This window comes from Hesperophylax consimilis, chromosome 17 (assembly GCF_061612785.1).
Source record: "Hesperophylax consimilis isolate HC1 chromosome 17, BYU_Hcon_1.0, whole genome shotgun sequence".
NCBI lineage: Eukaryota > Metazoa > Arthropoda > Insecta > Trichoptera > Limnephilidae > Hesperophylax > Hesperophylax consimilis.
The window spans coordinates 17,036,544-17,108,632 of NC_142852.1; the positions used below are offsets into that span (position 1 = coordinate 17,036,544).

Genomic DNA, 72,089 nt, shown 5'->3' on the forward strand with positions numbered 1-72,089 from the left:
ATCGTTTCCCGCGCTTTTCGAAGGACAAACATCGTATATTTTCACAAAGTTGTTGTAAGGTCCCATTAAATGGCTGATTAATCGGTGATTTTAAATGTAATACACAATCTCTACATTCTGAAACAGCAGCTTTGAGAGTAACATTTTGTTTTTGGCATTTCAAACTTTCACTTATATCGAGAAACGGAGACAATATTCACAGGGCCACTAATATAATCATCTCTTCCCGCTTCGACGTTCAAGAATAAGTACCTATAAATGAAACATTCGACAAATTTCTTCGAAGCCAGTAATTTTTCGTTCGTCGATGGCGTATAACGAAAAACTCTTAATCGCTAATGGAGAATTCGACCGATCCAACTCAAAACAACGCCAAATAGGGCTACACAATAATCTTAGATGCACAGAAATGCAGTTCACGACATAATGGTCGTCGCGAGTCAAAATCGAAGGATTTCAAAATAAGAATGTTAATGTTGGTTTTTTTCAAAATCTTAAATTTCCGAAAGTTCGTCAGCGTATTCTATATTATTTAGATGTCACCTTGTATTTAGTAACACCTCATCTGTTGACATTCTTGGGAACTTAGATACCTAATCAAGAATAATTACTACAGCAATAAAATAAAGATTATTTATGATAAATACACAATGAATTGTAAGAAAGCAATACTTAGTCATAAAGCCAAACCATTATATGTACGTATGATGCATGTAGGTACAGATTTTTATGATAGCACTTATCAGTTTTTGTTTTCCGATTGATAACGAGAGATTTTAGAAAATGTACAATTTTAGACAGTTTTACACAAGAAATGGTTTCTCCTTTTTTCGTAATATGTCTCGCATCTCTATATAGTGCATTAATATATACAAAACATCAGTTGCGAAACATTGAACGGCAGATTTTAAGATATCTAGAATTGATAAATTAAATGTATCAATTACACTTGTGCAAAATCACATGAACATAACGATACAAATATCGTGACTAACGGAAATCTTTTTACCATTTTATTTCGTTCATACACATTTTTTTTAAATGTCTCTAGTAAATATTTAATTTAAGAAATTAACACAATTTTGTGAGCCAATCTTAATATTATTCTACTCATATTCCACAGAAGTCATAACGTATCTACATAAGCTCTATAGGTTACTTAAATCCCTAACCTGGATAAATGAAATAACCTCAATCGTGTAAAATATCGCAAAATAGACGCTCTTACCCGAAGAGACTAATAAAAGTTTAGCCGTATATAATTTGTAATAGTGACTCGAATGGTTGTCGACAAATAAGACACGTTGACATTTTTAAACCGCAGTCCTTGCAAACCAGGACATGACCACAAGGAACGAAGCAAACTTTAGCATTAGCATTGTTACAAATTTTGCATATATGTTCGTTAACCTCCTCTTCCATGGACTCTTCTTTGATGCTGTCTGCCTTATCACTTCCTGAAAGCTGCTGCGGATTATAGAGGGATTTCCTCGATGGATAGTATGTCTTCATTACCTTTTTTACAAATTCTTCTCCTTTCATGCACTTTAGGTATAGACAATTATTGAACCAACGCGCATGCTCTTCCCATGGAATGTCTTCGTCTTCCCAGTTGGAAACTCCACCACCGCAGGAGAAGCAAATTGCTTTGTCGCCAGCCTTGACGTGGTAGAACCCAGCTTCTGCGAGGTCTTCCGGTGTCTGTTTCATGCGTTTCGGCCAGGTCCTGAATGAATGCCGGCGAGCTACTTTAGAAGTATAAAAATTGTTTGCTGGTCTCGATTTTTCGAATAATTCTTTTTCTTCGTCGCTGCCTGATGGCATGTTCCCGACTGGTTTCTGTGAAGCTTTAGGGGCATTTGTATTGTGCTTGATATGTTCTACACCTAAAATTAAAAGAAAATGTGTTGGCTAATACAGAATTGTGTTAAAAAAATCTCACACACATTTTTAAAGGGAAACGCTCTTAAATGTTAGGGGTTGGTTTTCTCATCAGAAAAATAAAACTTTTCAATTACTAATTAAATTATTTGAAATCAATTCTTAAAATTGAATTCTTTGAATTCTTGAATTCAATTCAATCTTTGAATTCGATTTAGTTATTTGACATTGACATTTTTCCACTGAAATATATCTCTAGTATAACATCAAGTATTACGTAGTGGAATCTTAATCCTGTCGTAATAATCCCCAATGAAAGCAATTCTGGACTGTCAAATCATTTATAATTTTATATAGAAATACCAATTATATTTAAAAGAGTGTTGTAGTTCTAAAAAATTGCTGGAATACCCATTTTAAAACTCGAAAAATTTATTTTGTATTTATTCAATTTCTTGTACATGACTATTGTAATGTGGGTTGCAGACGGGAAAATTGACTAATAAATACTCAAGTTGACTACTAACAATGGCAAAATATAAAAGTTAAATACATTGACTGTTGTTGAAATTTCTGGTTAACCTGGTATCAAATTTATTAGTTCGTTGAATTGAGATATTTGATTTTTTTATTAAATTCTTTGAATTAAATTCATCGAATGCAGTTGTTTGAATTAAATTATTTGAATTAATTTTTTTAACTTTCATTCTTTCAATTGAACTCTTTGAATTCAATTCTATGAATTCGATTGTTTTTATTCAATTCTTTGAATTTAAACTTTGAAATCAATTGTTGTTTTTAATTTTCAGGTAGTGAAATTCAGATCTTTGAATTAAATTCTTAGAATTATAAGGTAAGTATATTATAAGGTATAAAGTATAAAGGTTTAATATACAGTTAAGTATAGAGTATAATTTACGATGTAAAGTGTGAAGTTAAATATAAATTTATGATAATTATAAATAGTAAATTATAAAAACAAGTAGGACATAAGGTAAGAAAAATAAAATATTTTTAGTTAATTATACAACTCATTGAATTCAATAAAGTTTTTGGTTTTCGAATAGTGAAATTCAGATCTTTGAATTAAATTCATAAAATTTAATTATTCAACTCATAGAATTCAATGAAGTTTTTCGATTTCAGTTATTTGAATAAAATTCCTTGTTTATTTATTTTTGGAATAACTTTATTGAGTAAAACCTCAAATTTAATTATTTAAGACAATATTATCGATTTCTAAACGAAACTCTGAAACAGAAAAATCAGAAAATGATACGGTCACATCTAGGACTCGAACCCAGGAACCTTGCATAAAGATAGTTGCCAGTAAAAATGTGCGGTGAAAAAATGAAGACAATGTTGGAAGTTCTTATTCGAAGTATGATACAGTTAAATGTGACCGAAGGGGATAGGGTCCCATTAGCTCAGTGGTAGAGCGGTGTCCCGGCAAGACAAGTGTCCTGGGTTCGTATCCTAGATGTGACCGTATCCTTTTCTGATTTTTCTGTTTCAGAGTTTCGTTTAGAAATCGATAATATTGTCTTCAATAATGAAAATTCCTTATATTTATTTCTTTGAATGCAATTCATTGAAACCAATTTGTCGAATTGAATTCTTTGATGTGAATAAATTCATTACCTCGATATAATAAGTTGAATTAAATTTCTTGAAATCGGAGAAATCGTGTTGTATTTTTTGAAATCAATCATAAGAATTAAAATCTTTGCATTCAGTTCTTTGAATTTAGTATTTTGAATCCAGTTATTTGAAATAAATTATTTTAATTAATTTTATTTTATTATTTTAATTAATTGAATTAAATTATTTGAAATCATTTCACTGAATGTAATTCTTTGAATTTAATTATTTGAATTCTGCTTTGAATTCAAGGAATTGAATTCAGTCTTTGAATTTAAGGAATTGTATTCAGTCTTTGTATTCAAATAATTGAATTCAGTCTTTGATTTCAAGAAAGTGACTTCAATAAAATTTTTCAAAGTCAGTAAATGGAATTCAGTTCTTTGAATTAAATTCAATTATTTAAGTACAATTCGTTGACGAATTGAATTGAATTCCTTTCCTTGAATTAAATTCATCGAATTCATTTCTTTGAATTGAATTCATCGAATTCATTTCTTTGAATTAAATTCATTGAATTCATTCATTCACATATAATTATTTGATAAATTGATGAATTTAATTGAATTCAATTCATTATAGGTAATTATTTGATAAATTGATGAATTGAATTCGAAGAAATGAAAAGTAAGTGAAACCAGTTATTCGAATTAATTTCTATGAACGGAATTGAATTCAGTTTCTCGAAATAATTAGTTGAATTAAATCCCTCGAATTCAGAGAAATTGTGTTTAATTCTTTAAAATCAATTAAATGTTTTGAATTTCTTTAAGTTTTCCGAATTCAGTTCTTACTGAATTAGTTACTAGATTCTCTTGTGCTTGAAATACCTACTGACTACTCTTTAATTTGGCGAAGATTATTTTTAATGATTTTGGTGGTTTTAATGGTTTTATGTAACTTGCGCCAAAAATATAAGTAATTGCAATATTCGTTCTGGATTTATAACTTCTTTTCATGGTGTTAACGAAAATAGGATTTTTTTCTAAATTATTATCCTGTATTGAATGGTGAATTTAATGATAAATTGAAATATATTATAGTCCTGTATTGAGAGTTGAAAGGTGAATTTAATGAGAAGTTGAAATATATTATAGTCCTGTATTGAGAGTTGAAAGGTGAATTTAATGTGAAATTTGAAAGATATTATAGTCCTATATTGAGAGTTGAAAGGTGAATTTAATGTGAAAGTTGAAAGATATTATAGTCCTGTATTGAGAGTTGAAGGGCGAATTTAATTTGAAAGGTATTTTTTTAAAAAAAGCATTGCCGTTTTAGATATTTTAATAATTTTTAAAAAGGTCACATAAACATTCCAGGGTTACGAATAACCTGTCAATATTTGGAAATATCCAACTACCACCACAGAAACAGAAAGTAATACCTATAGTATTAGTGATATAGCGCCCTTGAGATGATTTTTCACAAAAACGTCGCTCTACAAATTATCCAATTATTATTATTCAATCATGGTTAGTCGCTGAGTTATTTTTATCATTACAAAAATGTACCTTTATTCAAATCTTAAATACGATGTTTGTAAATTATATTTATTTAAAAGATTTAAAGTATTAAAATTTTCAAAAAGGATACATTTTGCCAGGATGTTGTTTCATTTATAAAAGTACATACTTCAAAAATAGTTCTTAAAAAGCAGAATGGTTGGCTTTTTGAAGTACAATAACGTTCACTAACTAGGTCTAATAAAATAAACAAAAAATTACTTACCACCAATACGCGGAAAATCAGCCATTATTTTTCGTATTCAATTAAGAAACAATAAGGATTAAAAATACTCAAAAGGATGCAAAAATCTCACACGACTAAATACACTTCCGTGGACGTCCACTTAGCTCGAGATTGAATTACTAATTACCTTTCTCAGCAATAACAGTCGATATATATACTTACTGATAATCTAAATCTAGATCATCTATAGATAGAATCAGGGAATTCCGTTCAGTGCTCCGCAACCTTTTCGTAGTCACAGCACACCAAAGTTTTTCAAAAGAAAATGAACCTTGGTTTACCTCATTTGTTTTTCTCAAACCTAGACAATTTCTCAAAAACTCTTTGCCTGTCTCAACACGGGAACCTTCCCACTGAGACAGGGAAAGCAAACACCCTTATAATGTTAGTTAGCAAGGTTAAAACCCTCTTAGCTTCGGTAGGACACCACTAGCCACAAACATCATATTCCATTAGAGATTGGAGGCTCTGAACGACAATAGATTACAAGGAATAATAGGAATAGAATTATTAAGTATTATAAGAAACCCTCCCTGTACTCGTATTCTTATCCGCCATCGCTAAGATAACATTGAATAATAAACTCGTGATACTCAAATAATTTAGCGGTCCGCAACCTTTTCAACAGTGACCTCAAAGTTTTATAATCCCAGAAGTATTTACAGGGTAGGTACATAAAGATTAGATCAGGTAGATGCAGGGTAACAAGGTATCAAAGCAGGTGGTTCTGGCTGTTTAACGACAATTAATTGATAATTCATTGACAATTTTTCAAAAATAATACGGGAAAACCATACTTTTAAATACATAACATGAAGCCATAATTTTTGGACATTTGTTTAGGCATCAAATAAAACGAGCAGTTAACCTGTGTTTCAGGTGCGATCCGCCATATCTGCTATTCATTAAAACAATATTATTTATTTAAATTTGAATTTCACTTTCGGTAGTAAAAATTAATCCACTCTCCGGCATCCGAAACTGAAACTCAGCAGATAGACTCGTTGTGGATGATAATTCCGCATGTCAATTACGCATACAAACGCGGACTGGTTTTCCTGAATTTGGAAGACATTACAGCAGTTAATATACGAAATAAATGTCGTTGTCCCCAATCGGGATTTGGAGCATTGTTAACGTGGTGTACTCCAGTCCCTGCGTTGACTGGTTCCATACTAAGTGCAACCAAAAAAATTTAATGTGTATTTTTGAATACATCTGTTTATATATTGAATTGAATTATAATATTCCAGGTACTCCTACTATGTAACAACAACAAGATTAAACAAAAACTCTGCTTTTGGAATATTTGTATCTAACCAATATAATGTAATCAATTTTAAAGAAATAAATAAAATTAGTAATGTTAATATAATAAATATTGAATTTAAAGTCGAAAATAATTATTGTTAGCAATAATTATTAGCCTGAAACACAAATATAAATTGAAAAAATAAATGCCTCCGACGGGAATTGAACCCGCACCTTCTGATTGCCGGTCAGGTGCACGGAACCACTGTGCTACGTCTGCTTACTTTTAACCGCCAAATGATTCAATAAATTGTAGCAGTCATTTCCTGCCCGCTACAGAGTCTTAGCAACATTCAGTGCCCATCTCTAATTTACAGCTGCTAGCTATGGCAACTCTGCAACTATGGCAACTCCGCGACAAGGAGGGACGGGCTCGCGGTCAAGACGCGCAGCTCGACAATTCAGTATTCATCTGGCTGCGCTTCCGGGACCTTGTGAACAGAGAGGAGCCACGAACCTCGCCATGAGCCAACTCCATTTACGAACGAGGATGACGCCGCAGTTTGGTGATTTTACCTTTGGTCATCCTTCGTTCTGCATATAAATATAGCTTTGCTTACCGCATCGCTTGGCGCCCATTATTACTTATCATCAGGTTAGTTTTTACATTAAATGTCACCATCCATTTGTCGCTCTCAATGCAATTTTTAAATTTCCAATCTTGCATTCAGCCTTCGGCTGATGCACACGCCTGAGTTATTTGTCATTAATTAAAAGAGTTCTCATGTTGTTTAAATGATGTAGAACTAAATGTTGTATTTTGGAATTCATTTTCTCCTTCTTTTATTTACTACACTTATGTTACAACTTTTCCTGAGGTAATCATGCCAATCACCTTTATAATCTCGTTTCAAAATAATACTATTTCCTTCGACAATTATTGCTTTTTGATTTTTTCACCAACCACCACCACCTCAACAATAACAACCACATTTACTAAAAAGTTGACATATCATCAAACTAATTACATCGGTGCCGTAATCTTTTGTTGTCAAAGCAGTTTTCCCATGGATTAATTTAATGATTTATCCATATCAGACAATGTTTCTTTGTTATGAGATGTTTTAAATCATGATTATTTGATGACGCTGGGATTATGAAGGTTGGCCACTTTTATCTATGTACCATGTATGGAGGGAATGCACAACCGTACTCTTTGACTCGCTAGTCGCAAATATTAGACGCGAGGTTCCACTGTCGATAGTTCGAATCTTCCGGTAAATTGTATGTAGAACTTTAGATGTTTCTGACGTCATTTGATATTCTTGACGTATTTTGTTTTTATTTATTTACAGTTTAAAAAAATGGCCTTGAAAGCCGAAACAGCTGTAACAATAAAAACCAAATAATAATATAATTAAATTTGATTTACCTATATTAAATTTTAAAAATAAATAAATGGAGTTCAATGGAGAATAAAACACAAAAACAAAAAATATATAAATATATTCGCAAGAAATATCCATTAATATATATATTTTTCAAACACTTTTGTTTGGTCATAAAAAAATTTACGTGTTTATATCTAGTATAAACCTGGATGAGGAAACCACTACCTAACATTTTAGAGCGTTTCCATTTACAAATGTGTTTTACACAATTTTAACACAATTCTGTACTCTAGCAACGAATCTTCTCTTAAATTTTAGGTGTAGAATATATCAAAACCAGGGGAGCATCAGAGGAAGATATATTATTCCTCGTAAGCTGACGCTTGAGCGGGTTTCCCATTAAAAAAAGAAGAGGAATTTGAAAGGCAAAAACCTGTGTTCCGCTTTTTGCAAAATATAATTCCGAGACTGGGAAGAAACTCACCAACTTGCAGAGCACAAGACAAATTGCCCTAAAGCTTTACAGAAACCAGTCGGGAACATGCCATCAATCAGTGACAAAGAAAAAGAATTATTCGAAAAAACGAGACCAGCAAACACTTTCTACACTTCTAAAGTAGCTCGCCGGCATTCATTCAGGACCTGGCCGAAACGTATGAAACAGACACCGGAAGACCTCGCAGAAGCTGGGTTCTACCACGGCAAGACTGGAGACAAAACACTTTGCTTCTCCTGCGATGGTGGAGTGTCCAACTGGGAAGACGAAGACGTTCCATGGGAAGAGCATGCGCGTTGGTTTAATAATTGTCCATATCTTAAGTGCATGAAAGGAGAAGAATTTGTAAAAAAGGTAATGAAGACATACTATCCATCGAAGAAATCCCTTTATAAACCGCAGCATCCTTCAGGAAGTGATAAGACAGATAGCATCACAGAAGAACCCGTGGAAGTGGATACAGAACCAGAAGTCGACCAACACATATGCAAAATTTGTAACACTGCTAATGCTAACGTTTTCTTTGTTTTCTTGTGGTCATGTCCTGGTTTGCAAGGACTGCGGTTTTAAAAATATCAACGTGTCTTATTTGTCGACAACCATTCGAGTCGCTATTACAAATTATATACGGCTAAACTATTATTAGTCACTTAGAGTAAGTGCGTCTATTACGCGATATTTTACACAATTAATTTAATTTAATTTAACTCCATTTACACGCAAAGAAAGCGTAAAGCCGCGTATAAATATTCGCAATGCAACATGCAATGTAAGGTTGCAACAAATTACCAGTATTACCAAGTGTGTATGTCGTCATTTCACTAGGGAAATTTTCGTTTGTATTTTATTTAATTTTATATTTCTATTACCTTTTATAAGCTTTTACACAGGAATAGTAAAGTTTATACAATATTATACATAACTGAAATGACCAATTTGTTATATTTGTTTAGTGATAAATGGAAGATGTCCACTGACTAGCTATCATTATTATTTGCCTCCATAGGTATTCAGGGCAATGAAAAATACATAATTAATTATGGTGATTAGTCCAAAAACTTCTGCACTAATATAAATCCCGAATTCAAGTTTTATGAATTGGAATCTAAAAGCTTATTAATATACAAGCAACTCTGTACTATCAAATAAATCACATAGATTTTTTTACAGATAAACTTAACCAGTTAAAATCTTTCTATCCGAAAAATTAAGAATATTTGTTTTATTTAAAAGAGTTTTGAAGTTGAACAAATTTTTTGAATTGAAATACCCATTTTAAAACATAGAAAACGTCAGAATTTATTTCGTATTTTTATAATAGCTTGCACATGAATATTGTATAAATGAAGGCATAATTGTGTCATTCTCAAATTGAATACTAAGTGCAAACATAACCTGAATACAATTCAAAAATTAATCATAAAAAACATACCGAAAGTACCCATAAGAACGCCTTCGATTGAAATTTTCTATAATTTTGACGTACCAAATATATTCCAAGAATATACTATTGAAATTATTCAAAAGTATAGAATCCTCTACTAAACCGCGTATCCGTCACACTAGAAAAATTATATTTAAAAAATTCCAAGTTATAAAACCGCATTCGGACAAAGAAACTACATTTATTTTTAAATTTTACTCAATAAATAAAAACTTTCTTTCGTTTCTTTACCTTATGTACCTATACTGTAATGGCACTACTCCCCAAATCAAAAACGAGAAACGTTTTTCTCTATTGAATTGGGTAGTTACGTGAAATAGTAAATATTTTATTTTAATTAGTTTTTGGAACCATATGTTTTTCGCCTGTAAATCTGTCATATGTATGTATTTCAAATAAATAAAATATACAACAAAACTCCACAACATTCTTCCCCCCGATATATAATGAATAGAAAAGTTTAATGAGTGTAAACCAACAATAAATAAAATCCTCATAAACGACATGGAATTGAAATATTTTGGTCCGGTAAAATATAATATATTTGTATAAAATCCTCAAACTGATTCGACTCGCAGCAATACCTTACTTCTACCATAGAAGTTCTATGTTACCTGTTTGTACTTTTACCTGCAGTGTTGTTGTTTTTTATTATTATTACATTGACCTCTTCACTGGCAACACGGGTAAACCCCAAAACATTTTGTAAATGTAAGTATGTTTGTTGTAAGACTAACTTTAAGCCACAGAATTTAAATTATTTACCAAACAGAAGGTCAAATCAACAAATTTTTGAGCCCCAAAATCGACTGCAAAAGTGATGTAAATTAACCAGTTTCCTGTTTTTATTAATTGTTTCCGTATACTACTAGTTTTTACTCATAACATATTGGAATGAGACATGACTTCCCATGACCAACTGACTTATTTTTTATTACAGTATCAAAAAATAATTAAAATGAATACTTGTAGAATAAAAAAATCGTGTTGTTAAACATAATATAATAAGTAGGTACTATGTGCATGTAAGCTCATCTTTTTAATGAAAACATAACGAACAAATGTCGAAAAAACCAGTCAAAACCAGTAAAAAACATTAAATAACGTCAAAAAAGTTGTAAGTTAAATTACAGGAAGATTCAAAATATCGTCTGAGAAACGTAAAACCTCGTCGTACATATTTGTGACTTATTAGGGTTAGCCTTACATTGGTTCATAGTTGATACGAGCGCGTCTATAGGCTAAATAGATAAAAGTTGCTACTTTTTTAAGAACATAAATAATACAATAGATTAGCGTTATCAAATATCATGATTCACAATATACGTTTTTTTGTACAAGTAACGTCTTTATAGCTGTTATTTTAATTTGTATTGTGTTGACAGGGAATTATTATCATTACCAGATTACGAGTAAATGCTTCTCGATATCAATCTAAAATCCAAACACATAAGAATACGTCAAAAAATCCCTTAACAAAACTACTTTCAATATGTACTAGACGTGGGTAAAATTCGGTGAATAATTCAAATAAATTAATTCAATCCTGTGACGCACTCGATCAGATTCTCAATTTCAAACAGAAATGATTCTTCATTCTTTTCCTTTGGCCTTGCATCCTACGAATTTAACGGCACAATAAATTTTTCATTTCTATTTATTTTACAGTAACATTACTTTAATGAATAATGTAATATTAAGGTAAGAGTTAGTCCCCAAGCCAAGCAGCAAGCCGCCACGATTCAGCCAAGTAGTTCAGAGTTCCGAGTAGCGCGTCTCTTTTACTTATTCAAGGAACTAATACATATATTCAGTATTTAGCTGTGACGTCTTAGTCCTAGAGTTCCTACTAATCTGTAGCTATCGATGTTGCCCCGAGCGCTCTATCCCAAATCCTTTTCTCAATTTTACTTATTCAAAGAATCAAAACGTTTATATATTTTTCAGTCCGTGTCGATAAACATAGAGTTCTTACTTAGTCCGCAGTTCAAAACAAACAAAAACTAGTCAAAGCTCATTCCTCAACGCCGCACAGTGAGCTGAAAATCGCCTTTCATAGACATAGAGACTTGAATTTTCAATGGTATTTTTTTTTGGCTTGAAATGGATTCTGCTGATCATTACTATACTATAAAATGTCGTACGGAGCAATTGCGTGTACAAATGAAGGAGTTATAATTTTTTTAAGAAAAATTTGTATGGCGCTGACATTAAAAATGAGGCTATCTCTGGAATCATAAGGTTGGCCGTTCTATCCTTACACATAGATAATACTACTATTTATTTGTATTTTTTTGACATACTTCATATTGTGGCGCAAGGTGCGATTTTTTTTTTTTAAATCCTAGTCGAAGTCGAAAAAAAATCTTTTTTTTGTTGATGATTCATTTTAATGCTAAAATGCTTTACATATGAGTATGGTTTGTCTAGTTTACAATATTTTATTTACACCGCAACACAGATGAATGGATTTAAAAAAAAAAAATCGCACCTTGCGCCACAATATGAAGTATGTCAAAAAAATACAAATAAATAGTAGTATTATCTGTGTGTAAGGATAGAACGGCCAACCTTATGATTCCAGAGATAGCCTCATTTTTAATGTCAGCGCCATACAAATTTTTCTTAAAAAAATTATAACTCCTTCATTTGTACACGCAATTGCTTCGTACGACATTTTAAAGCATAGTAATGATCAGCAGAATCCATTTCTAGCCAAAAAAATACCCTTGAAAATTCAAGTCTCTATGTCTATGAAAGGCGATTTTCAGCCCACTGTGCGCCGGCCGCAAATTCGTCAGTCTCTTTTTTCCGAGGCGCGCCATGCTGTCTATTGCATTACATGATAAGACAATATCTTCCGACTTCGAACCTGAACTCTGATAAGATAGGTGCGAAGCAATAATTATGGAATGCCTGAAGAAATTAAATGACATTAATATTATTATCTGATTTTAAATGTTGTAAGATGGTACCACACGTTTTGGTGAAGAGCATAAATGACACAGGTACCTACTTAAATAACCTCAATTAGTGTCCTGTTTAATTAACCGACTTCCTAATTAATAAAAACCACTATGTAATGGGTTAAAAGTATTGTTTCCTTTATTGTTATTGAAAAATTGTCTATGAAATTAAAAAAAAAACAGCCAGAACCTTGAAGCCTTGATGCCTTGTTACCTCGTTACTCTGCATCTACCTGATCTTATATTTGTGTGCCTACCTTGTAAATACTTCTGGGATCGCTGGATAAAACTTTTTTGTTTTTGTGGTCACTGTTGAAAAGGTTGCGGACCGTACTATTAAGTACCGCTAGTTTATTATTCAATGTTATATTAGCGATGGCCGATAAGATAATGGTAGGAATTCTTCAATCATCATATTCGTTCTTTGGAATATGCTTGTGGCTAGTAGTGTCGTGAAGGGTTTTAACCTTGGTATCTAACATTTTAAGGGTTTCGCTTTGCCTGTCTCAGTGGAGATTACGTGTTGAGACAGGCAAAGAGTTTTTGAGAAATTGTCTAGGTTTGAGAAAAACCAAATGAGGTAAACCAAGGTTCATTTTCTTTTGAAGAACTTTGGCTTGCTGTGCTGCATTGGCCAGGTGCCATGAGAGTCCCTGCTTTCGGCGTATGGATCTCCTGGAGGATCCTGTTACGGTAAAGACTCTCCCATTGGAAGTCTCCTTTTGTTTTAATGCAAAATCAAGTAATAATCATTTTTAATTCGTTGATTTTAATTATACGTTTCTAAGCTAACTTCTAAGCTACGCAACGGATTGTTATAGGTACTATGTATTATTGCATCTGGCGAAATTCTGTTTATTGGTTTTAAAAAAAGAGGACATGAGAAGTGTTCCATGAAAATTATAATGTTTAAAGCATTTGAAAGAAATTGGATACGTAGTATAATATACACATTAAATTGACTGTTTTTTGTGAGTTCAATATTGTTTTAAATGGAGTTATCAAATGAGCTTGGTCAGTGAGACAGGAATTTTTCCTTTGGACATATCAGAGTGTGCATGAACGGATTATTGTTTCATTCATAATTCGAGATAATTAACGTGATAAGATTAAAAATCGAGGTTCACGGAATTGAAGATAACATAAAATAATATCATCAAAAAATAACAGAATCGTAACTATAATTTAACAATAATAAAACAGTAAAGGGAAATAATTTATGTGTCATGTTTTGTATTATTTCAATAAAATAATCCCAAATTATAATATTTGGATGATTTTCTAGCGCTGTTTTTGTACGCATATACGCATAGGCCTTGACCAATGCATGACGTAAGTCAGCGTTATTAAATTTCCAATTAAGGAAAAAAATATCTATGTACCTAGATTGTAAGTTGTGAAGTTGAAAAACGCAAAAATGTAAAAGCCTAGGCTAATAAATGACAAAAGTCAGTGTAAAATTATCAACCGTAAAAAAGATAAGATTAACTATTGAAATTGTAAATAATTATAATAAACATTTGAAATAAATGTTAATGTGTGTCTTATTATGCACTTTCAATTCATTCTTCATTCTGGCATGGGAAAATCTGACAAAAAAAGATTTTTAGTATTTTAATAAATTGGTGGTTATTTTTTTGAATTCAACAAGATATAATGTTGAGTAACAAAAACGTCACAAGAAACAAACAGTTACTTCTAGAAATAACACACCTTGAATATGTACAATATTTTCTTAATCTGGTAAAAAAAAAATGGAGTTTGGTGTACATTAAAGAACATGAAATGCTTGTAACGGTCCTCCTCTCAGTGGCATTGTTTTGTTTGATATTTATTTATTTAAAATGGCCTTTGCAATATTTTAATATTATTATTTATAAGTATCATTGAATCGCTGACAGCCCTGAATTGTTAACGCCAAGTTGCGATGCCTACTCAGCTATTTCAAGTACAGTTAATTTAGTGGGTAACAATAAACTCACTACTGACTATTATCATAGACACCTCATATTTAGACTTATGACAGGTCTTATACAAACCTAGTATAAATTCGTTCAACTATTGTTACACTGGTATATACTATTTCATTAGAATTATGCATTAACTTACTGTACTTATATTAATAACTGCATCACTTGCAATAGTGTTTTTGTTTACACATTAATTGTTCTTTAATTTAATTCGATTATCACTGTATTGTAAAAGCCATTAAATGGCGTTAAAAAAATAATGATACATCGGATTATAAGCATATACAGTGGTACACAGAAGAATACCTACTAGTAATAAATTACAGAACAAGTGAGGCGTGTTGAAGCAAAGACAGCAATCTCCACTTCTTTTCATTTTGAGTAAAATGCAATAAATGTTTTTTTTTGTATTTTTCCAATAGCTTATGTATCACACCAGCTGGTCACACTTCGTATGGGGTGGCGGTTTTAAATATCATATTTCTGGGTCTCTGATTGGCTCAAACAAAAACTGCTGTTTTTGTTCCGTAACCTGAAGGAAATCGCCATGTTTGTTGTGCAACTAAATATTAAAATTCAAAAATGTATGGAATATTGTCGTTTATGCTCCGAAACCTTTGCAGCAGTCGATAGTATTTTTGATTCTCTATCCATCGCCATATATAACTCATTTTACACCAATGGTGGAGATTGCTGTCTTTGTTTCAACACGCCTCAAGTAATGCATACACAAAAATATTATTGTAAGTGATACAGTTGTTAATAGAAGTGTAGTAAGACAAAGCATTATTAAAAGAAATATCTACTAGTGTAGTAATAGTTGAATGAATATTAGGTTTGTATAAGACCTGACACAAATCAAGTTATGAAGTGTTTATGATAATAGATAGTAATTAATATAAAATAAATTCTATTAAGGTATAGAATGTTTTAATAACAGAGAATATTTTGTTTTAACAGAATATTAATATGTATTTTAAAAAAATACTTGTTAACATGTATAATCGAGAAAAATATTACAATAGAGTAGTTAGTAGTGAGTTTATTGTTACCTTCAAAATTAATTCTACTTGGAATAGCTAGGGAGCTTGGCATATAAAAAAAAACTGAGTAATTTTTTTTAAATGAGGAAATTTTTCATTTCTTTTATTAATTTTCAATGAATTGATTATCACATAAATATATGTTGTAATTCCAACTTGTGAGAAACAGTTACACCGAAAATGGTAGAGCATGTATTGTGTTGCCAACAAAAGTGTTTTAAAAGTGAACATTGTCTTTGGACATACAGAGTTGCTATTTGAGTAATAATACCAATACTCGTTAGTCGTTTTGCATGGAACAAATAACACTCAATTTATTAAAATTATCTAACGAATAATAGTTAATGACCTAAAATGTTTATACAAAATCATAAATTCAATAATTGACAGAACCTGAACTATTATACTCAATTTCTTTACATATACCTCGCAAACTAACATCGAAGCATTATCTACCGTTCTCCAACACAGAATCTCAATTTTATACCCCCGTTCGCCGTACAAATATTGGGTAATGACTATAGAGATGTTGTTGATATATTCAACACATCATTCAATAAATATAAAAAAGTCATTACCCAATTTTTTCAGAAAGAAGAATATCAAATATAATATAATTTAACTATAAAAACTACGTAGCTCTGATTATCTTACCAAAGTTTTGTAATTTTCCATTATATTTTTCCATCTTGCATGGTGGAGTGTCTAGTTTCCACTTTATTTCGGTTTTCCATTGTTTTTTGTTTAAGAGGTTGTCTTTTATTATGTCTTCTATTTTCTTTTTTTTTTAATTTACTTTGATTTTATTTTCTTTTTGATTTTGTTGTGTTCTTTGTAAAAAAAATAGAAAATAACATGTAAAAGCCCAGCCGGGCGTGAATTTTCAAATACATTTTTAAATTGTATAGAATGATTTTGCTTTACATCGACATTTGGACAGGACAACAACGTCATCATATCATCACACCATCCAGTAAGGCAGCCTATCAAGAACGTCACTTTATAAATTTACAACAATTCTCAGCTCTTCTATTATCTGTCCGGGATATTCCACATCTTTTCTCTCATCTCTAGGAAGAGGTCAGAGTTATGAGTTGCCCATATCCTAAATAGGAGGATACACCATCACATGCAGCAATATAGTGTAAAAAATCCCTTGATCACGTGTAATTAGAAGGATCACCTTATACATTATACATTAAAGAAGAGGCAGCGCTTACCCAAAAATCGTGACCATAAAAATAATGATAAACTGCGGACGAGGGGGAAATAAGAGGGGGAGAGAGGAAATAAGAGGGGGAAACGGGAACAGCGAGACGGTCACTGGAGATGGAGAACTCCTCTCCTCAGTGTGGAGACCCGTGGACTTCAGTGGTTGTAGTCGGGAGAAGACCCATTAGTTATTACTATTACCCACTAGGGCGAATGCAGAATTACTCTGGAGGGTTGAACCACGCGACGGATACGAGAAGAGAAACTCAAATGTCCCACATCGGTGCAGAGCAGTAACTACTTTTTGTAATACATGGTACCTCTAACAAACTTAATGAAACAGAGCCAGTAATTTCCAGCGTACAATTGTTCCAATCAATAGTTTTAAGCTAATTTAGAAATATTATGCATAACCTTGTTGCCAAATAAATGATATATGAGTATAAATGTATAAAGTGTTTTCTTTTATATGGTTCCTTGAGAGATGGCCTGAACTCGCGATCCCTGAGATGACAATAAGCCAGTTAGTGGTATTTCTAATTTTAATAGCACGTAATACCATTTTGAGAGAATATTACAGTATTAAAAAAATACCGAAGGGTATCGAAATCACTTACTAAATTTGGATAAACAATTTTGTAAAGTTGCCGAATTCCGCTGCACATTTATATATAAATAAAATTATTTGATTTGAATTTAATTACTAATGGAAACAACAATTTAAGTCGGGGGAGATGGAAGTAAATACACAAAATAGTTAATTTATTTGGTTTATTGAAAGAATTACGTGTGTACTAACTTTCAATTATCTCAGAACGCGATTGAGAAAAGATGGAACTTAAATACATCTATTATTCCGCGTATTTCACTATTATTTGTCAAGAGCAAAAATTAAAACAACTTGTCTGTCAGAAGTTATTGTTATATGTATTTAAGATGTTATAACGCAAGTACCTAACACAAATATGAGGTAGGATAATGTTATATATATTTAAAATTTTATAACATAAGTGCCTAACATAACTTAGAGATAGGAATATGTAATATTTTTTTAAGATTCTATTACATAAGTGCCTAACATGTCTATGAAATAAGAATAATGTTATATATATTATAGATAATCGCATTAGATTATATAGTAAGAAGGCAAAATATGTATATTTCGTTAAGCAAAAAAGCGAAATAATGAAAAAAATAAAATAAGTAAATTCCGTCATATTTCCAGTATTAATTATTTAAAAAAATATTAAAATAATTTTTTTAATGAACGGTTGACAGTGGTTTTGTTTCAATTGTTATAAATACGAGGTTCATCCAGAAAGTTAATGTTATCCATTTATGTAGGATCGAAAAATGCTTTTATGTAATTGAAATTCGCAAGATACTTCTTAATCGCCGTCGAGATCGAGACATTTTTGCAGTCAAGGAAACAGCTTTTGTATGCCAATATCCCATCCAAACGATGTCAGCAGCTCCTGTGGCCTAGCGTTGTCATACTGGAGCAGTGGCGGATCCAGGGGGGGGGGTCACGGTGGTCATGACCCCCCCCCCTGGGCCCCAGCCCAGGGGGGGGGTCATGACTACCTAGGTCCTGGGCCCATCCAGGACCAAGGTGGACCACTAATTAAAATTGTTAAACATAATGTTTTTATATATTTTTTGTCACAATATAATTTTTATTTAAGTACTTTCAATATTTAATTAATTTAATATAATACTTTGTTTGACGGCAAACGCATTATTCGGGAACGAACGCATCGAAAATTCGAATGTTACCGCGTCACCGCGCACCGCCACCGGCGCGCGCTTCGGCCGCCACCTTTCATATTATTATGACACATTTCGTGTAACCACGTGTGACGCTTACGCGCGCTTTGTTTCGACTAACGTCTAGCGTCTAGCAAAACCTAACCTCAATCGGAACGACTAAACTTTATTAATAAAGTGTTTACTTTTATTTGTTTACTAAGTTAAAAAAATAAGTTCCAATATAAGTAATAGTGTTCTTAAAAATTGTTGCTGCAAATTCAATTCATTACAAGAAATGGTAAGTAATCTAATCAGTTTCTTCATTATGCCAGTGTATGTGTGTTTAAACTCAAATGTTATTTGTTAATGTTCTAAGGCTGGGGTTAGACTCGTAAGTTTTTTTCCTGTAAATCGCTCTTGAAGGCGAGTTTGGCCAAATTCCCAATGTAAACGACACCAAAAGTCACTTAACGTAATTTTAGTAAGTTACAGAACTTATTCTTTCGGAAGTTTTTTGACAGGTCTGGACAGGTCTAACGCGCCCGCGCGAATTACCAGCCTTCCTATACTTCCTAAAGCAATTCTTAAGGCGAGACACAACCTCGTTCATCGAGGTTTTGCCCAAGGCTAACATTTTAATTTATTTCGGCGAAATTATAATTGAATTTAAAAAAAAGAAAATTATGCCGCACGAGGGATGCAAGTTATTTATATTTTAGATTAATAAAACAATACCTTACAATTAATATATTTTACGTTCAACGATTTTAAAACTTTATAACCCGTGTATAACTATAAAGTTAGCGGACTTAGCGGTAAGTACCAGATTTTATTTTTCTAGATGATGAATTAATAACTTCGGAAGTGGACACATTTTTAATATTTGTAACAAATTTTTCAGAATCAATTAAAATGAAGGCTAAAAGTGTGGATAGATTTTTTTACTAAGATTACGAAAACGTTAGTAATTTTTTTTAGAAATGTATAGTATTATTTTTAATGATGGATTTTGAATGATTTACATGAAAATGTTCCGTCTCCGATTATGTTCCCTTAATTTTGTAAAATTCCACACTGATTATTTTTTTTATACGGCAACACTTTGATATCCGGCGAATTTTTGAATTTGACGTTTAGCGTTCACTAGATTTATTGTTTGTTCTCTGCGAACTTAACCACTTAACCTTTGATTTGACTTTTTGCATGAGTAGGTGGTTTGGTATATTTATGCTTTTTGCTAAAGATGGCGGTGTTTTGACAGATGTTATGAACAGAACTCCGTACAATTTCATGCCATTTTTGTGACATTCGTGTGGAAAACGTTCTTTTTTAAATGACTTTCGGCTAGTTAATTACCGTTTTTTTGCACATATAAAATTATGTCCCGTCTTTCCGGTTTATAAAAAATGGTCTGATTTTTCGAGTTGAAATTTTAAAAAAATCACCAGGGTTTCAAAAATACGATTAAAAAAAAAATACGGAACGTCTTAGAATATTTGCCTAAACCGGATTTTTTTTAAATGTGATGCATGTGGCCTATTATCGGTCCAATCCTTTCTAATCCTAATGTTTCTGTTTTTAACATTTACGTATTTGAAATTTTGAATACGAAGCCGGTTGCCGTCAGCAGATGTCAGGTAGGTAGCTGTCATTCGGATAAAACGAAATTAATTGTCGCCTTTGACGGAACAAAAGCGCATAGATAATTGTTTAATTAAAGCCAAAATCTATTTCAACACTTTATTTGGGCCTTTTTGTCTTTCTTAACAAAGAAATAACGGTCAACAAGCTGTTATTATTTGTCTATTTTGTCGTGACAAGCAAAGTGTTAAAATAATAATGTCGAGTCAAATTCTGCAAATGCAGAATGCTACGGATATGGTTGGCGAGTGGAAACGTTTTAAGCAATCATTTCTTTGGTAATTATTTACCTACGACTACCGTTTGAGAAAATATTCCGTACATGTTAGGTTAGGTTGGATTAGGTAGAATTAAATCACAAACCAGTCTATACAAACCTAGCGTAGCCCACAAACTACTTGAAAACTGGGATATAACTCTAAAGGGGACGCGAGCAGGCGTTATTAAAGGGGCAATTTTTTGTAGTAGTAAAAACGGTAGCCGTAGGTAAATATTTACCCTTTTATATATGATGGCGAATAACTACAACGAGGAAAAGGAAATTCAAAAAGTTGCAAGATTCCTACTATGTTGAAGACACACCTGACACCATGTTATATTGTGGTGAAATAAGAACACGATTAATAATTGTAATCTGTACTGTATTGGTTAACAATTGACATTACACGAGCCTACGCCGCCCGGGCTTGCGGAGCAAAAGACAATCTTAATGATATACCTAGTGTTACCATATCCAACAATACCTACTTTTTACTTGTACATATTATTATCAAAATTAAATTATAACTTATGGTAACTGTAACTGACCGGACCTAAGTCCTCCATCACAACACAAGCAAGCATTTTCGGCTTTCTGTGGTGGTGGTAGGAGTTATTGTTGGGTTATTCGTAACCCGGGAATGTTTGTCTTTCTTTAAAAAAAAAAAAAACTTGACCACGACTACGTGACCCCCCCCTGGCGCCAAAGCTGGATCCGCCCTTGTACTGGAGGCTGTTCAGCATTCCCCTTCTGCAGTTCCGAATGGCTCTTCTGAATTTGTTTAGAGTATTGTAGCAATCCTCTCCATTAATGGTAGTCCTTTTAGGCATACAATCCACCCAAAAAAACCCTTATGGTCTCAAAAAACAGATGCCATGACTTTTCTGACTATCAGTCGTTTTGAACTTTTTGATGGCTGGGGAAGACGAATGACGTCACTGAAATTATTGGCTTTTGAATTCAGGGGTATAGTGACATACTTATGCCTGGTCCCCCGTCACGATATCGTCCAGAACATTTTCTCCCTCCTGTGCAAAAAGACGGGACGGACGGGAGGTGGCGGGAGTGCCCGACGTCCTCTTCATCGGGAGAATTTACTGTGACTGAAATAAATACGTGGGACCAAACTAACTCACCGTTGGGTTCCCCCCGACACGCCAGGTGCACCAACTTAGAAAAAAAAATCCCCGGCTTTTACCTTACTTTCTGGATGGTTCTCGTATATGAAAAATTGATAATCCATTAATACATCAAATATTTAGATAATTAACTAATATTTGAACACATGTTGTCACAGAAATTTTATCATTGGCTACATCCAGACTTAGGCAGAACAATATACCGAACCGCTACAAACTATCAAATAAAAAAATAAAAATTATAAAACAAAAGTTTTTAAGTACCTACATCTTTTTTTAATTAAAAAAAAAACAGAATAAATTTTGTTTGAATGAGGATTGAACCATCCTCCCCAGGGACTGGAGTCTACCGCGCTAATAACTGAGCCAAATCTCAATTGCGTAGGACCTAAATTTATTTCGGATATTAACTGCTGTAATGTCATCCTATTTCAGAGAAATGCTACGTGTAGATGCGTGATTGCCACCAATTTGAATTTAATAAATTAATGCAAGCCTTGGAAGCAGAATTTGACCCACGAGCTGAAACTCGGCAGATCGACTCGTTGATAACAATGCATTCTATCAAGTTCTGGTGGCAAACACGTACACAAGCGGAAAATACATATTTCTCTGAAATGGGACGATATACAGCAGTAAATATACGAAATAAATGTCAGTCTACCAAATTAAATAAATTTTTAAGGTTTTTTGTATTTTTTTTTTAACATTATTTCTGGCTTTCACCCTTCAAGGGTGTTCTTAGCCATCATTTAAAATTATTGAGAAATGAAAGGTGAATTTAAATATTAATTTTATTTAAATGGGCAAATTTCAAACTTATAATGAAAATTGGAGTCGAGTTCAGACTTAGAAGAGATGAGATGTTGAATGGAGGGGAGGCAATTTTAGATAAGGCTTGATAGAAGAGAGGATATTTGTTTAGAGAGGGACAACCAAAAAATATGTGATCTAAAGTTCCCACTTCTAGACCACAGAATGTACAATGTGAGGAGTCAACGACGTGAATTTTAAAAAGATGGGAAGGAACGGAACAATGTCAGATCCTCATTCGAATGAGTGAAGAAATTTCTTTTTTGGAAAAATGAGGGAATTGCTGAAACCACGGTTTCGATGGAATAGTCCTTTGTATTGAGGCATAGCAGGCTCCCTTGGATTGACTAGCAATGTGCCAATACTCCGACCAAACATTGCGGGATCTTTCTTTGATGATGGAAAAAAATGTCAGATAGGGGAATGTGGTTTACGAGGGTAACAACAGGGTTGGACGCTCCTTGTTTTGCCAAGGCATCCGCAATATCATTACCCATGATACCAACATGTCCAGGAATCCAAATCAGAGTTACAGTTTTACCAGAGTTTTGAATAGAGGCTATCATCTCTCGAATAAGGCATACAAAGTGATCATCAGGATGAAGAAGAGGACTGGATTTAAGTTTTTGGAGGGAACTGAGAGAGTCAGAGAGAACGAGGGAATGTTCAAAATTATTTTTGATTATATATTTGAGAGATTCTATTATTGCAATGCACTCGGCTGAAAATATTGCAAATTGATTTGAAATTGAATGAAATATTCTGTCATTAGAATTATTGTGGTAAACGTTAATACCTATACCACAGTTAGGAAAGTCGGGAGATTTGGATCCATCTGTGATTTGTATTTACCACCGAAAAAAATGCCAGTGTTTAAAAAATCTAATTTTGAAACCATTTGAAAATAAACTTGAAATACTAAAACAATTTTACTCATTTATAAGCACCTGCCAACCTTATGTAATCAAGCATCTTTCTTAATTTAAAAATTTATGTTTTTACTAAAAGTCTAGCAGCCTTTTTAAAGAAAAAACCACTTCCAAAACAGATTTACTCTTATATTCGTGTTATTCAACATATTTGCAACTTATTTGTGTTATTTTTCGTCAGTTTTAGACAAGTAGTTGCATAAAAATAGCATTTGTAAAATCTACTTTCATGTTATGTCATAAAGTTAGGTTAAAAAGGGTATACCATTATTCAAATGGAATTTTATGATTTATATTTTATAAAAACTTCTTCTATGTGATGTTTTTTTTCTATAACGTAAATGCCTAATGCACATGTTCGTAACCATGTATCGAAGAAATAAACGTTTTAAAATGTGTAAGCAGTGAGTTAAAAGTTTCATTTTTTTATGTGGTTTTCAGGAAATTAAAAGCAAGTTCAAAAAATTTTAACATGTTTTTTGCATAAACGAGATGAAAAGTGAGATGACAGTTTTCTTGCAAACACTATAAATAAAACTACTGTTTTTTTTTTTTAATTTCCCTGAAATTTTGCCACGTTTTATTCAAAAATTTTTCTGGTAAACTTTGGTTTTCAACTTTTTCTATGTTTGATATTAAAATATTGCACTTTCTAAGTATTTTGTATGGTATATTTTGAATAAAAAATCCAATAGGTTATCTTGTTACTAAAATAATAATATAATTAACCAAGATGCTATGTTAGCATTGTTCGATGGCATACTGAGAAGCAAGCTGGAGTATGCGAGCGATGTTTGGGCACCGTACCACCAGAAGTACATTGAAATGATAGAGCAAATCCAGAAGAAATTCCTCAGGTATGTCTATATGCGGACGCATGGAACCTATCCCAGATTCATGCACCATATCGACTTACTTGAGGAAACCAATTCTGTGAGTCTGGAAACTAGGCGGAAAGCAAGCCTAACCACTATATCTTTCAAAATTTGGAACAATTTTATTGATAGCCCATTCCTCTTGGGATGCTATGATTTATATGTACCAGACCACTACAGCCGAAGTCGATACCATGACTATTCAGAGAACCAAAAGGCAAAACCGACGTCCTGGCAAAGCATAGCATGACAAGGGGAGTGGTGCTGTTGAACGAACTAGCAAAAAATTTGGATGTAAATGACTGTTCTTTAAACGACCTAAAACAATTATTGAAGAGTCACTTACCCAAATGCTGATATGATGTAAAATTATACTGTTTGTAAAATTGTACTGTAACTGGGACGAATGTTCTGTTGTACAATAAAAAATAAAAAAAAAATAAAAAAATAAAAAATAAAATAAAATTAAAAATAATAAAAAAATATTCTTTTTTACGAAATCTTCAAAATGATTTGAACATTTAAAATACCTTGAATATTCGATTAGAAATTATTATTATTTTAATTTGAGTTATGAACAACCCCTTGTGACTGGATAAGCAACATATATATGTATATTTCCGAGAACTATTTTATGTCAGTTTCTATTATACGTTTCAAATAGTACGGTTTTTACATAAACGGTCGTTTATCAATTGAATAAAAATTTTACAACGTTGTTTAGTAAGATCGTTTGCAATTTTATCCGAAACACAGAGTATGAAATACAAATATTTGTTAACCAATTTTGATCGAGAAATAAATCAAACGTAAAAGCAAATTGCGTGTTACACAAAAGATCAATAATACCTACTCTTCAGAATATAAAGCTTGCTGCAATTGTGTAAAGTGAATTCAATTGAAGAGATCACAGGTAAGAGAAACAGAAATATATTTCAGGGCTTTTAGTCTATTTTCACACGTCTCAGCCATGCATCTGGGTTATTATCAAAATTCCTCTGTGTCCTTCTAGCTGTTCTTATAAACCTTTCATAAATATAATCAATACATAACTGCTTTTCATAACCACTTTCACCAGCTTAACCTTAAATGACCAACTGATTATCTTCCCTCTGGATTTGATGCGCGGAAGGTTCTTTACTGGCACTTTAGCACATTTCAACTGTTAAAATCTCCTAATTATACTTTCCGTAAATAAAAGCAGGTATAAGACATCAAGCCTTTTCATAATCAACCAGGAAAGTGTACGATAGAGTCCAAGTTTTTGTTGTAATCTTTTCATTTTTATCAATTACTCTTCTTATTTCAGGATATCATCATGAAGTTCCTTTTTGTGCTGAATGCCTGTCTGGTCATCTCAACCCTCACCCAGTTGGGTAAGTCTACAACCAAAGCTTCTAAAAATATCATGGTTCTGACAAATCCCCAATTTTTCGGTGAAGTAATTACTTGACTTATTCAAATAATAGTAATTGGACATTGATCCGTTCCATCTCATTTTTTTTTAAACCACGTTCTTCATTACAAATTGTTTTTGGTTGTAAGTCTCTAAATAATAAAAAAATATCATCTCGTCAATCGAGTTTTATTTTAAAAATTTTACCACCCTTTCCATATTGTTTTTTCTTAGTCTGAATTCGACCACAAATATCAATTGTCAGAAATATTCGTATCCTGCAAGTTGTCCACTTTCTAAACACATTAAAAAATTAGGTCTTTTTTTAAGTTAATGGAATGTGTGGATTGAACGAGCAATGGCGACCCTGCAAAGAAGACCAAAATTGCGCTGGAATCCTGAAAGGAGAAAAAACGAACCTCCCACCACCTGCATTCTGCGTGGAAGGTTGCCGATGCCGCAACGGTATGGTTAGGTTCTGGGATAACTCCTGTGTCTGGCCTTACGTATGTCTCAGTAAGTCTATAATGCAGATTCATTTTATTTAACGTGAGTCAATCTCGGACGCCTGGCAGATGTGAACTAACGAATTGTTATTATTGAAGAAAGAAAGAATTAAATTAAACATACCTTTTTGTTTTTGATTAAATACACTCATTTATTATTATTAAAATAAACATAAAAATATACTAAAAACATTAAGTCATCATAATTTTTGTGATGACTTAATTTTTAAATATAACACACAGAGTTTTGGCGGCCGAGCGGAAAGAGCCGAAGAGTCATAATAACCTCCCCAGGCGAACCAAAAGATGCTTCACATCAAACACCTGTTTTCTTCTGATACATCACAGGAAGCCAGGCTTGGAGATCACAATGTGGTCATGTAGTTTATCCTTCCGAGAACCTCCTCTCCTTCATTTCATTAAAAATACTTTGCACACAGCATCTCCAAAGAAGACGTAGGCCATAAGGAATAAACCATTATTTTCCTAAAAGCCTACTTTGTGGAGACAATCTAAGAAGAAAGTTATTTGTCGCAGTGTTTGGTTATTTTTCTAACAGAGATTCATTGTTTTTTTTTTTAATGTGATTGCCACTCAAAAGAACCAATCGGTCCCAGCCTCCGAACGGGGGGAGGAGGCTGGCTGGAAGTCCCTATTGCTTGATTATTTGATTATTTTATCACTAGATTACTCGATTACTTGATTACTTTGATTTCTTCATTCCTTTCATAACTTGATTATTTGATCACTTGATAAATTTATATCTTGTTTACTTGATAAATTTATATATTGATAACTTGATTACAATAACTTGATGATTTGTTGTTCCAGTTGAATAGAAGAAGAATCAGAAAAGAATTTCAACAACGACTCCAAAAAACTCTTATTTTATAATGAATTCTCAGTGTTAATTTGGAATTCTCAATTTAAAATTTTATAAAAAAATCTTTGTTATGTATAATTTCTTGCGCAAGTTTGGGAATGCGGTACTTATACTTTATGGTGTAAATTGCTATTTTAATAAATAAAAGTTTTGCTCATATTGTATTTTTTCTTTATTTCTTATTATTGATGTTAAATGGTTTTAAAACATACCATAAACAAACGTTAAATTATTTCAGTGATATAAAACAAAATTGATATACTGTTATCAAAGCACCAATCAACACAACAATTGTTACACAATTTGAAAATTCTTTGAAAGGTTTAAATGGTAGGCAATAATTATGTCACGTCAGTGGACATCTTCAAATTATCACTCAATAAATACAAAAGATTGTTGCTGGGACAGTTGTTTACATTAAAAAATCCACTCCTTTTCATTATGTCAGTTTGATGAATCAATTGCATCTGATAACACTGTCTGACAGGAGAATTATTTCAGACCTGGTTGTGTTACACAGAGTCATTAACAACATAATTGATAGTCCTGCCATCCTTGCCACTATTAAACTACATGTGCCGACTAGGAATACAAGACATAAGCTAACATTCTTCTGTAATACATACTCGACCAACTATCAGACACACTCACTGACCAATAGGATGCATGATCGGGGCAACAAGTTTGGGGGTGCTATTGATTTATTTATTGACTCCATATATAGAATTAAGCATAATCTACACCAACACTTTGTTGAATCCTACAAATTAGAGTAGCGTTGGTAAACAATTTGTCTTATATATGTAGTATTGTTGTAATTTCTTTTTTACTTTATGTTACTCTTACGTTTTACTAATATTGCTTCATATTTTTTAATATTTTCTCATTATACTTGTAATCACAATTTTACAAGTGTGTATTTTGTACCTTCTTTAAAATGGATTACATCTATTTACTGTCAATATCTCCTGTATAATACATATTCTGCATCATGTATCACTTCTATGTAAAAGTCTTTTTAGGCGTATATATATATAGGTATATAAATAAATTATTCAACTATTCGGTATGCGGAAGTGCTCTGAAAAAATCCAGTAAAAAGGTTTAAATCCATAAATAATATGCCCCCACCTGTAAATATCTGTTCTTGCCAAACACTGGTCTTAGGCAATCAAATATTATTCAATCTGGGAGACGGGTTTTAGTACCGCACAAGTTCGTTGGGTGAGGTGTGTTTAAGATGCGCCTGCCCACCAGTTGTGTGGCGTGCCAGATCGGGAGAGGCCGGTTGGGGAGACTCTTTGATCTCTCCACTGGTCTCTCTTGATCCATCGCCTTGCCCGTAGTGGGAGGGGTAGATTCATATGTCCGTCACTGATCCCAACATTCCTACCCATCCCTCACACCTTTTTCCTTATAAGAACTTCCTCTCATTCCTTTCATAAAAAAAACCCTCTACACAGGATCCCAAAGACGACATAGGCCATGAGATAAATGTTAAAACAAATAGATCAGAAACAACATCAGCTATAGGCAAGCTGTTGAAACGTTAGCGCAAACTAAATACTTACTTTCGAAGTGTCAGGGCTTGGAATATTTACAAATTCCAACAGAATTTCGGTCTTACTGCTCATCTACGCAACTAGATGTGCAGAGGTCGTCGATCCACCAAAAAATAATAAACTCAGATTGTTTATTTTATTTTTAATTTTCAATTGGAAGTCAACTTTATCTTGATAATTAATTCTTGTAACGCAATACAATGAGGCATTGGGAGAATTGTTCTTCGCAAATCCATCCCTGCAATGACAGCTTAGCAGGATCTCGTGCAGGGTTCATACTAGGGCTTCGGGCCAGTTCAAGGGTCTGAGTTCAAGGGTCAGTTTAAGGGTCAGTCTACCACCTTAGTGTCGGGTTCTTTGAAACCTAGAATCATAAGTAATAATGTGAAAAGTGGTAACAACTGATTGGGTGCGAAAATGAGCAATCGTAAACTATATTTCCTGTTGTATAGGGGTGTGGGTGATGATTTCTAACAGTATGAAAGATTTACTGCCTCTCGTGTCTAGGACCAAATGTGTGGGCAGAATAAGTTGAATATAAGTAAGTCAAAAGTCACAGTGGTGAAAGAAACGTTGTACTATATAGTTGTCAATGCAGAATACTTGGAGAAAGTGGATAAGTTGGTGCATTTATAATGGCTGATATTAATGATATTAAACATTATAAAATGCTTTAATTATGCAAATATTCTACTCTTCGCCGACGATATGAAAATATTATTTCCTATTAATTCTATTATTGACTGTTATAAATTACAAGAAGATCTATATAGACTTGATGACTATTGCATTATCAATCATCTCAACATGAACACCTCAAAATGTTATGTTATTACCTTCACTAGAAACAAAATAAAATTTGAACATAACTACCACATAGCCAGTAAAGTACTTAAAAAGGTTACACAAATTCATGACCTAGGTGTTCTGCTTGACAGTAAACTTACATTCGAGGCGCATGTTGATATGATCGTGAAGAAAGCCCTTAGAATGTTAGGATTCTTATTCCGTATTGGAAAAGAATTCAATAATATTCAAACACTTAAAATATTGTATTTTTCTTATGTTCGCAGTCATCTTGAATTTGCTTCTCCCATATGGAATCCTCATTATAATATTTATGTAAAGCGCATTGAAGCCATCCAAAAAAAAATTGTTTAGGAACATTCAAAAAAAGATACCTTAGCTATTATTAAATAATAATTAATAACATACTGCAAGTTATCATGTTGTTGATATGAACCCTGTCCAGTTACAAGTGACTCATTTTGTAAACATTTGTTCAGTTTAGTTGTAGGTATATACATATATTGGTGATTATTGGTGTTGTGTGTGGATAAAATTGATATTTTGTAATTTACTTGTGTTCTTATATCCGATGTTATGTTTACTTTATTTAGTATTTTGTATTTTCTGTAAATATTTTTTGCCCACGGGTATTGGACCCTTAGTTTGATATTATAATTAATTTTTAAGTGAAAACCTGTCATTAGATATTATTTGTATTTTTTATAAGTTGATTATTTAAAAATGTAAAAAATCTGTTGGTTTTCCTAAATAAACAAACAAATAAATAAATATCGAGAGAAGGGTAAATTCAATTATCTATGCCTGTGAAACTGCGTGATGGTTAATTGTAATTGTTCGGGCAAGTATACCGATATTTTCAACAATTATTTCCTACCTTCCCGTCCTTGCAACTCTGTCACTTGGAGATGAAAGGTTTGCCAGTACAGTTTCTACACCGCCTCTGTAAGGTTGCATTCAATGTGTAGTGTAATTTCACCGTGGGGTTGCTTTACGTGCTGGCCAAGAGGAGCGTTGAGGACGACACCATAACCAAGGTAGGACCTTTATTATTCTGGTGGCATCCTCTTATAGATCCCGTTCGTTCCCCTTTCGTTATACCATATCCGAGGAAGAAATTCGCGGCCGGAAATATATCCGGTTATTTCCAAAAGCTATCGCAAGAGTAATTAGTCAATCGTTGTTGCTAAATAAGATTCACTTTAATGTGCCTGCGCGCTCCACACGCTCTTCTGTCCTAAGTGAACAATGCGAAATAAAACTGTAAACAAAACTCTTGCTTAAACAGACTATGTAATAAATACAATAATATGATGCCACAAGGGGATATTTTCAATTTAAAACTATATAAAAGTCCATAAAAATGTGTGTTGTCATGAGACGCTTTTCTTTTGTTTATAATGTCATAAATTTGAATTGTTTTATGTGCGTTCTGTTTTTTTATTTATATTATAGTATTTGTTTTTGCTACACATATTTCTTTTCTGTTAATTCTCTTGTATTTATTTCTCAAAGTATAAAAAATAAATATCGGAGATAACATTCAAGACGTCGAGCGGCAGCATGGATTGATTTTTACAAATCTACAATTTTACACCGAGATTGGAGACATTTTGCACACTTGAACATCAAAATAAGATGAAAGTAATTGTCTTCATGAGTTTTCGATAGATACCGGGGACTCCACCAAGTAATGCATACATTTTGTTTCTCCCAGAGTTAACATTGTCTTAACTTACACTCTTCTGGCAGAATACAAATGTTGTTATAGTCCCTGACGTAACCTTCGTTGCACCTGCAGTTGGGCTTGCACACGTCAGGTTTAGGTAGGATGACCTCTCCACCTTCCAAAATGCCGGTACAGTACTGGTCCGCCCTGCATTTTTGGAATTCCTCATTCGGATTCACACAGATTTCAGCTGTAACAACACAAAATATCATTAATCATTGAAGATGAAGATAATACGAATAAATCTAAATCAAACATGACACAAAAAGAGACGCATAAAACAAGGTTGCAGTTGCAACTGGCAATCGAAACCAGGATCTCTGTCATATCAAGACAATGCCTCTAACAACTCGGCCATGGTGACCTGATTTTTTAACTTTATTTTGGTCGATCTCCTATTTCAACTCAGTATAACAGTATTATCCTCAACATGTTTCACTGATTGCGTGATGATGGCGTGATGATGGCGTAATGATGGCGTGATGGAGACCATTGCAGTCAGTTTAATTAAAATAGTTTATTTATCTCTCTACCACCTTCACTCCAACGACACTCACAGCGGAGCCCATAAGTTTGTACCTTCAAAAGATATTCAGATAAAATCATATATCATTATTCAATTAAAACTATCGCCAATTGCTAATTTATTAAAAACTCTAATATTTCTTCTAGTTAAAATGGCTTCGGTTCATGTGTACTAGGGTGTATCGATTTTTAACTTTTTTTTTGTTTTCAAATTCCAAGTTGAGAAAAAGTTGCTACTAGGTACCACAATTTACCACAAAAAGTTTTGGATTTTTAAAAAAATGTTTAGGTCTCCCGCACAAGGCTTAAAGTTTTAATTCAATTAAACATTAGAGTGTTTTGTTAAAAATCGGGAACAAATACACCAATACAATCAACCATGTGATATTGCTACGCGAAGAGTGTGCGAGGAAATGACACGCTATTGATGTCCCGCTTTAGTTCGCTATGCGGGAACATGAGAAATCCACACTTCCGCAGTTGTATTTAGACCATCGATACCCACGACCGCATAGCTGTGTGTGTGAGTCCAGCGCCCATCCAGCACCTGCAGCCAGTCGGTCGCGGGCCTTCGTTAAATAAGGACTCCTCGCACGTTTGTTTAGCATCTGCCGATAGTTTTTTCATGTTTTCAGCAATTATATTACAATTATCATCACTTTTGATATAAAATATAATAAAAACATAAGCGATTGGCTATGAATATTTATTTTTCCGATATTAAATCGCTTATTTTGAGATGTGTATTGACTACACAGCACCGGAACGCGTGGATTTTTTTAACACAGTAAGGGAAAGGCAAACCAAATCGACGAAATTTCATATATATTTATTTATATATTTTTGCAACGAACTTAAAAACATAAAGCATTCAAGATAAATATGATATAAATCGGTAGAAATTAGGAATGCGGTTGCTCAACCCTGTATATAGCAGTACTTATATCACAGTCACGAACACGCGGGAATTATGGAATTAATTTCTATTAAAAAAAATATAAGCTGCGGTGGTTAGGTATTTTGTTAGAAAATAACAGAAAATCGGTTAAGCCATTACGCAGCTATACTTACGGCATTCCAGTTCTGGTATGCATACACCCTCGTCATCCAAGACGTAACCAGAGACACACTTGCAGCCGTTCTCTTCACAGGGAAGTTCACAAGTCTCCCGAGGGTAGATGCTCTTGTTCCTGCAGGTGACTGGACAAGGGTCCCCGCACTTTACGGGAACTGCGTTTGGGTCTCCGTTGCAGCCTGCAATGTTCCATTAATTCTAACACTATTTAACATATATATTACACACCCTTACACCGGTTGTCACACCCTTAAGAATATTAAGTTGTCGTTGCAGTGTTTTGATCTTATTATATCTGCTACAGTATTATGTAGACCTCATGCCTTAGTTTTGAATTATTTCCATTCATGTGTTTTATTGCACAGATTTTTTTGTGCGCTTATGACTCATACAAGTCGTTCTATGTGGTTTTGTATTTCTGTTATATATTTATAATTTTCGTGTTAAAAAGTGGAAATTTGTTATCTTTTGTGCTATGCATAAAAACCTTGTCTTTCAAACCTTCAATTTACCTTTCTTAATACACTTTTGACTCTCGTCTCTGCAGTGGTTATCCTTGCACCGACATCCGGGAATGCACTCCTGTGGGACCATCATGATGCACGCAATCCCTGGCTCTTTGATGCAGCGTTCGTCGTTGCAAGCGGTCTGTGCAGAGCAATTGTTGTCCCAGAACTCTCCTGACTTGCACTGGCGAGGTGCCGCTATGGTAATCAACAAATGATACAGGTACATATTTTACCAAACTTGAAGGGGAATATACAATCCAGAAATAAGTATATTTTTAGTATACGTATCACAGCGACACAAGACTCTTATAACGGGGGTTGCTCAAGGCTCACATTCTAATTAATACGGTATCCCCAATTGCGGCATATAGTGTGGCTAAAGAGAGTACAGAAGGGAAAAAAATGATGATGAAGAGAGTTTTAAGGTATATGGGTATTCAATCATGATGTGAATAAAGCCATTTTAAGTAACGTTTCGATTTTGAAACATGGTCTTTCACATAATGCATATGCGAGCATCGACTTTGATATGACTGCATGACATTTGTTATATATGTTGTTATGGTTTGTAACATCTTGCCCAGATTCTCGTTACTAACATGCAAGGCGATTAAACATGGACAGCAAGCTAAGCTGACAGCTGGATTAACATTTTTATGGTAGTTCCTGACGGGAAGAATAAGCCCATCGTCCAATGGGCTTTGTGAAAAATCACCTTGAGGGCGCTGTATGAAGAATTGGTTATGTTTGTATTTGTTGCCATATGGGCATGATGACATGACTATCACAGGAGCCAGGCTTAACATGAAGGCACATCAAACACGTAAGGGAATATTATTTACTCAACAAGAAGATAATGGGTAGTATTAAATCTAAACGAAACATAAAACTCAACAAGACACAGAAAATAAAAGATAGCAGTCACAAATAGGAATCGAATCCAGGATGTCTTGTCTTACCGGGACAGGCGTCTTATACTCGACAATTGGCTCCTATTGGGACCTATATATTATCAATCTCAAATTAAGACTTAACAATATCATCTTGCAAATAATTTTTCCCGTATTTTTGGCAGCTATCTTTTAAAGTGATTGAAACACCAAGTTTCTAATGAAATAGGTGTTTTACCTAGATAGTGTCTTAGAGAAAACTATTGACTTTTTTTAAAAGTCTAAGTAAATAATCAAGAAGAACTTTTTCTTTAACTTATTTTAAAAGTTAAACCCATTATCATGTAACTTCTTGGTGAAATACTTGGAATACGTTTGTATAACCTGGCGCCCCATTAATTCATCAATTACTCAACATCGCATCATATACTTTAACAATATCATCTTAAAGTTTTGTACACCTCTTCAGATTAATATTTAAATAAATTAGATCCTCCATAATACAATACTGCATATGAAGTATTCATTTTTCGATCCGTTAACTTCAAAAACTTTGTAATTGATGTTCAGGACATTGGTATTTATTTATCAGTAGAATTTTTAATGGTGTTTATCTCTTTGTGCTCTTTACGTATTAGTGAGAACCCATTCGTTATCCGTTTCATTACCACGATGTATAAAAATACAGTATAACAATGTAGGTTTGGTTAGTTTGGGTAAGGTAAAGATCAATCATTTACTCACGGCACTTCCTAGTGTCAATGCAGACCCCAGCGCTGTTCCTCCTGAAGTGTAGAGCACATCTGCAGCCTGGCTTACAGTTCTTTTCCTCAATCACCACACACTTCTGCAGCTTGCCGATGTCCGCGCATTTATCTGAAGGACATGGGTTGTAGCATTCTTCCCTTACTTCGTTAGCGCCGCACACCAGAGGCTTCTTTGTTCGAGGGGCTGAAGTCAAAGAGATTTACTTTATTGACACATAATCAAGTATTAATAATAATCTACTAAGTAACTGTAATGTCTTTGCTTTTTGTATAGTGACAATTTACCTGTAGTTGTTATTGGGCAAAACATTTCGGTACATGCCCAATCCCCGCCTGCAGTGCAGACGCACTCGTTGCAGTCAATTTTTTTCTTAGTTCCGGGAGTACAAACCTTTGGCCTCTTAGTAGTTATCGTAACTAAAACAGCAAAATTTATTTACACTAATTACTGACTCGTTGACGATGCGCCTTGGTTGAAATTTTCCATTTTAATAAAAGCCTTCTCGCTGTTACGCTCAACTAAAAACATTTATTGTAAATATTAACTAGTTGATGGATTAATTAATGGATTGATTGATTATTGATGATGGATTTTAAGTTGATTATTTGATTGATTGATTGTTTATCGAATGAAAGATTGATATAAAGGTTGAGTAAATTATTTTTTTTTTTTTTTTTTTTATAGTGAATACCTCACAAGAGTCCCAACTGCTCCCGTCTGGAGCCAGTGAGACTATGGCATCCCCAATTGTGGGATGTTGTGAGGCTGAAGGTAAGTGGGGAAGGGAAAGAGGAAGATGGGGAAGTACCTGGCTATTCAGATCTAGTCACTAAACACGGCTAAAGCCATTTGGAGCAACGTTTCAATACTGAATGGTGGTCTTACACCAGGGCGATACTGGTAGTATCTTCCACTCTGGAACGTGCCGCAAATATACTATATATTATTTTAATTAATTAATTGTGAAATAACACAAATTAATCAAATAAAATTTATTTGCGCATGCCGGGTTCGAACCCGCGACCTTCGGAATGGCAGTCCAATGCGTTACCACTGGACTATTGATTAATTTTTATCGATTGATTGACCAATTAAATGATTGATTAACTGACATATCAAATAATTGAAATATCGATTGATTGAGCAATTAATTGATTGATTGATTGACATAGCGATTGATTGATTGATATATCTATTGATTGATTAGATATCCTTTTAATTGGTTGAATAATTGATTTATTGAATAACAGTTCGATTGATCGTTGTTATCAATTGATCTGTTTATTGATTGATAGATTATTATGGGTATTTGATTGATTGAATGATTGATTGATAAATTGATGTATTTATTGAATACTTAATAACTGATTGATTGATGAATCTATTGATCCGTTAAAATTTCACATTTTTGCTGGGAACATTTTGACAAAGAACATTGTAACCACTAACAGTATTACCTGTTGTATTAGATCTGTTTAAAATAACCGTTTTCTGCCGCTGCAGGTTTAATTAAAATAAATTGGTGTCGCGAAACAATGAGTGATGTGAATTGAGCCATCCGTGAGTAACGCCGGAAAAACCATACCACAATATAACTCAAAGGACCACGATGATTCCCCTACAATTGATCTTCCAGTTCATCTCTTGGAGACTTGATTTCTAAAGAAGCCTCCTTGGTTACGTATGCAGAGATGATATGCAGCCGTATAAAAAATGTCAATTGAGGTACTTATGCCTAAAGGTGAGCTGAGAGGATGTACTAGCTAATAACGAAACATGACATTCTTGCTGTTAGTTTAGGTAAAATACGCTTTACCTACCTACATCAATCAAGCATCCCTAACTCTACAAATCATAGAGGATACACCATCACATTGATCACGCATCAATATAGTGTAAAGAATGCCTCGGTCACGAGCACTCAGAAGGATCACCTTAAATGATGATCGACGACAATGAGGGGTAAGCGCTTACCAAAAATCAAGCCCATAAAAGGAATGATTAACTACGGACGAGGGGAAAATGAGAGGTGGAGTGACGAAACAATAGCGGAAGAAGAACACACAGAACAACAGACGGAGACTTGAGTTGAGAAAACTCGGCACTTCAGTTCAGAGAGCTGTGAACTTCAGTTATGGGAGTCAGATTGTTGTCAATAAACGGATAAGTGTTATATAATTTTTATCAATATCAATGGAAGTAAGAAACTATGGAACGGAAACGTAACCCATATTCCTCAATAGAAAATGAAGCCTGTTTTTAATGTAACTGATAATTAGTTATCATGGTAACGCTATAAGTAGGTAAATGACCGTATTAGGGACTTGTACTTGAATACTTGTGAAATTTCATAATATGACACACTCACACGACTCTCCTATGCATTGGTGCAGGCACTCTTGCTCCGAGTTGAACCTGTTGGCCGCGTTGCCCCCGCAGCCTCCCCACACGAACATGGTGCATTTGCCAGCGCCGCCGATGGTGCCCTGGAAATGCCACTTTTGGAAGAAGCCCTCGCACGGCCCTACCTCTGGCTGTCCCGTGCATAATTCTAAAGATAAAAAAAATATTTGTTATTTTAATTTATTACTAAAAGCTAAATATAAGCCCCTCATCCAGGATCGACCACTAATGCGGGCGCAATTGGAGCAGTCCGCTCCGGGCGCCGAGTTGCCAAGGCACCATGACGCTGATAAAACCTAACAGTTTCAGCCGAATATTATTGATTACAGTGATCACCTACAAGGGGCGCCAACATTTAACTCGCGCCAGGCGTCGTTGGGCTCAGAGCTGGCCCTACCCTCATCCAACTAGGGTAGTTCTGTTTAAAGATGAACAGTCATTTAATGAATTCCTTTTTAAATAAATTAATTGAATTTTACTTTTGTTTTCGATAATTAATGAATGCAGATCTTATTAGTGTAAATTAACCCACTTTCCGACATCCGATCGAGCTGAAACACTGCATATAGACTTGTTGTCGATGACAATGAATTCTATCAACCCTTTGTGGCAATCACGTACAAACAAGCGGACATGTACGTATTTCTCTGAAATCGGATGACTTTAAAGCAGTTAATACGCGATATAAGAATCGGTTCTACCCGATCGGCATTTGGCGAGATTGATGATTAAATAATATAAACTTGACACAGTATCCATTAAACTGTAAATGTTGTTAATGGCTTTCTCGTATTTATTTTATGCGATAAAAATCAATAAATAGTCTGCAGACATGTTTTAGTATAGGGTTTTCCAATAAGATGTGTTATTTTGATATTCAAAGAAAAATGCCATTTTTTAATATAAACGATCAAATGTTAATTTCTTTATAAAGAAGACGGTATGCCGTTAATAGTGAAAAATAATATTAGTCAAATGACCACCACGATCACGCCTACAGGACCATATCTTTTTCATGAAATTTTCCATAACCAAATCGCAAAGTGGCTGCCGTATGTCCTCGATAGCCTCACAAATTTCATCTTTGAGGTCTTGAATTGACGCTGGCCTATTGGCGTAGACCTTCTCTTTCACGTGGCCTCAAAGGAAGAAGTCGCAAGGTGTTAAATCACAAGATCTCGGTGGCCAATTGTGATCACCTCTTCGAGAGATAACACGGTCCGGAAACGTTTCCCGTAAAAGATCAATGGTTTCGTTGGTTGTATGGCACGTAGCGCCGTCTTGTTGAAAATAAACGTTGCCCAGATTAATACCATCCAATGCCGGCCATAAAAAATCATTTTATGGCCGGAATTAAATACACATAACACATCTTATTGGAAAACCCTATATATAGAGTTTGTAGGTAGTTTATAAACAATATCAGGAAATTATGATTTATTAGAATATAAACATTGTTTATGCGGAGTATAATACATTTCAGAAATACAGTTTCACTTTTTTCACTTTTCATCGTTCATGCCAGCGATTCCTAGTCTTATTTGGAGTAAAAACTTTAAATGACATTTTGGTCCCCGCTAACGCTGGTTAAAAAAAATGTTTTAAGTGAAAATAAAATAAATAAAAAATTCACCGGAGACCAAAATATAGTCTAAATTTTTACTCTAAATAAGTAAAGGAATCGTGGGTCTAACCATTGATGTATTACTATATGTAGATGAGTCATGAAGCGAAAAAATAGGTTCTACTTTTTTACCTCCAATTGACTTCCAACGCTGTTGTTATGTTTATTTTTATATTTATATACTCCCATTTGAAGTATTTGTTTTATAAGTTTGTCTGTTTCAGTTCTGTTTTGTTACATAACGAAAAACGCCCACTATTATTGTACACAGGTTCCTATTTTTAAAATTTTGTAATTACCTACTGTCAGCAGCTCTGTACCATTGACGTTAAGTATGTTAAAAATAATAGTATGCTAACATAAATAAGAATCCCGTCTACGCGCACCGCTTATCGCGTTCTAATAGAGGAACATATTAGTACTCTAATAATTGTAAAGTTCTATGGTTGATACCCAAGTCAAATTATGGCCCTTAACACCTCAGATCTGAGCTTAACACCATGTATAGTGTTTGAATAGTTATTACCTACGCTATTAACGATGTTGAATAGCAAATATCTATACGATAATATATATGAGGGAATATGCTATGGATATACGAACCATTTCTATATCTGTCCTTTGTTTTTACCAGGAATGCTTGATTTCAATACCTTAAGAGGAAGCTACAAGCCAAACATGTGCGTATTCTTGGTATACCTTATAATGTAGGTAATAGGCATTAAAATAGCTTGACAAACGGAAGGTCAGGTATCTATGGGAGGATATGGGAGGATAATAATACTCACCTACCGTCATTGATTACACAGATAGTGAATACGCTCCACATTAAAACTTCCAAAACATTAGAAAATTGCAAGTAAACACAACATAAAGTGTCGAAGTAGTTAAATCACTTCATCTTCGAAATATTCAATCAGTTAGATTTTTAAATTATCGTGTGTGCTGTGCAGTGCTGTGTTTTAAAAATATTAAAATAACAATTTTCAACTGGTAAACATACCAAACGCGCAGGCGCATTATCAGTCCGTCATTACTATCGCCATTGGTCGAAAGTGTCGTCACTTTTGAATAGTGCTAAACAGTTTGCGGGAAACAGGCGTTTGTGTATAAACTAATTACGAATAAAGTTAACATATTTTTAACTCTTTTTAAATAAATTTTAATATGGATTTAAACGAGAACTCTCTTAACTATATGACCAAGGCCAAGGATCTACTCTGTTCGCTGATAAAAATTATTAATGACCCCGGCAACAAATTTACGAAGGAGCAAATGGGTAAAATTACCCCGATAACAACGGATCTGTTAGGAACCACAGGATTGATGGCTGTTCGTATGGGAATGTTGGAAGGAGAATTGTCAACATTAAAAAGTGTAACGGATACTCAGTCTATTGTTACTAACCCGACAAATACTTCATCTTCAATAAATGATTTGCTCGCAGAGGCCGAGGAAAGAAAAACCCGGTCAAAGAACATTATTTTATTTAATGTTCCCGAAAGTATTTCAGAATCAACAACAACAATTATTAAAATGGACAGCGATAAAGTAGTTTCAGCGATTAGTGATATAAATAATGAATTAATACCGAGTGTGGTTAAGTCGTACAGACTTGGTGTAAAAAAGTCCAACAAAATTAGACCGATTAAGGTCGAATTCAATGACTCTGTCTCGGCTCGTGAGGTTTTGACCAGGAACGCAAAACTGAAAAACGGTATAAAGGCCAGTAACGACCAAACACCATTGCAGAGGACTCAACTTCTAGATTTACGCCAACAACTCGAGACGAGGAAGAACAACGGTGAAACCAATATAACTATCAAATATGTGAACTCTGTACCTAAAATTATTGAATGTGCGCCAAAAAACTGAAACAACAAAAAATAAAATGCTACTACCAAAATGTGAGAGGGATCCGCACTAAACTTCCCATGTTGCTGACTTCGGCGGCAACTATCAGCAGTGATATCTTCATTTTAACCGAAACATGGCTCGACTCAGGAATCAATTCCGCCGAATTAGGCTTCCCTAATTTCAACATCTACCGTATGGATAGGAATTCTAAAACAAGTGCCAAAACGAGAGGAGGTGGTGTAGCCATTGCTATCTCAAAAAATCTCAGTTCTTCAAAAATATCCACAAAAAACACATCCATCGAGCAACTATTTGTCAATGTGAACACTTCTAGAGGTAAAATAATAGTGGGATGTGCATACTTACCTCCGAATTCTGATGTCCAAAGCTACAGCAATCACTGCGACGAGGTTGAATCAATTTGTGCTAAATATCCTAATACTAAACTACTTCTAGTTGGTGATTACAATCTGCCACATTATGATTGGTGTAATATGAATTCTGTCAATTCTTGTTCTAATGTTAATATTCGTGTTATTAGAGATATGGCACTGTTCTTAGGTCTAACACAGTGTAATAATGTTCTTAATATAGGAGGTCGTACGTTGGATTTGGCACTGTCAAATGTGTCTGACATCTGTGTTGTGAGAAGTACCGAAATTCTATTACCTGTCGATGTTTACCATCCACCACTAGAAATATGCATGTCCAATCTTAAACCAATTCCTATCGTAAAAAAGGTAGTAGAAACTCGAAATTTCAAAAAAGCTGACTATGTTAAAATTTCAAATTTCCTTAAACAGACTGACTGGTCATTCTTTGATAGCGACGATGATATTAATGTACACCTTAAAAAATTTTACTTCATCGTTAATTCTGCAATTGAACAATTTGTTCCTTTAACGACTTACAGAGAAACTCTATACCCAAAATGGTTCTCAAAAGACCTGATAGACTTAATTTACCTCAAAAAATTATCTCATAAGAGATTCAAACAAAGTCGCCTGGCCATCGATTATACTGCGTTTCAAAAATTGAGGGCAGAGTGCAATAAGCTCTCCGCAAAATGTTACAAAAATTACATTAGTGATGTCGAAGGCTCTATCATGGACGACTCAAATTTCTTTTGGAAATATGTTAAATCCCAAAAAGAAAATGGTACTTACATACCTAGTAGTGTGTCATTCGATTCTAAATTATCCCAAAATCTTCAGGAAACTGTTAATCTTTTTGCTGATTTTTTTAGCGGCGTTTACATTAATGCAAGTGAAGACAGCAATATTTCGTGCTTTGATTTGGTTGAAACTCTTGATATATCTGACTGTAATGTAACCATAGACGATATTATATCTAAGCTGAAGAGTCTTGATTCCCGAAAATCCGCAGGACCTGATAATGTTCCGCCCAGGTTTTTAGTAAATTGTATGCATACATTGTCATATCCTATTCATAAGTTATTTACAAAGTCACTCTCATCAGGTGTATTCCCGGACCTTTGGAAGTTTAGTCTTTTAACGCCCATTTTCAAAAAAGGTAATAAGAGCGAAGTAACAAATTATAGGCCAATATGTATAATGTCTACTTTACCCAAACTTTTTGAAAGCCTAGTACTAGATAAGTTGATATCCCGAATCAATCGAACCATCTCTCCCCTTCAACATGGATTCATTAAAGGTAGATCTACTCTTACCAATTTGATATTGTACACGAATGATATTGTTAATGCCCTTAATGCATCACATCAAACTGATTCCATATATACTGACTTCAGTAAGGCATTTGATAAAGTAAACCACAAAATATTATTACGTAAACTAAAATTGTTGGGAATAAGAGGGAGCATGTTGGAATGGTTTAAGAGTTATCTATTAGGAAGGTACTTAGCAGTCAAGATAGATTCGTTTACTTCTTATACATTTGCTGCCTCGAGCGGAGTACCACAGGGATCTCACTTGGGCCCAATATTATTTTGTTTGTTTATCAATGATATTGTTAATATTTTTACTAATGTTAAAGTCCTGTTATTTGCCGACGATCTGAAGATTTACAGAATAATCAAAGACGATGACGATCGCGCAATTTTGCAGTTGAACCTTAATAAACTATGTGCGTGGTGTTCTGTCAATGATTTGCAACTAAATTTAGGTAAATGCCAGATTATCAGTTTTTACAAAGGCAAAAATCCACTTAATTTTTCCTATTTTATGAATGGTGCTAATCTTCTTCGTGTATCACAGATTCGTGATCTTGGTGTTATATTCCACGAGAGTCTACAGTTTAACGAACACATCGATGAAATAACAAGCGATGCGATGAGAATACTAGGTTTTATTTTGAGAATGGGAGCAAATTTTAAAAGTATGTCAACATTAAAACATCTGTATTGCTCGTTAGTACGAAGCAAATTAGAATACAATTCCACCGTATGGTCACCGTACTACAAGGTCCATTCTCAATCATTAGAAAAGGTACAAAATAAATTCCTTCGGTACATTAATTTTAAAATGAAAATTCCAATCGAATTTATAAATTACAATAACTTGCTTGCTGAAACTAAACTTCTTAAATTATCTGATAGAAGAGTGTTAATTGATTTGCTATTTTTATTCAAAATTATTAAATCTTTAATTGACAGCCCTAATCTGTTGGAACTTATTTGCATTAATGTTCCTGCTAGGCAAACTCGCAGTAAAGATACTTTTAAATTTAACAAGAACCTCAACACTAATTATTCTATTTTTTCACCAATTCCTAGAATTCACAACCTTGCGAATAAATACTGTGAACTTATAGATATGTTTGGTTTTGACAATTTTGTGAGCTTTAAAAGGCAACTTATTTCGATTCTATCGGCTAATAATTAACTTTTATAGCTTTAATAATTTTATTACATCTTCTCCCATTCGAAACCTTTCAAGTAAATTATATCCATATTTGTTTGTTTTTTATTTGCTCTACTATACACTTATAATTGTATGCATATACCTACTAACTACTTTTTATACATAACACTATGTTCCATCTCAGATCTTATTATTTCTTATTCATGTCGATATTGCTAAATTCTATTAGTTTTTGCTTTTTACAGGTGCAACTCTTATTTTGTTTTTTTTTTTTTTTTTTTTTTTTTTTTTTTTTTTTTTTTTTTTTTTTTTTTTTTAAATCTCTGTTATAATGTTCTTTACCTCACGAGTAAGTTACACTCTAATTTATATTGGTTTATCGATTTGTTAAACTCACAATTAATACTGGGTTTAAACACACCCACTTACTTACTTTTTATGTTGAACTTTCTTTTACTTACTATTTCATGCTTGGGTATATTTTATATTGAATCCATCTTATTAGTGTTTTGCTAATTTGCACAAAATTTTATTATATGTGTTGCTTTCTTACAATTAACTCCATTTATCTTCTTATGTTCAATTATTGTAATCAATGTAAATGTATATTTTCATGTAAAAGCCCATTAGGGCGTAAATAAAATAATAAATAAATAAATAAATAAATATTGTGTCAGCGATTTATTAGCAGCAGACACATACCTGGACGGATGACAAACCTCGTGCTGGCACTGTTGGTTGACTCTCTCGCTGCAGCAGCTGGTCCAGTTTCTTCACCACCTAGGATTCTTGCTGAAGATTCTCCACGTTCTATCTTCGTCGAACGTCCCAGCGGTGCTGCCAAGGTCTGGTGTCTATGTGAGTATATAGTGTCAGCGCTTTATTAGCAGCAGACACATACCTGGACGGATGACAAACCTCGTGCTGGCACTGTTGGTGGACTCTCTCGCTGCAGCAGCTGGTCCAGTTTCTTCACCACCTAGGATTCTTGCTGAAGATTCTCCACGTTCTATCTTCGTCGAACGTCCCAGCGGTGCTGCCAAGGTCTGGTGTCTATGTGAGTATATAGTGTCAGCGCTTTATTAGCAGCAGACACATACCTGGACGGATGACAAACCTCGTGCTGGCACTGTTGGTGGACTCTCTCGCTGCAGCAGCTGGTCCAGTTTCTTCACCACCTAGGATTCTTGCTGAAGATTCTCCACGTTCTATCTTCGTCGAACGTCCCAGCGGTGCTGCCAAGGTCTGGTGTCTATGTGAGTATATAGTGTCAGCGCTTTATTAGCAGCAGACACATACCTGGACGGATGACAAACCTCGTGCTGGCACTGTTGGTGGACTCTCTCGCTGCAGCAGCTGGTCCAGTTTCTTCACCACCTAGGATTCTTGCTGAAGATTCTCCACGTTCTATCTTCGTCGAACGTCCCAGCGGTGCTGCCAAGGTCTGGTGTCTATGTGAGTATATTGTGTCAGCGGTTTATTAGCAGCAGACACATACCTGGACGGATGACAAACCTCGTGCTGGCACTGTTGGTTGACTCTCTCGCTGCAGCAGCTGGTCCAGTTTCTTCACCACCTAGGATTCTTGCTGAAGATTCTCCACGTTCTATCTTCGTCGAACGTCCCAGCGGTGCTGCCAAGGTCTGGTGTCTATGTGAGTATATAGTGTCAGCGCTTTATTAGCAGCAGACACATACCTGGACGGATGACAAACCTCGTGCTGGCACTGTTGGTGGACTCTCTCGCTGCAGCAGCTGGTCCAGTTTCTTCACCACCTAGGATTCTTGCTGAAGATTCTCCACGTTCTATCTTCGTCGAACGTCCCAGCGGTGCTGCCAAGGTCTGGTGTCTATGTGAGTATATTGTGTCAGCGGTTTATTAGCAGCAGACACATACCTGGACGGATGACAAACCTCGTGCTGGCACTGTTGGTGGACACGGTAGACTCTCTCGCTGCAGCAGCTGGTCCAGTTTCTTTAACACCTAGGATTCTTGCTGAAGATTCTCCACGTTCTATCTTCGTCGAACGTCCCAGCGGTGCTGCCAAGGTCTGGTGTCTATGTGAGTATATTGTGTCAGCGCTTTATTAGCAGCAGACACATACCTGGACGGATGAAAAACCTCGTGCTGGCACTGTTGGTGGACTCTCTCGCTGCAGCAGCTGGTCCAGTTTCTTCACCACCTAGGATTCTTGCTGAAGATTCTCCACGTTCTATCTTCGTCGAACGTCCCAGCGGTGCTGCCAAGGTCTGGTGTCTATGTGAGTATATAGTGTCAGCGCTTTATTAGCAGCAGACACATACCTGGACGGATGACAAACCTCGTGCTGGCACTGTTGGTGGACTCTCTCGCTGCAGCAGCTGGTCCAGTTTCTTCACCACCTAGGATTCTTGCTGAAGATTCTCCACGTTCTATCTTCGTCGAACGTCCCAGCGGTGCTGCCAAGGTCTGGTGTCTATGTGAGTATATAGTGTCAGCACTTTATTAGCAGCAGACACATACCTGGACGGATGACAAACCTCGTGCTGGCACTGTTGGTAGACTCTTTCGCTGCAGCAGCTGGTCCAGTTTCTTCACCACCTAGGATTCTTGCTGAAGATTCTCCACGTTCTATCTTCGTCGAACGTCCCAGCGGTGCTGCCAAGGTCTGGTGTCTATGTGAGTATATAGTGTCAGCGCTTTATTAGCAGCAGACACATACCTGGACGGATGACAAACCTCGTGCTGGCACTGTTGGTGGACTCTCTCGCTGCAGCAGCTGGTCCAGTTTCTTCACCACCTAGGATTCTTGCTGAAGATTCTCCACGTTCTATCTTCGTCGAACGTCCCAGCGGTGCTGCCAAGGTCTGGTGTCTATGTGAGTATATTGTGTCAGCGCTTTATTAGCAGCAGACACATACCTGGACGGATGACAAACCTCGTGCTGGCACTGTTGGTGGACACGGTAGACTCTCTCGCTGCAGCAGCTGGTCCAGTTTCTTTAACACCTAGGATTCTTGCTGAAGATTCTCCACGTTCTATCTTCGTCGAACGTCCCAGCGGTGCTGCCAAGGTCTGGTGTCTATGTGAGTATATTGTGTCAGCGCTTTATTAGCAGCAGACACATACCTGGACGGATGAAAAACCTCGTGCTGGCACTGTTGGTGGACTCTCTCGCTGCAGCAGCTGGTCCAGTTTCTTCACCACCTAGGATTCTTGCTGAAGATTCTCCACGTTCTATCTTCGTCGAACGTCCCAGCGGTGCTGCCAAGGTCTGGTGTCTATGTGAGTATATAGTGTCAGCGCTTTATTAGCAGCAGACACATACCTGGACGGATGACAAACCTCGTGCTGGCACTGTTGGTGGACTCTCTCGCTGCAGCAGCTGGTCCAGTTTCTTCACCACCTAGGATTCTTGCTGAAGATTCTCCACGTTCTATCTTCGTCGAACGTCCCAGCGGTGCTGCCAAGGTCTGGTGTCTATGTGAGTATATAGTGTCAGCGCTTTATTAGCAGCAGACACATACCTGGACGGATGACAAACCTCGTGCTGGCACTGTTGGTGGACTCTCTCGCTGCAGCAGCTGGTCCAGTTTCTTCACCACCTAGGATTCTTGCTGAAGATTCTCCACGTTCTATCTTCGTCGAACGTCCCAGCGGTGCTGCCAAGGTCTGGTGTCTATGTGAGTATATAGTGTCAGCGCTTTATTAGCAGCAGACACATACCTGGACGGATGACAAACCTCGTGCTGGCACTGTTGGTGGACTCTCTCGCTGCAGCAGCTGGTCCAGTTTCTTCACCACCTAGGATTCTTGCTGAAGATTCTCCACGTTCTATCTTCGTCGAACGTCCCAGCGGTGCTGCCAAGGTCTGGTGTCTATGTGAGTATATAGTGTCAGCGCTTTATTAGCAGCAGACACATACCTGGACGGATGACAAACCTCGTGCTGGCACTGTTGGTGGACACGGTAGACTCTCTCGCTGCAGCAGCTGGTCCAGTTTCTTTAACACCTAGGATTCTTGCTGAAGATTCTCCACGTTCTATCTTCGTCGAACGTCCCAGCGGTGCTGCCAAGGTCTGGTGTCTATGTGAGTATATTGTGTCAGCGCTTTATTAGCAGCAGACACATACCTGGACGGATGAAAAACCTCGTGCTGGCACTGTTGGTGGACTCTCTCGCTGCAGCAGCTGGTCCAGTTTCTTCACCACCTAGGATTCTTGCTGAAGATTCTCCACGTTCTATCTTCGTCGAACGTCCCAGCGGTGCTGCCAAGGTCTGGTGTCTATGTGAGTATATAGTGTCAGCGCTTTATTAGCAGCAGACACATACCTGGACGGATGACAAACCTCGTGCTGGCACTGTTGGTGGACTCTCTCGCTGCAGCAGCTGGTCCAGTTTCTTCACCACCTAGGATTCTTGCTGAAGATTCTCCACGTTCTATCTTCGTCGAACGTCCCAGCGGTGCTGCCAAGGTCTGGTGTCTATGTGAGTATATTGTGTCAGCGCTTTATTAGCAGCAGACACATACCTGGACGGATGACGATCCTCGTGTTGGCACTGTTGGAGGACGCAGTGGATTCTTTCTCTGCAGTAGCTTAACTTAACTTACCTTCACTTTATTTTTGTAATATTTATATTTTTTTTAATACCTGAATCAACTGTAAAGCGCCCCTGAGGTGATATCTCACAAAAGCGGCGCTATACAAATTGTCCAATATTATTATTATTATTATACAAATGATTGTATTGGTTGTATACATAATTAGGAGCTTTAAATTTATTAATGCTAATTTTAACTAATTCAGCTCAGGGCACCTTCGGTTAAATACAGATAAGCTTTAAAAAAATAACGTTCTGTCTTAATGTTAAAAATGCATAATTGAAGAAATATATTTTTAAAAAACTCGCTTGTTAAATTAAATGAAAAACAATTATTTGATTTAGATTTTTCACTGCTTTTGTTGGAACACAAAACCACTGAATAAAAAACCATTTTTCTCCCAAAGGAATAAAATAGTAAGACAAGACAAAGAACCTCTCGTAAACGAATGAGGTTTGTACAAGTTTTAAAAATTATGTAATTAAAAATAATTCGGGAATCGGCGGATTTCTACCCAAGACGCCTACAGATAAGTATCATATAAGTACGTATGTTTATTGATTCTTGTGGTACGGTTGTAAATCCGCTTTGTTAGCGTTGCCAGTAGTAAATACAACAGAAATTTAATAAAACATAATTATTAAATAAACTCGCTGCCAGGGAATCACCAATTTACCTAATATTTGAACTAATGGGTTCGGTAATCTGTATGCAAATTCTTTAAAATATCACCTCCGCGTATTTTCTGTTTGTTGGTTTCATTATAATGCAGTTTACCTGGGCTGGAAGCCGAGGTATCGCACCCGTTGGATGATGAGCACATCCAATGACCAGAAGGGTCGCACTGGCAACAAGGGGATCTCATTCCAGGAGTACAGACTGTGGGGCTCTTTGTAGTCGTGGAGGCTAAAAATGGGACAACAAGGATGAATGATTTACACAATCAGTAGCAAAAACCTCACCTAATCTAACCTAACCATAAAAAGTCAAACCCATCCTATCATTTTAATAGTTTCTTATTTACTCCATTCTGTGATATTCAATTACCGAACCAAAGTTCGACTGACGTCCAGTATGAAAAAGATGTCATAACAGAGCGGAATTATGATCGGTTGGCCAATGTCTCCTTTTCATCACTCGAGATAATTTATTGTTAATTAGGGTCTATTGACAGTTAACTTTTCCGCTGTTCCAATATCACTGTATACCAAAAAAATTGTCGTATTATATATTGACAAAACAATATTGTTATTAAGTTATTCCTATTTAGCTAATTCTAGCCAATTTATTACATCATTCTATCTCAAAAATTAATTTAGAAAACTATCAGCATTGCCTAGTACTCTGGTTATTATCGTTATTATATAAAATTATTGAACTCCTCTCTACAACAGAACTCTCTACAATAACTTGTGTTGTAACCTTTTAAACCATGCGTTGGTTTGTTATGTTACTTATTTTGAGGCGATGTAATGGACATGGACAATATATCAAATTATGTTTCACTTAATTTGATTCATAGTCTATGTATGTGAATAAATGTAAGGTAAACATGTAAGGTGACCATGATAAACATTGATATTTGATTGCAAAAAAAGTATAATAAACTATTATTTTAAAAAGGAGAGAAGAAAAAAAAGAGTAACATTATAAAAAGAAAAGGCTTAAAAAATATACATGTATGCCATTAATTTAAAAGGACAAAGATGAAAAAAAATGTAAGCAATCCTCGGCTAGCACAAATAATTTACCATTCTTTTTAAAAGTACACATAAAATTGACGACTTAATGTATTCTGGAAGGCTAATAAATAAAAATGGAGCAAATAAAGATTTAGTGTGGATTGCCATAAAGTTTAGACAAGAGCCAATTTTTGTAGTACGAATTTGCTGCGGTCTTTTCGCAAAACTAATACTGTTAAAAAATCTGCCAAGCGTTGAATAAAGTAACTGTTTGGGATACATGATTTTTTCTTGTACATAACTTAGAGAATCAGTTTTTGGGAAATATTGTGTGGTTTTATAATAGTCTTCAGACATAAACCCCAGCACACTATATTATACGAAAGTAGACACTGAATTATAGCATAATAAACTGTTTTTAATTTTTCCTTGTCTAGTACATGTCTGAGATCTTATGAATAAATTATTGTAAAATGTTTGTACCTTGAGTAGGTTTTTTACATCCTATCTTGGTGCAAGCCCACTGCCCATTGTCCAAACAAACGCAGGTGTTGCAGTCAATTTTGGTTCTTTCTCCTGGGGTGCAAACAGAAGGTCGTTTTGTTGTTACAACAGCTAAATGGAAAAAAATTATAAATAATTATATATCATTATTAATGTGCTTGACGAGTATTATGTATTTCTTGACTGGAAATTTTCATTTAAATTTGATGTCGATTTGAAAACAACTGTTTGCTTACAACTGACAACGAAAAACGAGGAACAAATTTAACTAATTCTGTATTAAAGTAAAGAGAGGAGATCTTGTAGAGGTCAAGCTGCTGAAGATATACAGAATATATTGTCAGACGACGATAATGGAAGTCATCAGGAGTCGACCACTTAGCTTGCGGTTGTTCTGTAACTCAAAGTTGTCTTATATCTACCTAGATTTTAAATTTAAAATCATTATTTTTTCTGATTGCATAAATGAAAAAAATAATGAAAGCCGTATAATATATTTGTTTAACTGTTTGTTTCCCAAATAAAATAAAATAAAACGATTTACCTCTGTTTTGATTCAAGTTGTAGCAAATTGTATGTTCTACATATTTGTAGGAAATATTTTCGGCAAAATTTGCACTGGTGACCAGATATATTTAAAAATACTATAATCTGACACAATTTCGGATTGTTTTTTTCAAAATGGCGCCCAAACACAGGCGCGCCAAGGTCGAAAACTTGGATTTTACAACAGTGACAAGTTTATAAAACACATAAAAAATTGGAATGATCGGAATAATTATGATCGCATGAACCCCCGCCAAAAATGACCAGGGGAAGAAGAATATTATGAACTGTTACGTACATGGTTTTGTTGGTGTAGAATAGCCGGCTGAAACTGCAGCGATGGAGCATGCCATCAGCAACAGAATGGTCGCTGACTTCATTTTGGTGGAAATTCTCTGAAAAAAGGTATTTCATTGCAATAAAAATATGTTTTTATCATTAAAAGATAACATTAACGACTCAAACGAAAAATTGGAAACCGAAAATATTTAAAAAAATATTCAGTCGCAGATAGGAATCGAATCCAGTACCTCTTCCTTGCCGGGAAAGTGTTCTGACCACCATAGGTGCATGGAGGAAAATTGCTGATATTGAACATTGCTAATTTATTGAAAATCTCAATAGTTAGTGATTGCAGGACGTTTCCTGGTAAACTTTTAGATATTTTAAGAGATTTTAATAAATTAGCAATATTCATTTTTTTTCGTTTATCAACTTAACTGTCAATTTTAACTGTTTTATACTTCGACCGAGAGCTATTGGAACATTATTTTCATTCCCTTACATTTATTGCATATTTTTTGTTGTGATTCAAAATGGGGTGATTTTTTTAGATGTGACTTATCGTTTGAGAGTCATTTGTATTGTCTCCAATAGTTAAAAATTCATTATGTATTGTTTTACTTATCAAGTTATTCCACTATATAAAAAAACCGTAATTATTTATCTTAATGAATAGCGAAAAACAAGTGAGGTTTTTATAATATTTATAAACATATCGCAGACACTTAAAATAATAGGTGAACAACGTAGGTACGCCGTGTTTAAAATTAGATATTTCGATGTGTACGTAAGGATGTTTGTTGGTAAGTAAAGATTAGGTCAATGTTTTTAAAAGCATGTTTTTAAAAGCAAGTCAATGTTTTTAAAAGCATAAATTTACAGTGTTTGGCGAGATTATTCAAGAAATTATAATAGTTAAGGGTGTTTGTGCCCTAGAAGAAGCGAACCATAGTTGACTACACTTTGTGGAAGAGGATTTTATTTATTTATTAATTTTAAGTTAGCTCACATCTTCGTGTGTGCTAATAGTTTTATAAACATATAAACATGTACATTGTTTGGCAAACATAATCTTTCTTTAAATATTTCACTAAAGTCACAAAAAAAGAATCATTAATAATTGAGATAGACATATTTTCTTAATTCGTTTTTGAACTTATTAATATTTTCTATGATTGGAGCATGCCACGAAGGACTGAGGACTGCCTGGAGGGGAATTGCAAGAAACTGCAATCAGTGGAGAGCATTGATGGATGAGGACTAATCCCAATCATGAAGAGAGTTGAGAGTGTTGATGCCCTAAAAGAAGCTACCCATAATTGACTACACTGTGTGGAAGAAGATTGCAGCATGACATTTGAGCAGCAAGGACTGAGGACTGGCAAGTGGCGAGGAACCATAGTAAGTGGGGAGCATTGATGTTTGAGGACTAATCCCACCCATGAGGATATTAGGAACTGTAAAGGATTTGTTGTTACGTTAACTCCACGTAAGAGGAATTTCGGAAAATAAAATGATGTAGCACCTAATTCTTACCTGATCTCACAGAAAACAACTTAACAAATGATTGAATATATCATCAAACATTCTTTGTAGGTGGAGAATTTAAATAAAGTTTATTCTACATGTTTTTCCACCAACTGTGTTTGTTATCAATAATAAGTTTCAGCAAAACAAATAAAACACGCGACAACTGAAGGTTGTCACAAACATGGTGATATAAGAAGAACGTACTCCATTCAAGAAGGCAATAGACTTTGAACAAAGCAGCTAAAATTTTAAATCTCAAATGAAAAGCTGCATACAAAAGTTGGAGACATCTGAATAGAAAACTTATCAAAAACAAATACATATTGTTAGAGGTCTGATTTCAGATGTTACACGACATGGTTCATCACCTTGACCCAACCCATTACATAAAGTAGCTATATTGTTTGCTAGAAAACCTTCCCTTGGAATTGGACATTTACAAGTTTTGATGTTAAGGCCTGGTAATTTAACAGTTTTCAGAATTCTGATTTAAGTCTACCATTATTAGCATTCGCTAGTTTTGCTTCCTTTAACAATTTAATTAAATGACCAATATTTACATTCAGCAACCCACTAAATTTATTTTCTTCAATCGATATTTTAAAAAAAATCTCAAAGGCGATGTGATAGGATTGTTAGATGTTGGTATCATCAGCCCCTTGGCGCCTTAACGATTCGGCCCCCCCGGAGCGCATGTTGGTGCTATTTGTTGGAACTTTGAATGTAGTAGAGCATAGGATACACTCAAAAACAGCGTTATTCCGATTAAACAAATCGACAACAAATTATGGCTCAACAACAAATTTTGGCTTCCGACAACAAATTATGGCTCAATTACGCTTTCGAAAATTTACTTATCAAATTATAATCAATATTCACGCTTTGTAATAAGCGAAAATCTTCATTCATCAATAATAATGCAAGTTCATAAAAAATCTGTGAATAACATGGCTTTGTTCGCAACCTTGCCTCTGTGTAAACATTATTCAGATCATTTTATTAATGAACTTCTATTTACACAAGTGGGTGTAAGCAACCAAGTAAGTAGTCATGCACGTTGAATGATAAAATCTTCCATACTGCTTCAGATCTACAGATGTAACGACCCGATTGATATTTCTCCACTTCATTTGTTGATTGTATGCTGAACTTAGCTTGATCGGTACCTTTATTTATATATTTAGTAACGTATTAGATTGATTATTAAATATATTATTTTATATATTAACGTATTAGACAATTGTCTATGGACACACATCGAAAAGTACAGTTGAAGTTCTATCCACAATTTTTTTATTGATAACCGTGCCAAAACTTAAACCGAACTAAAAAAATATCTTACAAGTGATCCGTTATTCAAATGGTAGCACGAAACCAGAGTGATCTGTGAGTTTATAGTGTCCTAACACTTCATGCTGACATTCCAAAACAAACGTCACTCAGCCACAATAACAACACAGATAACGCAGCGAATCCACATAGAGTAGTAGAGCCAGTTTCCAACCTTTCCTACTACAAAGAGCACAACAACAAGAAATGTCTGCCGACAAAAACCTTCGAAGCAAAGGACAAATGCCCGCGACAACGAGCTTGGCTACAGATGTATTTTCACAAATTGACATACTTATGGAGAAAATGGAAAAAAAATGGTAACAAAACTGAAAGCTTTTAAATCGGCAATTATTAAAAAAATTGACGATGAAAACTTAGAGAGTAAACACTCGAGAGATTTCATCAGCCGTCAATATGACGATCTAATTGCTAAAATGGAAACCATCACCAAATTGGTTTCCGAAGTAGAGTCACTAAGGAATACACTCGTCGAAAAGGACAAACAAATAAAGTGTCTGGAAGTCAGATTGGCGGAAGTTGATCAAAGATCACTAGAAGATTCACTGGAGTTTGCCGGCCTCATTCCAAAAAATGACGAGCAGCCCTCTGATGCTATAAAACGGGTGCCTTCAATTGCAGGAGTGGATATAAAAGGAGAAGATATAGTGGAAGTGAGGAGGATACCTGATAAACGACCGGGAGTCCCCCCAAAAATACATATTAAACTAAACAACAGACAAAAGAGATACCAACTTCTTACAAACAGGAAACTTTTAAGCTCAGCCACCGCGCAGGATCCAGAAAGTCAACGAATCTACATCAGCGAAATTCTCAGTCCTCATTACAAAGACCTTCTATGGAGAACAAAATCAAAGGCGAAAGAAAGGGGATATAATTATGTGTGGTACAAAGATTCAAAAATTATGATTAGAAAAAAAGAAGGAGAAAAAATCATCTACATTAAACACGCTGATGACCTGTTAAAAATGGTTTAGATGCTTCTGGAGAGCTCCAACGTCGGTTAGTTATTGGCCCGATCACCCTTCATAATCAAACGGTAAGGAGAAACTTTACATTTATTGTTTCGAACTACAACAATAATTATCCACTTCGGTAATTCTCTACCTGCAACTAGGGTGAAACTCCCGGTAACTGCCACGGACAGTGGAGCTCCCATAAACATATAAACTATTTTTTTTATTTTTTATTTTTTTTTTATTTATTGAAACATATTAACAAGGTTACAATTTTTTTAACAATATAAACAAAAATATATCAATCACTCTCCTAATAAAGCAGCTGCTTGTGTTTAGGAGAGGACAACAAAAATATTTTTACATTTGTTTAAATTAAACAAAAAATATTAGTAATAAAACAAAAAATAACACAAAAAATAACAATAAAAGTAATAAAAATATAGGTTAGTTAATAAATGATTCAAAGAATTTAAAAGGCAAAAACATATTTCTAAACAATAAGTAAAGTTATGAGGTGGTACAAGAGTATTTTAATTTAATTTTTTTTTATATTTTTCGTAGTTTTCTTCCGATCGTATATCAAGGGGTAATTTATTAAATAATTTTACACCCTTGAATATATAGTGATGTTGTGCTGTTGTGGTTCGTGCTAGTGGCACGGTTAGTCCTCCAACAGATATTATTCTTTTGCTAATATTCAATTGTGGTAAATTATTTTGACTAAAGAAATCTTTATGTATTTGTAGAAGTGCAATTTTGTCATAAATTTTTGTAAGTGGGGGAACCGGGAAATCTTGAAAAACATTTATAGTTGGGTAGTAATATGGCTTTTTTAAGATGATTTTTATTAGTATTTTTTGAATAGTTTCCAGTGGGAGTAGGGATGATTTATATGCACCCCCCCAAGCCACGATTCCATATTGTAGGACAGAGTGCGCCAATGCATAATAAATATCTTTTAGTATTTTTAATGATACAATATTTCTTAGTCTAAAAAATATATAGATTAGTTTTCTCATTCTGTCTACTGTGGAATTTATTTGACTTTTCCATTTAATGTTATTATCAATAATTATTCCAAGATATTTTATTTCTTTTTTACTACTAATGTTTATACAGTTTGAATTACAGGGTGCGAATTTAAGGAGGCAATTTCTTTCGTGAATTTTTATGTTTAGATTTACATTTGAGTTATTCCCTGTTAGGCTATAAGGTATAAAATGGGTTTTTTCGACATTCAGTGTCAATAAATTTTCGTCAAACCATAGTTTAACGATATTTATTGCATTATTAGCTGATACTACGACCTCATTCCATGAATTTCCTTCAATAGTTATAACTGTATCATCTGCGTAAGATATGATGTTTCCAATGATTGGGAGTTGAAAAAGTTCATTAACATATAATATAAAAAGTAAAGGTCCCAAAACAGTTCCTTGTGGAATTCCAAAATCTATATTTTCTATTTCACTTAATTCGTTGTTTACTTTAACCTGTTGAGTTCTTTGATAGAGATAACTTTTTAACCATGTTTTAGCTTTGCCAGTAATTCCTATATTATTTACTTTATTAATTAATTTTGAATGTGAGACACTATCAAAAGCTTTACTGAGGTCAATGAATATACTTAAGCATTTTTTGCCTCTATCTAATGTTTTGTAAATAATCTTAGTTAATTCTGCAATTGCGTCTTGTGTGCTAAGTTTATCTCTAAAACCGTATTGACTAGGGTTAATACTTTTTTGGTTATCTGTATAATCAGTAATTTGTTTTTTTATTACTTTTTCGTGTATTTTTGCAATGTTGGATAATAAGGATATTGGGCGGTAATTTTTTACTTCTTTTGGATCTCCGGATTTATATACTGGGATTATAATGGCTTTTTTGTAGTTAGACGGGAATATTCCGTATTTAGTACTTACATTAATTATATGCGTAATCGGTTTGGTTAGAAAATTGCAGTATTTTTTCAAGATTTCTGTAGTTATACCGTCGTATCCTGGCGCACTACCATTTTTAAGTGATTGTATTATGTTTTCAATATTTTTTTCTGAAGTCGGTTTAAAATTTGAAAGATTGCTATTTGTTATTTTATCTTCATGTATGTCATCAGGTTGATAATTTTGGTCAATTTTATATGCAAGTTTTTGACCGACGGTAGCGAAAAATTTGTTGAAAATATTTGCGCACATTTTTGGTTCACGGATAGCATTTATGTTAGTTCCATTATTGTTTATGACATTTATTGTAGACTTATTTTTATTATTTTTATTCATTATTTCATTTATAGTGTTCCATGTTTTTTTAGGGTTTTCTTTTGTGAGGATTATTTTCTCCCTGTAATATTTTTCTTTTGTGTCTTTGATAATTTTAATGAGTTTGTTCCGGAATATTTTGTATTCGTTTTTTACTTGGCTACTGGTAGGGTTTTTTTTGTGTCTATGAAAAGTTTTTCTTTTTTCCGGATAGATATGAGTAATCCTTGCGTAATCCATGGTTTGATTTGCCTTAATTTAGAACTTGGTTGATTATTTATAAAGGTTGTACAGTCTGCGATATGAGCATTTAAAGTTTCTTCAAAGAAGTTTGCGCACATGTCTGGGTTTTGGCAATTTAGTATTGAGGACCAAGATTCGTTACTTAATTTATTGTTTAATTTTACATTGTTCAATTTGGAAATTATGTTAATATTTTTTCTAGAGTCATTTAATCCTAAGTTTTTATTGAAATCATAAATAAAAATATTTGTATGGTGATCTGTTATATCATTTTTCCATATAATAGATTTAATTTTTTCTGTGTGTTTAATATTGCTCCATATGTGGTCCAGGCATGATGGCGATTGGTTTGCAAATTCTCTTGTGAAATTATTTACACATGATATAAAGTTCATTTCATTCATAGCATTTATATAATCTAATTTATTTTTACAGTGGTTATTAGGACCAATATTAATATTTAAATCACCTATTACGATACAATTTAGATGGTTTTTGTTACATAGTATTTGTTTTAATTCTTCTATAAATAAAGGTACATCAGAACTGTGTGTTCGATATATTGCGATTATATTGAATGGCATATTATTTAAAACAAAATTTAATGACAAACAGTTTGCTTTGCATATGTGTATTTCGGTAATATTGATATCAGTAAATTTTTCTTTAGCGTATACTACAATTCCACTATTTTTATTAATCTGATAATTTGTATTGTAATTTTTGTAGTTTGGGATGATTGGTATATTTATGTTTTGCATGTATGTGCGCCTCGGATAGTATTATGAAATCTGGCTGTGAACATAATGTATTTAGGGATACCAAAAGTTCATCCATGTTTTTATTTATACTTCTAATGTTTAGGTGCAAGATTGTTAGTCTATTTATTATATTGTCATAGATCTTATTGCATTCATTGGCTGCTTCACATACGTATTCTTCTATATTTAGATTTTTATCAATTTCGCTTAAGTTAAAATTTTCCATTGTATTTATTTAGGTGTGATAAAATATGTATATAAAATTCTACGAGTAAATGAATAAGTAATAATGCTCATAATTAGTGTAACACTATTCTTGCTCGATTTCAGTTCATATCTAAAATTGTAGGTTTTGATTTTTTCTATAAGATTTATTTTATGTTTAGATAATACTCGGAGACATAGTGAGTGTTTGTTTAATTGACAGCAATAATTAATTTGATTCGTTCTTCTTTTTATAATAATTACAATAAAAAAAAGCGTTTGTAAGAATATATCAATAGTACAAGTGAACATATAGTGTAGAGATTTATTGCATATAGAATATTGGCAGCATGATATATGGATTAGTAATGTATATAATAATAATTTTGACAAATTAATATATCTTTAATTAGACTTTAGTATTCTGTAATTTACTAGCATTCGATAAATGCAGTTGTGGATTGTTATTGTATTTTCTATTTTCTGGTAGGAATATACAAATGTAGAACGTAGATGTAATGAATTGTAAAAATAAACATAAAAGTGTAGTAAGTAGAGATGTGTTATCATGAAGAAAATATTTAGGTTTTTTATCTTATATATAGAGAATGATTTAAATTTTTTGGTTTTAAATACATATATCCTGACTTTAAAGTATGTAGAATGATGAAAGATTTGTCGGTTTTTTAATGTATAGACTATATTATTATTATTTTTTATAGCTTGTGGATATTCAAAAGTACATGCGTATTTGTAAGACATTGAGAATAGATATGAAATATTTTTATAGACATCTTTAAAATTTATAACAATATTCCAGTTTTTGTTCCGTGAGAGCAAGTATTTTTTTGTAATATTGACAGTTCGTTTGATTATGGACATTTTTTTTTTAATTGTTAGTATCATTTTTGAATATTTCTTAGAATTTTCAGTTTTAATAGTAAGTATACTTGTTTTATATACTGGAGATTGATAGGGAACATCATGTTTTTTTAAAGAATATGTCATAGCATTATTAATTTTGTTAGTTTTTAAAATTTTGAAAGTGCAGGTACATGCATAATATATTGACAATAAACATGAGTTACTATGAAAAATATACCTTGAATCCAAATTAGTATTCAATTTTCTGTTGTGCGAATGCCAGCATTTTTTTATAATATAAACAGTTGGTTTTATCATTCGCATTATGATTGGTAGGAAATGACAGTTGAAATCTCTCATTTTGAAAAGTGCAGTTTACACACCTCGGTTGATTTGTTGAGGCACATTCTTTGAACAAGTGAGCAGCTCCACAGTGCGAGCAGGAAGGCGAATTGTTTTTCTCTTTCTGGTTGCAGTTTCTTGATGTATGTCCGTAACGTAGACAGAAGTAGCATTGTATTACTGGGCAGGCGTCGCCAACCGTAACTCGCTGGTAGCCAATGTTTATTTTTTCTTTATTTAATAGAATCTTCCTGGTTGTGCTGTCTACTTCTACTATGTAGTTAGCGGTGTCATTGTATTTGTTTTTAATTATTGCTTTTATGTTAAAAATAGAATTTTTTTCTGTTTCTTGCGTTACAATTTTGATATCCTCATTTTTGTTCAAGATATCGTCAGTAAAATCTTCTTTGATAAAGTCGTTGAAAATTCCCTTGAATATCATTGTTGGTTTTTTCTTTGTTAATTCTTTGCAGTCAATATCATGTAGATCTTTAGTAATTAAAGTTTGTAATTTTTTAGCGTCTTCTTTATTAACACAATCGATTACAATTCGATTTTGGAAGATTTTTTTAATGCCTTCAATGCATATTCCTAATTGGCTGGTTTTAAAGTGCCTTTGAATTTTATTTTGTATTTCTGTTGATGTATCTTTATTTTTTGGAGTAATTAAGATACTGTACTTGTTTTTTATATTTTTTTGTTTTTTTATATCAGCAGGTTGATTATTCTCCAGAAAGCCCATTTTGGTAGCAACAAGGCTTATATTCCCTAGCAGTTCTGTGAGTTTTGGTGACAATTTCCCCATTTGTTCTTTTGTAAACTTATTGCTTGGGTCCATTATAGTATTTTGTAAGGAATTTATAATTTGGTTTGCCGCAGAGATGAAAGAAAAGGTGTCACTGGTGTCCATGGTACTGCTTCGAAATGTAGAGCGGTAAAAGGTTTAGCGGCCCTGCGTGGACGATGTTGGTCGGCGGTCGAACGTCGTAGCACGTACACACACACACACACAAACTGAGTTCAACACTGGCCTATTACCGAGTAAATTGCTGTTTATCAAATGTTTTGAGAGCAAACTTTTTTTTCAAAAATTCGGATTTAGGTTATTACAGATGTACTAGTACAGCTTGACACTTCTTTACTACACTGCTACTGCAATTCCGTATATATTAGTGCACTATTTTTTGTCAAATACGTTTAGAATATTTACTTGTTTGATTTTAAACAGGAACGAAATTCACAGCGTGTTTCTGTACAGCGGTATTATTGTTGTCTTCTATTGTTTTAAATTTTCGTATAATTATTATATCAACATGCCTTTCTCAATGGAATTTTTTGATGAGGAATTACACAACCAAAACCTTTCTTACGCAACTTCAGATACTAATATGTGTAAACGCCTGATTGGAAACTCTGCCAATACAAAAATTATGCACCAAAACATAAGATCTATAAATAAAAACTTTGACGAACTCTTAATTCAACTTCACCACATAGATATTGTTTTCGACATAATCATTCTGACCGAGTGCTGGTTGTCAAACACATATACACCTAAAATCATAAAAAATTACACATCACACAATTCAACTACGTTTGATAATCAGAACGATGGGATTGTTGTTTACACAAAAAATAATCAAAACTTCACAGTAACCGAACTAAAAATTCAGGATGCAAGTTGCACACAAATAGAATACAACAATGATACAGTAATCCTCGCTATATACCGCTCGCCATCGACTCGTAACATCACGCCATTTCTAAACAGTCTTAGTTGCACACTTTCAAATCTTTCCAATACCAAAAATATCATAATAATGGGCGATCTAAATATTAACATACTACAGAGCAACCAACACCACCAAAGCCAAGACTATATCAACATGCTAGAATTTCATGGATTAGTGAGTACCGTTAACTCACCAACAAGAACGACAAATGGATCTATATCATGGATTGACCACATTATGGTAAAGTCAAAAAAACCATCTAAAAGTATCGTCTACAAATCAACTATCACGGACCATTATTCAACTATCTTTGCACTACAAACAGCTATCCAAATAAATAAATGTAGCCTGCCTTTAGCATACAATAAAATCAACTTTCAAAATATAATAACCAATTTAAAGAACAAATCATGACAAGAACTCTTCCAAATTAAACAATCGGAGGACGCATGGATATACTTTATTAACTATTTGAAAAACGAATTACACCACCATACCCTGACGATGACCAAAAATATAAGTAACAAATTGAAACCCTTGAAACCATGGATTAACCACTCCATTATAAATTGCATTCACAAAAGAAACACGCTACACAAAAAACCATAGAAAATCCGTATGACCAACTAACATTCAACTATTATAAAAAATATAGAAACATGTGCTGTAACGTCATCAGAAAAGCAAAATAAATTTACTACTCAGAAAGAATTAAAGAAAGTAACAATAATCCCAAAAAATTATGGGAAATACTTAGAGAAGCCACAAACTCGCAAACTACAAAAGAGAAACAGAGCATAAATAAACTTTCTATTGATGGACATATTGTTAAAACCACAAAAAATCCTAAGCTCGTTGCTGATCATGTAAACAATTTTTTTATTAATATCGGTCCAAATCTTGCTTCTCAAATTGCCCAGAGCGGAATCACCCAATCTACCGATACAGTGGTTCAAACAAATAACATAAATACAAAATTTCTATTCCAAAATGTGTCACAGGAAGAAATTCTCAAAACAATTAATTCTCTAAAAAACACTTCTTCTGCTGGACCAGACGAAATTTCAAAGAAAATCCTTAAAACGCTGTCTTCGGAGATTACATTGCCACTAGAATACCTTATAAACCTAAGTATTACACAGGGCTACTTCCCCTCTAACCTAAAACAAAGTATCGTAATTCCCATCTACAAATCTGGAAACAAGTCAGATATCAATAACTATAGACCAATTACTTTACTGAATAGCTTGTCTAAAGTTTTTGAAAACCTTATTAATACACAATTTTTAAAATTTATCGAGAGCCATAAAATACTTTCAAAAAATCAATATGGTTTTCAAAAAAACAAAAGTACCTCAGATGCCATTGCCAGGGTGACAGACTTCATTGTAAAAAGCCTTGATAAAGGAAATAAATGTATTTCAATCTTTTTAGACCTCTCTAAGGCTTTTGATACAATATCACACTTTAAACTAATTAAAAAACTTGAAAAAATCGGCATCACGGACAAAGAGCTAAACTTCTTTAAAAGCTACCTAAATGGACGCAAACAACAGGTTAAAATACATAATACCCTCAGTAACCAGCGCTCAACTGACTATGGAATTCCACAAGGAAGCGTATTGGGACCAACTCTGTTCTTACTCTATATAAACAACTTTTGCAACCTTGAAATTGAGGGAAGCATTGTTAGCTTTGCCGACGATACTGTCTTACTGTTTGAAGGCAACAATTGGTCAGCTGTATTTAAAAAAGCTGAAAAAATATTAACTTAGTTAAAAAATGGTTAGATATAAACACGCTTACCCTTAACACGAAAAAAACAAAATATATCACTTCAAGCATCAATACTGCAGGCCAACCTAATGATGATTACTCCATAAAAATACATAACTGTACGAATTCCAATGTATGCAATGAGTGCCCCTGTATAGAGCGAACTCCACAGATGAAGTACCTCGGCCTCACCATTGACCCATACCTCAAATGGAATATACATACTCAGATCATTGCGAATAAAATTAGGAAAACAATACATTTCTTCAGATCCGTAAGGAACTTCCTTAACTTACAAATTCTAAAAACGATTTATTTTGCATTAACCCAATCTATCATTGAGTATGGTATCATTGCATGGGGAGGGGGTACTTCATCAGCTCTAGATCCTGTTGAAAAGGCGCAGAAAACAATTATGAAAATTATTCTCAAACTTCCTCAAACTGCAAACAGTAACTTAATTTTCAACATAATGAGAGTATTTGATGTTCGACAGATCTATGTAAAAACTATCCTCATGCATCTCTTTAAAAACAAACACGTGCTTTACGAAAAAAAAACTAACTTTAGATTTACGCGTAATTCAAACAAAGACATGTTGCAAGTTCCAGCACTTTCTTCCACCTTTGGTCAACGTAGCTTTGGCTACTTTGTCACAAAGATCTTCAACATGCTCCCGGAAAATATTAAAGAGAGTCAAACACGGAAAGAGTTTTAAAAAAATGTTAAAATTTGGATTTATTCAAATGATCGAGCCTACACTAGTGCCCTCACCCACACGCCTTGTCATTGACAGTTATTGCAGTATGTACGGTGCTAAAACTTACTATATACGTATTGTGTAAATGCAAACAATAATGAAAAGTAACCAAATGCCTTGTCACAGTGAGTTATTATAGTAGGTTTTGTGTTTAAACTTATTATATCTGTATCTTCAATATGTAAACAATAATGTAACCTAAAATAATGGATTGCTGTATGGGAACCCATATTAAGCATTTACATATTAGCAAACCATAGACTAAACGGAGAAATAATTAACTAAAAATTCTGCCTCAATACAGGTTCGCCTAGTGAGGCAGGTTATGCACAACCTAAAATATAGTATATTATGCCATTTCTATATAACACTCTTACATTCATATATTTTTTTTCTTATATTAGAAACTGCCGTATTATTGTAACATTATTCTTCCAACAATTTTATTGTTTCTAACTTACATATAATTATACAACTTACTAATGATATATTATATATATTCTGTAATTTTTTGATGAAAAAAAAAAAAAAAAAAATTTACTGAACTGCACAACTCAACCTTTTACAAGTAGTGAGTTATAGCGAACGACCCACCAGTTGTCTATTTCATGGTTTCGCAGAGTGGCAGATTGTTTACCTTCGTCTGGTGACCGTCGACCGTCGATGATATTTAGGATATCCGTCGTCGCTAGTAGATTTTTAACTCTGAAATGATTTCAGAATTTTTTAGTACATTTGCTTTCCCGTATACATTAGAGAATTGGGATTTCAGGTTCCGCAAGGGCCTTTGACCATGTGTTTTTTTTACAATTTTTGTATCTTCTTTTTGGCATTCCGGTGAAATAACACTGTCAATTTGATCCGATCTAATTTTATTCACTAACCACAGCAGCAGATGGATATATGGTAAACCATGTTTCTGCCATTCTATAGTGTTTATTTGGCATCGCGGTGGACCAAATATATGAGCCTTGTTTGTGAGGTATAGGAGTTTCTATTCTATCAAATGGAATACTCTATTCACTATATCGTCTCTGTCTTGTGGAGTTAAATTGATGTTGAAATTTTCCTTGATTTCTGTCCAGTTTGGGTTACACGTTGCAGTTATAAAGAGATCAGGTTTACCGTGATGTCTGACATAAGTCTTTGCGTCCTGCGATTTTTCATGCAAATTTCTAGTCCCACCCGTGAACGATGAAGGCAGTAAAACCAATTGTCCAATGTCACTGCTGTGTTCATTCGACCGTAAAGCATCCTGAAGATGAATGTAATTTTCTGCTAAATGATAAACTTGGCTCTGAATATTAACCCTTTTAGTGCCATAAATATTTAGTCAAAATATCCTGAAATTGCCAGTAAAAAAGTGCATTTTTTATAGAAAATTTATATAAAAAAGAAAAACACTTGCCATTTCTGTTACAATACACTAATTTTCATATTTTTTTCAACATTCTCTTCAGAAGGTTTCCAACTATGATAGTTAAAGCACAGAAATTGAATACTACATATTTATTTAATTATTGAAGACAATATTAGCGATTTCTAAACGAAAATCTGAAACAGAAAAATCAGAAAGGGATACGGTTACATCTAGGACGTGTCCCGGAAAGACAATGGTCCTAGGTTCGCGTCCTAGATGTGACCTTATCCTTTTCTGATTTTTCTGTTTCAGATTTTCGTTGAGAAATCGCTAATATTGTCTTCAATAATTAAATATTACAATTCGAGGTTTTACTCAATAAAGTTATTGCGAAAAATGAATACATATTTATTGACAAGAAAATATATGGAAAATGATTTATTTACAAGAGTGTTTTCCTACACAAAACACCATGCAGTCTTGTTTAACACAATGAGCAAATCAGGTTGGATCTTTTCACAGCGCTACTGTCCTTACTGCTGCATACCACACATCTTCGTAAATTTCCTTCTGCCAATTTTTCCAAGCCAAAAGTCGGTTTCGATGAAGTACGTAATTCAGTTTTATTTTTTGTATCTAGCCATTATTCTTCTAGTGCACTTATAACACTGGAAGTGAATTCCAGCCTGGTAATTTTGTTATTATTAGAATTGTGTATGAATTCAGAGTCATTCTGCCAAAAATATTGAACACTACCTTTTTCCAAAACTTCAGAGTCCTTCTTTTGTCTAAGTATGTGTATAACATTTTACCACACCAGCCATGAATTGGTTTTAGGCATGAATCATAACTGGCTTGATTTTCTCTGTTTCATAATTTCCATTTTCGACATTGCTATCAGTGGAAACGAGGATGACTGGTTTATCGCGATAAGAACGCATTACTGAATTATTTTGGCTCACCAACTTCCGTTATTTTTGCTTGTTTGGGTACAAGCTTTCTGTTACGCCTTATAGTGCCAGTTATGTATGTCCCTTTCTCCATTAGTGTCTTGGCTAGCTCAATGCTGGTATAGAACTTGTCAGTAAATAGATGGTATCCCTTTGTTTCTTTTTCGATTCTCTATCTCTTTGCGAAGAAGTACTTTCTCTGCTATTTGACAGCCGGATTTTTGTCATCATTAAGACGTACCAAACGCATTCTTTTTACATTCCTTGTACTACGATCTATAATATTACTCTGTACTACGATCAATACTTTACTAATTACTACGTTTTCGATGCATTCTTTAAAAACAAAACTGTGATCGCGGGGTTTCAAAATATTCGCACATTTCAGAACACCTTCGTAACCTTCACTAGCTCAAGTACCCCGCAAGAATCCTGTACAAATTGTGCTGGATGGTGTTTAAATCCATCAATGAAATGGCCCCACCATACATCTCTGAACTATGCGTCCCGGAAAACACTGGTCTGAGACAGTCAACTCTTAGATCAGCAACATCATCAGCTGTAGGCAGACTGATGGAACCTAAGCGCAAGCCAAATACCAAGTTTGGTGATCGCGCTTTCGGAGTATCTGGGCCGAAGGCTTGGAATAAACTCTCTCCGGAACTAAGATCCACAACAAGTCCCACAGAATTGAGGTCTAAACCAAAAACTTACCTTTTTAAGCTGTCATACCCTTAAATTAAATATACCATTACTTAGAGAAAGTCCAATTATATCCAATTATGTCCTAAATCATGTATCCAAATTTGGCTAATAAACAATCAGTTAATGTTAATTAAGTGTTAATCTCAAGTGACCTACCAGGTAGGTATTTACTGTATATTATCTTCATATATAGTTAGTAATAACATAGATCATTGTAGAAATGTATTATATATTTGTACAGCGCCCTTGAGGTGATTTTGCACAAAAACGGCGCTATACAAATCATCCAAATATTATTATTATTATAAACATTCGGCGATGTGTGAATGTGGTGCGGTGCAGACTACCGAACATGTGGTCAACGAATGCCCGCTCCATTCATTCCCCGGCGGGATTGATGAGGTCCACATGGCGACGCCTGAGGCCCTAAAATGGCTCGCAGATCTAGATGTCCCCCTCTGACCCCCCACCATACGAAAGAAGAAGAAGATTATAAACATTTGTTTTTAAGCTTTGTACGTCAAACTACTACAAAAAATAGGATAAAACAAATTTGTAATAAGAATTAACTTTGTAGCTCGCTATAATTTATATATTTTTACTAGCTGACATGGCAAACATTTTTCTGCCATATAAATTATTTATAGTGAATATTTCGGTTGTTAAATAAAAAATAACGGTAATTGTGTGGAGATTGGATCTATGGCAGAATGATGAATGGAGAACTGAAGACGATGACCGCCGATAAAAACAAAAAAACGCCAACCATTCATTTTCAACCATTAAATTGTTTGACAGGTAAAAATATGTTTTTCAGTCCGATCTGTTGAACAAACATGCTTTTTTATGGTATGATTTGAGATTTAGGCCAAAAATATTATAGTGATTTGTTTTTGGGGTATTATGCCGTGTTCAGATTACACATCTGCCCTAACGATGGACACTGTAATGCTGTCCGAAACGTTGGCTAAAGAAAGAGGTAGCGAAACACGGCATAATACCCCAAAAACAAATCACTATAATGCTTTTTTATCATTACATATTTGCTAATTTTGGTAATTGCTGTGTTTTTAGTTACGACGGCAGAACTCTACTCTCTCTCTTAAACACCATGACTATAGACTTACTTACATTCATCATTAAGGCGAAGCTTAGTGCCAAATCACTATTTTGATTAATCTTTATGACGAATTGGTATACATTATGAACACCAAAAAATATGATTTAGATAAATTGAAGGTTTTCCTATCGTTTCCCTTGAGTAGAATACAATTAAAAAAATAAATAACTCAGTAAAAAATATAAATGTAAACAACTAAAAAAAAAAAATTTTCACTAGAAATGTTTGAACGCGTAAAGAAAACAACTTTAAAAACTTGAACTTGAAAAAAAATACAGTATTATAGCTAAGATTATCTGTGACAGTTTCACTTGATTAACTTTTGTGCTTTCTTATAAAATTATTTACAAAATCTAGACTCCGTTTGTCAAGCGGTTTTAATGCCCATTACCTACAATATAAGGTATACCAAGAATATACATATTTTTGGCTTGTAGTTTTCTCTTAACTCATTCTTCATACATACTTCGTTCATACTAAACATTGTAAATCTTCCATTCTAGAAATCAGCAACGCGCATTGATGTATCTAATTTAGTCTCATCAAAATTACATTTAATATACTTTTAGATATGATTGTTGAAGATAATATGTACGGCATGTATTCATAATACGACATAATATATTATTTATTAACGCCCGTATGGCTTTTACAGACATAATACAGTTGAAATATCGCAGAAATGTAATACCTAAGTATATAAATAAATATCATTTGATCATTAGATATAATAAATCGATGAACTACATTTTGCACCTCCAGAGTCTTAACTCTTCTTGTTTTATAATGATTTACATTTCACCAAATGAAACAGTTCTATTTAAAGTCATAAAATATATTAAAGCGAACTTATAGTGGAATATTGTTGAGCTAAATATATCTACAATATCGAAGTATGTTTCCCAAATTTTGGATTCGTCTCACAGGCGCGTAATACTGCAAAGTTGTAGAAGAATTACTACAATAGTATATGGTAGGTACTGTCTTGTAATGTATGGTAGGTACTGTCTTGTAATGTATGGTAGGTACTATCTTGTAATGTATGGTAGGTACTGTCTTGTAATGTATGGTAGGTACTGTCTTGTAATGTATGGTAGGTACTATCTTGTAATGTATGGTAGGTACTGTCTTGTAATGTATGGTAGGTACTGTCTTGTAATGTATGGTAGGTACTGTCTTGTAATGTATGGTAGGTACTGTCTTGTAACTGTCCTGACAGGAACATGGAACGAAAGATGCGACTCTGGGGTGTTCAATGACGAATTAATAATTTAAAACAAACTCATTGAATCGCAAATATTTCTGCGTTCGGATAATTGTTTGTTTTCAGATAAAAATACTATTACTTATTATCTTATCATCTTTTATGAAAAGCGGTCAAGAAATTATGAATAATCATCGTTTGGTTTCGCCATATCAATCTGATTCAATCTTTACCTATAATATTTTTATTGAACCGGTTGTGAAAGATCTAACGATGTTCTGAAATAAATAATTGCAGATAACTTATGGGATGTGTGGGATTGCACTAACCTGGAATAAATAAATTATTATTATCGTATCTCAAATATTTTCTCTGCACTTTTTTATCAAGTCTCAACAAAGAACTACATTTCACACTATGTTAATGTAAAATAATTTTAATTTATTTGTAAAGAATAAAGTTCAATTATGCTACGTATAGGTACAGAGAAATATGAGTATTGTTTATTTATTAAGAATATCTTCAAATTATTGCTTATCAATATTTTCAAAATTAGCAATGCCGAAGTCATTTCACAATTCAGGTATTTCTCCCCCCTCTGTACCTAATCTTGACGAAATGCCTGTTTTGTGTTACACCTCAAACTCTTCTTTGTCGTTAGATGCTGCATTTTCCATAGACGAGTTAAAAAGAGCCACGGAAGACCAAAATGACTCAGCTTTGGGCAAGGATGAAATCCTGAAATTATTCATCCGCCACACTCATGACAATTCCCTCTCCTACTTTCTCTCTCTCTCATCAATATCTTCCTGGACTCTGGTATTATTCACCCAAAAAATTCAAAAAATCATTCCCATTCGCAAAAGTAGCAAAGATCCAAAAAATCTAGGCTCAAGCTACAGACCGATTGCTCTCTCTTCATTACTTTGCCAAGTGCTGAAAAATGATAAAGAATAGATTAGACTGGTTTGTAGAGAAATATTTAATTCTTCCCCCTTCCCAGTTTGGATTAAGAAAGGGTAAAAGTTCCCTTGAAAACATTCTTTCTCTTGTTACAGATGTCAAATTAGCATTGTCTAAAAACGAATGTTATATTGTATTTTTGACACCCGTGGAGAATACGATAGTGTATTGGGTTCGAACTTTGAATGCAGTTTTCTCGGAAACTGCGACACCAAACATAATGAAATTTCGGACTCCTACTTAAAACTGTGGCCTGACAAGGACTCAATAAGAAAATCTAAATAATATTGCATTTGTGAAAAAAAAAACATTTTTACGAGCATAAATTTCAGATTTAGGTTCGAACTTTGAAGGCCGTTTTTTCAGAAACTACAACACCAAACATAATGAATTTTCGGATTTGTACTAAAACTTATGGCTTGAATTAGAATCAATAACAAAATCTAAATATAGTTGTATTTGTAGTTCTCGGTATTACGCAACGATAAGGAAATCACTTCCCATGGTCCGTTAAATGATATTCCTATTCCGTTTACAGACCATTACCCTATTCTAAACACTAATTACCAACTCCAATGGTCCTCTGAATGGAAAACATCCTCTCTGATTAAAGGCCACCATTACCCACTCATTAATTCAACCTTCTATTCCTGTTAAGCCCTGCTTTCACAAATACACTGCCATGCCTAAAAATGATATTTATTCCATAACCCTGTAGCGGCTGGGTCACACTTGTTGTCTTAACCATCTTGCCAGGTTCCACATAGTCAGTTCGCAGTACTGTTATTGTGGGTCAGAGGATACTCTGGACCATAATTTGTTTGAGTGTCCGATCAGTGAAGGATTTCCAAGCTTCATGCATGAATTGTTAAAACTTGAAATTGAATGACGATACAGTTCTTCTGTGTCAAGCAGGCACATGGAAAGATGTATTTATAATAGCCGAAAAAAGTTTATCAATTGTCAAAAAATGGCTAAACAGTAATACTCTTACCATTAATACAATTAAAACAAAATACATCACACACAGTATAACACAAAGAGGCCAACCTCCAACTAACATAGACCTATTACTACATGACTGTGAACAAACTTCATTTAATTGCCAATGCGAACGTTTAGAAAGGGTAAAACAAATAAAATACCTAGGGGTTATTATTGATACACACTTACGCTGGACTGACCACATTACTTTCATCACTAACAAACTAAAACGAGTCATGTACCTAATGAAGTCCATTAAAAACATTTTTCCTCTAACAATACTCAGATCCATATATTTTGCACTGTGTCAATCCATTGCCACATATGGAATACTAGCTTAGGGAAGTGCTACAAAAATGACAATTGACCCAATTCAAAAAATTCAAAAGGCGATAATTAATATAATCCTAAAAGTACCATTTGACACAGAATCAAGCGAAATTAACAAAACATTAGAAGTCTTGTCAATAAGACAACTTTACGCCAAATCTGCATTACTACACCTCCTCCAACATAAACTCCATATTCCAATTCAACCAAAAACCTCGTTAAAAACCAGATCCTTAACAAATAAAACACTAAACATACCGATAACACACACCAC

At 34.0% G+C, this 72,089-nt stretch overlaps 1 protein-coding gene and 1 long non-coding RNA gene across 2 annotated transcripts; one reads left to right on the forward strand and one right to left on the reverse strand.

Annotated features, from left to right (window-relative positions):
• Positions 1-25,676: 25,676 nt before the first annotated feature.
• On the forward strand, positions 25,677-27,374 carry LOC149416112 (uncharacterized). The gene is made up of 3 exons (XR_016303521.1): positions 25,677-25,825; positions 26,176-26,361; positions 27,183-27,374. It is a non-coding gene; the product is annotated as an uncharacterized LOC149416112 (long non-coding RNA).
• Positions 27,375-29,125: 1,751 nt separating this feature from the next.
• On the reverse strand, positions 29,126-53,008 carry LOC149416113 (papilin-like). The gene is made up of 10 exons (XM_089641560.1): positions 52,959-53,008; positions 51,439-51,535; positions 50,574-50,705; positions 37,468-37,650; positions 35,384-35,515; positions 35,076-35,282; positions 33,445-33,636; positions 32,929-33,111; positions 31,343-31,522; positions 29,126-29,160 (listed from the first exon to the last, which is right to left on the reverse strand). The coding sequence occupies exons 2-10, from the start codon at positions 51,518-51,520 to the stop codon at positions 29,126-29,128; spliced, it is 1,326 nt and encodes a 441-aa protein (XP_089497686.1). The 5' UTR covers positions 51,521-51,535; positions 52,959-53,008.
• Between the last annotated feature and the right edge of the window lie 19,081 nt (positions 53,009-72,089).

Coding starts and splice junctions, on each gene's coding strand:
- LOC149416113 (XM_089641560.1), bottom strand. CDS start 51,520: ATGAAGTCAGCGACCATTCTGTTGCTGATGGCATGCTCCATCGCTGCA. Junction 35,516..37,467: donor CCAATGCATAGGAGAGTCGT/GTGAGTGTGTCA, acceptor TTGCTGTTTTAG/TTACGATAACTACTAAGAGG. Junction 33,637..35,075: donor CATTGACACTAGGAAGTGCC/GTGAGTAAATGA, acceptor TGATTACCATAG/CGGCACCTCGCCAGTGCAAG.